The sequence below is a fragment of the Quercus suber genome, unplaced genomic scaffold, assembly GCF_002906115.3.
Source record: "Quercus suber isolate HL8 unplaced genomic scaffold, Cork oak 2.0 scaffold_187, whole genome shotgun sequence".
Lineage (NCBI taxonomy): Eukaryota > Viridiplantae > Streptophyta > Magnoliopsida > Fagales > Fagaceae > Quercus > Quercus suber.
The window spans coordinates 706,522-775,795 of record NW_027069645.1 but is presented as its reverse complement, the minus strand read 5'-3'; the positions used below and the strand labels follow the sequence as shown (position 1 = coordinate 775,795).

The following is a 69,274-nucleotide window of genomic DNA, read 5'->3' as shown; positions in this document are numbered from 1 at the left end:
ACCTCTCATCTCTTTATTTCTCTGCTTCTCCATCAATATTCTTATGGTCTTACCTTTCTTTTCTTCATCTTCACCTTGATTCTTGATCTTTTTCCATAAACTCAATCAGTTTAGCTTGAAATTTCTCTTTGTTGAGTCCAGGCTCCAGCGTACCAGTCTACAATCACAGGTATTCTTCTTCAGTCTCCCCTTCTTTCTCTGTCTTTCTGAAAATGAAGACTCATAGTCTTCTTCTTTTTTCTTTTTTCTTTTTTATGAGGAACAAGACTCATAGTCTTCTAGACTTCTATTTATTTCACTTAAATTATATATATATATATATATATATGTTTGTTTGTTTCACACTTTCATTGTTGCATTGCACAATTGTTTGAGGGGATGGGACATGTTTTTTGCAGCTATGATAGCTTTTCTGTTCTACCTCTCTTTGGACCTCTGCCATGATAATGGATAGAACACATTTTTTCTTTAAAACTTAGCTATAGGATGATAGGAGTAGTGGAGTAGCTGACGGTTTCTCACTTCCTTTTTTTTTTTTTTTTTTTATGATTTGACACTTTATCTATCATTATAAATTATTATATCAATTAATAATTTGATGTGTATCATGTCAACTCATTTATATTATAGTGACATTAATTTATTAAATCATACATTAAATTAATTTTTATTTGTGCAGGTTTAAACTTTAAATTGGTCACGGCTTTAAGGTCTACTATGTCACAAGAAAAATTAAGTGAATTAACCAATTGAAAAATAAATGTTAGAGGAACTTAAATACAAAAACTTAATTAGTCATTTTGCATCTCAAAATGCAAGAAAAATAAATTTTAAATAAAAAAATTCAATATATATATATATATATTATTTAATTAATATTTAATTATACAAAGGTCTCATTTAAAATTTTTGCCTAAGGCCCCAAAAGTTGTTGAGCCGGCCCTAGTAGGGCCTCAGCCATCAGAGGACACTAAAGAACATAAATGTCAACTGGGACAATTCTGTCACAGCCTCGAACAACCGCATATGAGTAGTGGTCGGAATAGCCACCCCGGTTTTCGCAACATCTTGTAGAGATAACCCAGCGTGGCTCTGGCATTTGATCATAAACCTTGCAAAAAAACGACCTTAAAGATTACATGGGAAAGGAAAGGAATGATAGTGAATTAATTTCTCTCGTATTTGGATGTTTAAAAGGGAACTTTCGGAATAATAAGTAACCTTATTTTATTTATTTATTTATTTATTTTTATACAAGATAGAAATTTTACTTTAGTCTAATTTAAGTATATGTATGTGTGAAATTCTCTTCTAGAGACTTAAATCTTGGTTCTTGCCTCCTTCACCCCACAAGCACTTAATACTTGTGGAGTGACCTTATTTGAAAGTTGAATGAAAAGGAATGCAGAGAAATCTTTTTACAATATTACTATTCTGTCGTTTCTTTAATATAAGTAGTAGCATAGACATTTAAGAAAAAACTAAGGGTATCATGGGACTTTAGTAAAATTAATTTTAAAAAAATTCTATTCCCTCCAATTTCTCCATTCATTGGAGGGAGTTAAAAATTGACTTAAACTCATAGAAATTCTTTAAATATGATATTCTAGTTTGGGCTATGTTTTGGATTATAGCTCAACTCACATGACCATTCAGGCATTAATTTCTCGGTGGGTAGAAAAATTATTATGATCACAATTGGATAGAATGGTCACGACTAGTCCCCTCTCACCTTATTTTCATTTAACAGGAAAAAAAAAATCATATATCATCTTCACTTAGATAGTCCAAGTTTGTAAGGAAATATAGAAATCAAGTGGCCCTCAACAAATCTGTCATTGAACTTATATAGAGAAGCCATTACATGATGCCAACCACAATTTGTTACAAAAGATTGAAAGGGTTATTTCTGTCAACATATTTCTTCCAAAATAGTGGTGAATATAGGACAAAATGGGCTTTTTCCATTTTCAAGCAAATTAAATAGCTTTATACCCCCTTTCCCAAACTAATTAGGGATATGCTCCTCTTTTAAAACTCGATTTGTGATAAATCGAGTTAGGCCTTATAATGACGTTTTAAGACCCTATAGTGGCGTTTTGTAACTTGACCTTAATGAAATCGAGTTATAGGTAAAAAAAATTGCCTATAACTCGATTTCATTGAAGTCAAGTTAAAAAAACATCACTATAGGTCTTTAAAACGCCACTATAGAGTTTCAGAAATTTTTTTTTTTTCTAACTCGATTTATCATAAATCGAGTTTTAAAAGAGGGACATTTTCTTAATTAGTTTGGGAAATGGGGTATAAAGCTATTTAATTTGCCCGAAAAGGGAAAAAGTCCATTTTGTCTAATGAATATATAAAAATTAGTTATTAATTCATTCAATACACGGAAAAGTTTAACCCTCTCTCTTTACTTTTCTTTTTAATTTCTAGGAATTATCCATTCTACCATTTAAAGAAAAATTAAGAAAATTTGATATGAAAAGATTTTAGTGAAGAATTTAAATAAAAGTTAGAGTTGAAAATAAATTAAAATATACATATTATAATAATAATGTGTAAAATTTTGAGGCTTACAAAGTTTATATGAACTAATTTTAAGAGGAAAATGATAAGTTAAATTGTTTTGATTGCATCAACTCAGTATAATTTAGATCTTATACAATAACTAGGGTTATTATTCCATGCAATTGCCACTTGTTAAGAGGTGTAAAAGTTAAGATAGTAAAAAAGTAAAAAGTTAGAAAGGTAGTAAAAAGTTAAAAAAATAAAATAAAATAATAATAAGGTAAAAGTTTTTTTTTTTTACCTTTAATTTTTTTTTTATTTAGTAAATGGTGATTAATTAAACAGGAATACAAAGTCTTGGGTAAGAAATACCCCTAGCAACCTAAAATAGCTGATAAAAAATAAAGGGAAGGGGTTGCAATTACAAAATGAAACTATCACTAGTGGGAGATCCCTCTTTTGCCAAAATGTCTGTGCATTGATTTCCTTCGCGATAAATGTGGTGATGTGAGCTACCACAAAACACTGGAGGAGGGTCCTGCAATCAGAAATCAGAGTACCACGGGGGTGAGATAAATCAAATGAGGTATCATGAGATGTAGGAATTGTAATAACAGCTTTTGCATCAAGCTCAATGTAGAGTTCCTTGATATTCAAATTCTTTGCAAGTGTAAGGCCATCTTGAAGGCCCCAAAGTTCAGTAGCTAAGGAATGGGTGATCCCTATGCTTCTAGAGAAACCTCGAACCCATTAGCCCATAGAATTTCTAATAAGGTTGCCAGCGCTGGCTCTACCTGTGTTACCCTCATAGAACCATTAGTGTTAAGTTTTAAGAAACCCAAATGAGGGGGCTCCAATTAATGTGGATATTGTCATGGAAGGGCATTTTCTCTTTGATATGTAAGGAGAAGAAGAGCTTTGTGGTGAGGGAATGAATTCTTTTTAAAATTTCACTGGTGATGAAGGCTTTGTTTTCCATAATAAGCTTATTTCTAGCTGTCCAAATGAATATGGGAAAAGCTACATTCCAAGGGATGTTAGGGTGGGATTGGGTGGTGAGGGAGGGAGTGGACATTTTCTTGATCCAATCAAAGACTCAAGGAGATAGGAAGTCTTGATGTAAGGGAAGATTGCCAAGATTAGTCCAGATGGGGTGAACTATTTAGTAGTCCCTGAGAATATGAAGGATGGTTTTTGGAAAGGGGGCATGTGTCTTCAATGAGAAATTTTCTATTATAAAGATGTATTTTTGTGGGGAGGCAATTTTGGCAAGCTAGCCAAAGGAAGGTGGTTATTTTGGGGAGAGTGGGGAGTTTCCAAAGCCATTTCCAATTAGGTTGATTTTGTTGGATGGGGTCAAGTTTAAGGGCGATGAGGTTGGTTGAATTTGTGTTGAAGTGACCATTTGAGGAGGGGAGCCAAAAGGATTTGTCAGGGTGTAAGGGATGATTGGGTTTAGGAGTAGCCTTGATGATGTCCCTAAGTCGATCAAGAAGATTAATGGAAAGAGTGTCAAGTTTTTAGTTGCCATTTTGATCCTAGAGGTCACAAACTTTCAAGGAGCCTTCCTCTCTATTTAGGAGGCCATGAGCAGAGTTTCGGAGAAGGCCCCAACTGGTCCAATTGTCACGCCAAAAATTTATGGAGTTCCCATCTTGGATGAGCCAACCAGTTCCCTTGTCATAGATATGGTTAGCTTTTGTGAGACTATGCCAAGTTAAGGACATTTTCTTTGATGGGGGAAGTATACAAGGATATTTACTCTTGAGTGTAGTGGCCTATAATGCAATAGAGTTCAAATCGGAGAGCCCAAGTTCTCTTGTAAGCAAAGCTAGATTTTGAGGGTGACTTCTTTTTATTCCTAATCCACCAGTAGCTTTTGGTTTGGTGACAGTGTCCCAATTTTTCAAGTGGAGTCTTCCTAGAGTCCAAGTCTCCCCACAAGAAATTTCGATTCATATTGTCCATCTCTTTATAGATTATTATGGGGAGGAGGGTGCATTACATGATGTTGGTAGACATTGTAGTTGTGACAATGTTGATAAGGGTGAGACGGTCGACCATATTGAGAGAGTTTGCTTTCCAACACACAAGCCTATTTCTAAGCTTGTCAAGGATGAAGTCATAAGATCTCTTATTTCTTCTATTAGTGAGGATTGGGGCGCCAATGTGTTTCAAAAAATTGGAGGTACAGGAGATTCCAAGTTCATTTTCTACAATCTCAATGTAACTAGGAGAAGTGCAAGGTGAAAAGTAAATCTTTGACTTCGAGAGATTGATTTTTTGGCCTGAAGCTTTGCAAAATTTATCAAGAACTCTTTTGATTGTGATGCAATTTTTTTTTTCTAGCCTTTGCAAAGAGGATGAGGTTGTTGGGCCATTTCTAGAAGTTTTGAAGTCAAGCCAATTACGCGTAGAAACTTCCTCTTAAATAAGCCAGGCAAGATATTCCATACAGAGAATGAAGATGTAAGGGAAAATAGGATCACCTAGTGTAATACCTCTGAAGGTAGGAAAAGGTCAAGGCACTCTCCATTTAGGAGGATCAAGAGGTTGGAGGAAGAGATGCAAGACATGATGATGTTAATCCAATCAATGAGAAACTTAAAGAAGTAGAGGGTTTGTCTAATGAATACTCATTCAAGTCTGTCAAGAGCTTTTTCTAGATCAATCTTGATGGCAATGGTGCCTTTCTTGCTTTTGGAAGTAGTCATTGTGTGGACAATTTCTTGGGCAATGATAATGTTGTGACTAGCTTTTCTATCAGGAATGAAGCTAGCTTGGAAGGGGTGGATCAAGCTATTGAGATGGGGTTTTAGTCTACAACAAGAATTTTTATGATAGTTTCGTAAAGGGTATTGCAAAGACCAATAGGTTAAAGTTGGTGGACAGTTTCAAGTTTTGCAATTTTTGGAATGAGACAAATGGGGGTGGAGTTGAGATTATTTGGGATTTTTTTTGGAGATGAAATTTTTTTTGATGAAGTTGGTGACCGAGAAGCTAACAATATCCCAAAATTTTTGGAAGAAAATAGGGTCGAAACCATCCGGACTCAGGGCTTTTAAAGGTTTGAATGAAAGAATAGCCTCTTTAATTTCTGAATTGGTGATGTTATGGACAAGGAGGTTATGTGTGGTGCGGGGGATTGAGGGAGAATTTTAAGGAGTGAGGAAGGAGAGGTGGTCACAAGTAGATACAAAAGTGTAGAAGTTGATAAAGTGCGAGAGAATTTGGTTCTGAATTTCGAGAGAGGAGTGAGTCTAAACACCTATGGAATTCGTAAGACACCAAATTTTGCTATGGTGTCTTATGTAGATGGTGGACAGGTGAAAGAATTTTGTTTTGCTGTCTCCCAATAAGGTCCACTCTGTTTGAAATTTTAAGGCCCAGAATTCTTCTTTGAGACTTAAGATTTGTTGGTATTCCGAAGCCAACTCTTTTTCAAGATTGAGGAAAAATATAGATTGCTTTGAACAAAGGCCAGCTTGAATTCCATTTAACTGGGCAAGGAGTCTCCTCTTTTTGCTGAAAATATTTCCAAACATGTCACGGTTCCAAACTTTGACTCTCTTTATGAAATCTTTCAAGGCAAGAATGGCATTATTTGCATGAGAGCTCCAAGCGTCTTTGATAATATTTGGGAAAGAGGGATTACTAAACCATATTGTTTCAAGTCGAAAAGGACAGTTGAATCGGTCTGAGGTAGAGAGGAAGGTGTTTATGAAAATTGGGTGGTAGTCAGATGAGGTTTTGGGGAGGTGGAAGATGTTTGTATCTTCAAATAGAAGCTATCAATCTGGGTTACACAGGGCCCTATCGAGATGTTTCATGACTAGTCTTGAGTCTCTTTTGTTGGTCTAAATGAAATGGGGACCATTATAGCTTAGGTCCAAGAGATTGCAGTTATTAAGCAGATTATTGAACATAGACATACGGTTTCGATTGGGAGAAGAGTAAAGAGTAGCTGAGGTTTTCATAGTTACCTAGAACATCATTGAATTACTAGCAAGAAGCCAGGGCATGGCCTGAGAAGAAGCAAAAAAAGACAAGTTTTCCCAGAAATGAAGGCGAGTATTTAAATCAGGGCTAACATATACAGCAGTGAATATCCAATTTGATGAAAAGATTGAGACACTCACCTGAACAAAGGCATGAATAGTTTGATCATTCACAGAGAGAATGTCCAAGCTTATGTCCCAAGAGTTCCAGAGTACCCAAATACCTCCACTAAAGCCATTTGCATTTGAGTAGCAGACATTATCGAAACCAAGGTTTGAGCAAGTAGCATCTGCTTGGTCACCTGAACACACCGCTATAGAGGGCCTATGGTTATGGATAATGTTGGAGAAATTTATGTAGAAGTTTGCATTGTCAGCTCCTCTCCAGTTCCACATTAGGATCTTCATTGGGGAAGGGTTAAAAGGGTTGGTCAGATGATGCAAACTGTTTCTCCATTCCCATAGGGTTGGGGTCAAAAATGCCCAAGATTACAAGTTCAATAATAGGTGATAAGAGTAATCCTTCTATTGTGTGCTCTAGAGAAAGTTTAGGGAAATTCTGAAGCATTGGACTTGATGAAGGATTGAGATGATCTTCACTGACTTCTCTTTCACTGGGAGAATGAGGCCGATGATGGAGATTTCTAGTGAGAGAAATGTTGTTGAAACTTCATGGGCTCTTATAGTGTTCCACTTTATAGTTATCCTTGATGTCGTCAAGGGTCTTCCTTGGGGATGAGCTTCTCTAAATGGGAGGTGGAGAGGAGCTAAGGGGCGAAAGAGATCACCACTCAACCGAATGTGGTGTTTAGGGGAAAGAGAGGAGCTTATGCCTTTAGTGTTCTATCCATTTCCCTTTTGATTTATGCCCAGAAGGAGTTGGGGCATGCTTGAATCTAGCTAAGCAAGTTTGTCTCAATGGGTCTGATTCAATCTTGTGAGAGGAGTATTCAATTTTTCTAGGTTCGGGTATTGAGGAATTGGGTCAGGAGGTCATCAATGGACGAGGTTTGGAGGTCAAGAGGATTTGCCTAGAGGTTTGGGTCAGTTAGGACATGGTGCACCAAGGTGGGGAAGGTAGGGAAGAGTTAATTTTTAATTGGCAGTGGTTGTTGGGGTTTTGGGGGCCATAATGATTTTGAAGGGCAAGAAAGCCATGAGGAAGAGGGGGATAATAAGAAGTATCCATCAATTGGTTAGAAGAACTTTTTGGATTTTTGTGTGTGGTCTTAATAGAGATGGCTAAAGGGTTAAGGTTTCGTGTGGGAAGTATATCTGTGACCATAGGGTCATGGTTTGGAGTGAATAGAATGGAAGGAGCAAGAGCTTAGGGAGATGAGACAGAAATGGAGGAATAAGGAAATTTTGAGTAGCTTTACCTTTCCAGGTGGCTGAAGACGTTTTGATATTTGAAAAGGTTGAAGAATAGGAAGCAGAGTGGTCAGTGCTTTTTGAGGCATGCCTAGAAGTGTTTGAAAAAAGGGGAGAAGGAGTTGGGTCAAATTTTTGGGCTGCATCGATCTTTTGAGATTGGGCTTGGGCTTTATCAAGATTTTTGGACTCACAAGGATATTAAGAGAAGGGAGCACAGGGTTTATTAACATGAGAGAGGTGCTCAAGTGAGGTTGAAGAAGATTCATGTGCTTATGCATGGGATTTGGAGGATGGCCTAAGGTTAGTGGTGTTGATGCTAGGGTTTTTGGCTTTGGAAGATTCTCTTCGCTACACAAGCATCCATTCACGAAACTCTTTTTATGGATTGGGATCTTGGTTGGGAGTTAGATCTGAGGAAGGGGAGGGTGGCTGTGGTTCGAAAGGGAGGTTGGAGGACAAAGGAGGTCGAACAATAGAAGGACAATAAAGGGCTCAGTGGCCAACAAAACAACACTCAAAACAAATAGTTGTGATGCCTTCATACTGTATTGGTTGGAGGAGCTTACCAATGCGGATTTTTGATGTTAGGGGACATTCTAGGTCTATTTGGACACATAAACGAGCATACCTCCCTTGCACGTTGTCCATATTGCAAGTGTCAACCTTGTGGAGAGTTCCAATTTGGTTTCCAATCCTGCAGAGAATGGAGTAATCATAAAATTCAATCAGGATTTCAAGTAGTGGAGCCCAAGTAGCAGTGGTGGTGATTTTTGCTTTCAAGGGATAGAAACTCGGTGACCATCTGCTAAGGGAAAGGAATTGTTGGCCTATGAACTAGCTAAGAACCTTCCTATAATCTTTTTTGATTTTAAAACGAATGAGAAAGAAATCTAGTCCTAAGTGGATGCCATGGAGATCACCATTCGATTTCTAGATTGCTCTGATCTTGTATTTTAAGTATTTAAAGCCAAGAGATTTTCCAAAAGCCTTAACTATAAGAGCAAAGCAATAGGGGAATTTGAGGCACTTCTTGTCTTCACAAGAAATGAGGATGACGGGATAAGGCTCGTCGTTGTCAAGTTTGATATTAGAGCTAGCGTCGTTTTCATCAACAAGAGATGCAGGAGTGTGGTCTTCCCATTCATTTGTAGGATGGACAACAGTATCTTTGTAGAAACAAATGGGTCTTTAAGCGCAAAAAGTGGAGGAACCAACTTTTTCTTTCTTTGTGCTACAAACAAGATGATTAGTTTCTTCAGATGAGAGATCTGTTTGGTCACCCTCTAAGGTTTAAGAGTTGTTGCCTTGCATGTTGGCGTTATAGCTACTTTAACAAACTGACCTTTTTAAATTTTACATCTCACAATAGATGGTAATTGCTTGCTAGCTTCGGATCCAAATTCCTTGGTAGTAGTTTTGGAAACTAATAAACATATAACTGTTGGAACTTGGAAGAAAGCAATCATAAGCACTTAAAAGCAATTCTACAATTTATGACAAAAATATAAATAAAAATAGTTCCACAATTACATTGATAGGACTAGTAAAAAAATTAATCTTGTCACCCCAAAAATCATTTGCTATAGTAAAAAAAAAAAGTACAATATTTATAGTGGAGGGAGGGAGGGGGCAGACAGAAACTTAGTGTCAACACTAGACCCAACTCTTACCCTTAATAGTAATACCTAAAAATTGGACAATCATATTTAGAATTATAAATTCTTCTAAAAAATTTTAAAATTTTAAAAACAAAAAGAAAATCCAATTATTTTAAATTTTAAATTGGACTATAATATACAATTAAAAAAGTTGAGCTAATAACAAAATGATCAATATCATCAAAACTTACTTTCGAAGTGCAGGAACCATCTTATTAGTTAGAGTGGCAGCCACAATCATAACATCAGACTGTCGTGGGCTGGGCCTAAAGATGAGGTCAAAGCAGTCCAGATCATACCTGGCAACCTATCTTCAAGCCTGCGGTAGTGGTAGGAAGAGAAATTGTTGAGCCACTATAGTATGGAGGAGCTAGCCAGTGAGCCTAAGGGTATGTTTGGTTGGGATGAAAATAGGGAAAATGGAAAATAGGGTGGAGAATGACGTTTTCCATTGTTTGGTTTAGGAGAGAAAACAAGAGAGAGAAAATGGGAGAAATTTTTCCTCCAGGCCCACATTTTTTTATCTCCCTTAGAAATTGGGAGGAAAAAGTGTTAAATGATGTATTTACACAAATACCCCCACTTTTTTCATTTCACCTACCCCTTACTTTATTCATCTCACCTGTGAATGATTATTATTATTTTTTTCCATTATTCCCAGAGGTCTTCACACAGCACTATATAATATAACTAAACAATATACATAAAAAGTGCAAGCCAATAGTTGTTTGTTATGTCATTCGTGTTTTTTTTTTTTTTTTTTTTTTTGAAATTGTCTTCCTAGGCAGTAAGCAAGAGCCATAAATTTTAAATTATTATAATAGTAAAATAATTAATATAAATTTACATGTATTTGTGTTAGTTTTATATATTTAATGAGTGTAAATATATCTATTTCTTATATATTATATAACAAGGACATACTAGTCAATTTATATAAACTACATTTTTCATCCTCCCCTTTTCTCTCCAACCAAACAAAAAAAATTTCCACCCTCTCACTTTCCATCCCTCCAACAAACACATATGAGGGAAAATCAAATCTCTTCTATCTTTCCCTTTTCCATCCTCCCACTAATTTTTCATCCCTCCACTTTTCCACCCTCCAACCAAGTGGACCCTAAGAGTAAGAGTGAGAGGAGGACATGAGTGATAAAGGGGTTTGTGTGGAGCAAGGTGGACCTTTTGGATGAGAACAAGGCTAGCTTTGAAGCGGTATGTCTTGTATAAGAGCATCCATTTTATCAGACCAAATAAGAGAGAGTTTATAGATTTTGATGTGAGAAATAGCTTGAAGCTTTGAGAGAGAGAGAGAGTCAAAGTTTTATGTTTGAGAGGGAGGTTTTAGAAAGCTTGTTTTAGAGAGATAGAGTGAAGATTTTATCTTTGAGAGAGAGATAGGTTTTTTTTTTTTTGGCAAAGACTACGGGAGTTCGGAGCTTCTAGCATGAAGTGGTGTGGAATTTAATATAATTAAAAAGAAAGAAAAGAAAAAAGCATGGTATAATTATTCTCAAGTTTCTGTCTTTAACTAAATGTAATGGTAATGTCATTCTCCAAAAAAAAAAAAAAAAAAAGTAATGGTAATGCTTCTAGGACAGTCATTTTCACAACTATTGCCTTATAAATTATGCTTGAAACAATATAATTTGTATATAAATCATTATTGATATCATTTTTATTAGCATTAATCATGATATAAAAATATAACATCTCAATAATTATAAAAAGGAATGTAAAATTTTTTAAAAATTATATAATAGTTATCTCTCTATTCTTATTGTTAAACTGAATTAATTTAAATATAACAGTGTTTTGTCAATATCCTGATTTTTGAGAGTGAGGATGCTCCCATGGACAAGTTTGTTTACATTTGCGTTTGTCTATATGTCCACTGCTATCCTCAATGATTTTTCACATTCATTTCTTTTTACATATATATTAATTATTAAAAGAACAAACTAATTTATTATAAATTTGCTTTTTTTGTCAAGGGTATTGCATAAGTCAGGAGTTAGAGACACGAGTTTTCTTTCTTTTATATTTTTTATTTTTCCGGTTGAATGTTTTGTTGATTAAGTATTCCTGCAATTTGTGGGCAAAGAAGTTTTTTTTTTTTTTTTTTTTTTGAGAGAGAGAGAGAGAGAGAGAGAGAATTTCAATCTATCATGCATGTCCACACCTAATAATAGCTTTTTATTATCTAATTAAGCAAAAGAGGCTACTTTTGAATGGGTTATTTTTAGCTGAATGTATGGTCGAACCTATACAGAAATTTCTAAAATCCTAATTTCTTTTTTCCTCTCTCTTAAATAGAATTAGATATATTATGTGTAAATTAGTTTTAAATTTTTCGAATTTAGAACATGCTTCATTTAAATCTTAAATTTTCAAAAAAATTTATTTAAATTTAGGCTTTTTAAAATGTTTCAATTATTGTTAAACCTTATTGTCTTAGATAGTTGTATTTAAACTATAGTATTTTTGGTAAGTTTCATTATAATCTCAAATTTTGAAATAAATTTCATTTAAATCAATCAACCATTAATTTGATGTTTAATAGTGTTCACAGAAAACCTGAGAGACAGACTTTATATTTTATAAAATATTTTTAGAAAATATGTGCTTTGGTTAGATGAAACATGTGGAAAGTTTAAGATTTAAATAAAATGCACCCAAAAATTCAATGGTTTAAGAAGTAACCTTCCCATTGTTATTAATACAAAAACATGTGAAAGTCTGTTAATTTGAAACTCGATTTTTTTAAGGTGGTCGTTATGAAACTTAAATTATACAAAATCTAATAAAAAGAGAACTTCGTATATTGACACAAAAAAAAAAAAAAATACAAAGTACAAACACATGCGAATACACATGAAGTTTTACAATTTCCATCTACAAGTTTTTTTTATTTTGAAATCATTGCATAATATATAGTCTTATTATTAATGCTGCAAGCTACATTTCTTTCAAAATTTTAGTTCAATAAAAAAAAAAAAAAATTGGGGCTTTTCCTTCTTGTTTGTAAGGGCATAGTATATTGTTGACAGGACCAAAGTTTAAGAACAAATTTTGACTATAAACTTAGCTATAGCCTAAAGCTACAACTCTCAATAAAAAAATAAAAAAAATTAACATTGCTACATATTTTAAAAATCTAACCGTCGAATTGCATATTCTTTTTATTTTTACTAGCCTCTTAGCACGCGCTCACCCGCATGCTCAGAAGCTCTTCTATTTTTTGAGTAAGGGCTAATTTAGAGCATTTATTATAATTTGAGATTACTATATTTTCCAATCACAAAAAAAAAAAAAAAAAAAAAAATCTAGGGTTGTGTTGAAAATTTATTTCACCACACATAATACTCATCACACCCCTTAAAAAAAAAAAAAAAAAAAAAAAAAAAAAATCTAAGGGTGTGGTGAAAAACTATTTCACCACACATACTACTTATCACACCCCTAGGTTTTTTTGTGATTGGAAAATATAGCAATCTCAAATTATAATAAATGCTCAACCCTTACCCAAAAAATAGAAGAGCCTCTGAGCACGCACGTGAGCACATGCTCAAAGGCTAGTATTTTATAAAGTATATAACATTTTTTATGTAATAGTAAATTAATAAGATTTTTGTTAAAGGAAATGCTCCTGAAAATATCCTAAAATTTAGTAACAACACATCCACCTTTTTTTTTTTTTTTCCTTTTTGGTGTTGTTGATGTTGTTCTTTTTTTCAATTTTAATGTATGGCAGATATCATTTTTTGTCTAATCCTAAAAAGTACTTTTTTAATCCTAAAATTTAGTCATTTACTATACATCCATAACATAAGTAATATGTAAATAAAAGCTTAAATTTAAAATTTAATGGCAGGAGATACACGTTATTTTTGGTGTTGTTCTTTTAAAAAAAATGGCGAAACTACACAATTAGTCCCTGAAGTTTATTCTCTGTGCGTAATTAGTCCCTTAAGTTTGAAGTGAGCAAAATTAGTCCTTTAAGTTTTAAAACTGAGTTATATTGGTCCTTTTACTAAATTTTGTTAACGGTGTTACTTACGTGGCTAACTTCACAATGACTTGGCAATTTCTTTAATGACGTGGCATATTTTTAATTAAAAAATTACAAACTAAGTGAGAAAAAATATTAACCGGTAACAAATTAAAAATAAAATAAAATTTTCTACCTACTGTAAAAACCCACAGTGAGAGAGAAAGGGAGAGAGAAAAGAAAACAAACCCTTGTGAAATTGTGATTGTATGATCTTGAAAGGGAGAAAGGATGATTATATGATCTTGAAATTGCGAAATTGTGTTTGAATAGGTGCAGAACGTCATGATAGAGAATATTGACAAAGTTTTAGAAAGAGGAGATCGCCTTGAATTGTTGGTTGCAGAACGTCATGATAGAGAATATTGACAAAGTTTTAGAAAGAGGAGATCGCCTTGAATTGTTGGTTGACAAAACTGCTAACATGCAAGGAAATACCTTTCGCTTCAGAAAGCAAGCTCGCCGCTTTAGAAACATAGTGTGGTGGCGAAACGTCAAGCTCACGTATGTTCTTGAACTAAAACTTGCATTAGAGAGAAGATGGATGAAGCATTTGTTTTTATTTATTTATGCATCTATAGCAGAGAGGTAGTGGATCGTCAGTGGTTGTCGTCGGCGGCTGCTAGGGCTTGTGCTATCGCCGGCGGCTAGGGAATGGAGTTTCAGGCGGCAGCTGGGGTTTGATTTCTTTCCTCTCTCTCCCTTTCTCTCTTGCTGTGGGTTTCTACAGTAGGCAAAATTTTTTTTTTTTTAATTTGGTACTGGTTAATATTTTTTCTCACTTTCTTTGTAATTTTTTAATTAAAAATATGTCACGTCATTAAAGGAAATGTCAAATCATTGTGAAGTTAGCTACGTAAGTAACACCGTTAACAAAAGTTAGTAAAAGGACCAATACAACTCAGTTTTAAAACTTAAGGGACTAATTGTGCTCGCTTCAAACTTGAGGGACCAATTGCGCACATAGGGTAAACTTCAAGGACCAATAGTGTAGTTTCGCCAAAAAAAATTAATAACATTTGTTAATTTTTGTTTAATCCAAAAATTTACTTTTTATAGTCCTAAAAGTTAGCCAGTTACTACACATCCATAACAAAAGTTAAAAAGAGTGTAAAAATTAGCATCTTAATACAATCTTCGCTAGCTATTGGAGGTACATCTTCCATCCAATACATATCATCAACAATATTCCTCGCAAATTGAGCTAACACATGAGCCACCCTATTCCCCCCTCTCCTAGTACATTCAATACTTACCCATTGTAAATTTCTAATCAAGTGTTGAATATCCCCGATCACATTCCCAAGCATTGACTGATCATCCTTCAAAATAAAAAGCTAAATTTTAGGAAAATTTAAAAGATTAACATGGAGAATTGGTGTGACCTTTGGATTTAAACAGAGACAAAACTAAAGAATACTCTGGTAAAACTATATATCTAACTCCCTACAAAATAGGACCACTTTTCTATTATTTTTCAAAGTAAACTCATCTCACGTTCTCTCTCTCTCTCTCTCTCTCTCTTCCTTTTTTCTTTTATCAAGATTTATCTATTTTTTTTATTTTGATTTTTTTTTTTAAATCTCACTTTCCTTACTCACGTTTTCTTTTGTATAAAAAAAAAAAAAAAAATTCTCACGTTTTCCTCTTCTTCTATTTTCCTTTTAAAATCTCTTCTTTATTTTGAAAAAAAAAAAAATAGACTTCTACTATAAAACCACTANTCTTTTGTAAAAAAAAAAAAAAAAAATCTCACATTTTCTTCTTCTTCTATTTTCCTTTAAAAAAAAAAAAAAAGACTCCTACTATAAAACCACTACTATAACTTCTTCATTCATCTCCTTCAATTTAGGCACTAACATATCTAATTTTGAAAGAAAATAAAAAGCTAAATTTTAGGGAAATTTAAAAGATTAACATGGAGAATTGGTGTTACCCTATCCTTGTTTAAAAGGTTATCAAAAAAAGAAAAACTACACATTTAAAATTTCGGATTAAACTATTTTTTTTTTTTTTTTATATCCCACCTTCTATCCAAGTAACACTACTCGGCCACCTTCTTTTTTTTTTTCAAATTCAAAGTTTAAAAGCAGTACACATTTGTGCATAACTACATGTACTGTTTTAATCCTAAAAGTTAGAAACTTACTACACATCCATAACAAAAGTGAAAAAGAGTTTAAATTTCAAATATATTTATTTTACGGTAAAAGGATTAATTTTAATCTTAAAATGTAGTGTTTTAATCGTAATAGTTAGCCACTTACTACAAATCCATAACAAAAAATAAAAAGAGTTTAAATTTCAAAGATATCAACTACCCTTAAAACTGAGAAAATGTATGTAACATTTTTTATGGAGTAGTAAATTAATAATTAAAAAAAAAAAATGTAAATTGAATTTCATATAGAATTATACAAATGATAAACATAATTTATGTTACAAAAGAAATTTTTTGACAACAATTTCTTAGATAACAACCACTTCATGTGAGGTTTAAATTGGGTAACTATTAACATGATACATCAAATATATAACAACACCCTCTAAAAAAAAGTAGCGTAAATTATATAATAATAAAAAAGTAGCGTAAATTACCACTTCAAGCAGCTTAATTCCCTTAAAACCCAACACTAAATTGACCAATCATGCTCACATTTGCTCCAGCCTACAATGCCTCTATAAATTCCTTGGTCCCAAACCTCGCAATTGTACCCAAATTGTTCACCAAATCTATAACCCAAAAACCAGAAAAAGCGTTAGCAATCTAAAATCACATTAAATATTAAGTTCTTGGACCAAATAGAGAAGAATAATATATAAGCACTTGCATGCATAAATAGAGAGAGTCTTGTTTATTTTGTCTGTGAGGCTCTCAAATCGAATCTTATCCAATACCTACACGTATAAATGCAAAACCAATCAGTCTTAATTCTCATCCAAGTAGCTTAATTCCCTTAATAAAAATACCATAAATTCAAAAAAAAAAAAAAAAAAACCTCAAAAAAGGAGTATATGTTTAATTCTAGGCCAAAATAAAAAGAAACAGCCTTTACCAATATCCTTTTTCAAGCAACCAATTCAAGCACAAACTCTCCAATTTAAAATATTGAAGTCAACCACAGTAATAAGCCACTGTGAAAGGATAGAACTTGAAAAATTGTTGGAGCCTTTGACAGTAAATGTTTTCAATTTGAAGAAAAATAAAGAAGGGTATAGAGCTAAATTATATGTCTTCAATCTGAAGAAGAATGAGAGATAGAAAGTGAAATAGAAAATGACAGTATACGTGAGTTTGTGAGTCTTAAAGTGTAGGAGTTTTAATTTACATATTTATCCTTATTAGTTGAAAACTTATAAGTGGGTATGATGAGGGCATTTTAGGCAATGTATTAGTAAGAGTTAGACTTGTATTTTTACTAGATTGTCTTTTAATTTTGTCTTTACTTAAACATAGAGTGTAGGGGCTTTTTAACTAAAAAATAAGGAATCCAAACAGGGGAAACCCCTTAAATAGTAGTATAGAAAACACATGTTATTTACTATTCGATTCATAAACTTTATTTATTTATTTATGTATTTTAGACTACAAGACTCAAAATTTAAACATTTGATTGAAAATATAGCTATTGATCTTTGGTCTTATTGGAATTTTGCAAGCATGGAAGATACAAGAAAAAAAATTTAATCTGATATTAGAGTTGTCAAAATTCACATCAAATAATATATATATATATATATATTAAGTGGAGTTGTAACTTTAGTCTACAACAAAGTTTATTGTCAAATTTTGTCTAGAGTTTAATTATGTTAAACCTAAAAAAAATTTAGGACTATCACAACTTTTTTTTAAAATGTAAAAATATCATTAAATTTTTTAAAATTTATATATAATAATTTTTTTTCCTAGGTCAAGTTGGTCATGTAACAACCCTAGGTTCAATGTGGAGCTGCCCCTAGTTACTGCCCAAGATTATTAGTTGGTTTGGCCGTGGGACAGAAGTGAAAATTTTATCTTATGTAATGAAGAAGCTCGTGCAGCTTCTGTTGTTTCAAGACTGTTTTGGTGAGGTATATGGAACTTTAAAATCCCAGGTAAAATAAAACATTTTGTTTGGAGAGCTTGCAATGATGCTCTGCCAACAAAATGTAATTTGCAGAGGAAGAAGGTTATTCCTGATTCCACTTTTGCACTTTGTTCTTACTCCGCTGAAACCATTTTACATGTTCTATGGGGTTGTGAAACTGCACAGGTAGTATGGAAAAAATACTTCGGGTAGATTGACAAAAGGACAGCGAGCTTGGGTGCTTTTGCATTAGGTACTTTTGCAGAGCTTTTTGATTTGGTTAAGTATCAATCTCACCAACTGGAACTCTTTGCTGTCACTGTCTGGTACATATGGAACTGAAGAGACAAGACAAGGTTGGGAGGGGTCGTGTTACCACCGGAGCAAATGGCTGAATCTGCCAAGACCCTCCTCCAGTGGCAACCCCAAGCTTTTTTTTTTTTTTTTCAGGTGGTCAATATGAAACTTAAATTATACAACATCTAATAAAAGAGAATTTCAGATATTAACAACAAAGTTAAAAAAAATAAAAACAAAACAAAACACGTAAATATATAAAATTTTACAATTTTCTTCTACAAGTTTTTTTTTTTTGGTTGAAATTATTGCATGATAGTCTCATTGTCAAGATTACAAGCTACATCTCTTTCAAAATTTTAATTTAATAAAATTTTTCTTAAACTTTTCCCTTTGGCTTGTAAAGGCCTAATATATTGTTAAAGTAACTAAGTTTAAGGACAAAATTTGGCTACAAACTTAGTTGTAGCTTAATGCTACAATTCTCGCTAAACAAATTAGCATGACTACATATTTTGAAAATTTAAGAGTTGAATTGCATGTTCTTTAAATTTTTTAAACAAATATCAAATTTCATGTCAATTTCATGTTATTTAATATTTAATCCATAAAGTTATTTTTTATATATAATTTTAGACTACAAAAACTCAAAATTTTAACATTTGATTGATGACATAAACATTAATTTTTGATTTAATTGGTATATTGCAAGCATGAAGGATATGAAATGAAAATGTGATCCAATGGTGGATTTGTCAAAATTTACATTTAATAAAAAAAATTAAGTAGAGGTGTAACCTTAATATACAACTAAATTTGTTGCCAAATTTTATCCAAAATTTATTTATGTTGGGCCTATAAATTTTTAGAATGGTCACAATTTTTTTTATAAAGGTAAAAATCATAAATTTTTAAAATTTATATCTAATAATTATTATTTTTCCAGGTTAGGGTGATCCTATGACCACCCTAACACCAATGTAGAGCCGCCCATGCCCTCCTCTTGGATTTCCACAAATTTCATGCTCCAAAAATGAAAAAAAACCTCGAGATTGAAATATTAAGTTGAAACCCCCTGGCAATCTAGCTTTTAAAACAAATTTTGATGGGGCCTTTTTTAAAGAGACTAATGAAGCTAGTATCAGTGTGGTGGTTCGCAACTCCCATGGTAAAGTGATGGCTTCCCTTTCAGAATTAATACCAAAACCCTCCTATGTGTTTTTCCTAGGACTATTAGCAGCTAGACGTGCTATACAGTTTGTTCAAGAAATTGATATTAGCCAATCTATCTTTGAGGGTGACTCTGAAATGGCCATAAACTTCCTCAAACGGGGGGACACTTTACAATCTGCTTATAGTCAATTATAGATACTCTTGTTCATGTAAACTCTTCATAGAGTTATTCTTTCTCTCATGTTTATCGGTAATGTAATGCTCAGGGCCGGCTCAGCAATTTTGGAGGCCTTAGGCGAAAATTTTAAGTGGATTCTTTTTTTAACTTTAAAGTCTAAATTTGTACAAATAAAAATTAATTTATTATTTGGTTCAATAAATTAGTATTACTATAATACAAACAAGTTGATATAATATACATCAAATAATTAATTGATGTGATAATTTATAATAATTGATAAAGTAAGAGTCTGCATTAAAAAAATGTGATAACTTATTAATTAGTATGGGGTCGTGTGGGGGCCAACTTAGTTTAGGCCTTGTGATGTGTTGGGGCTCGTGGACAAGACTGCACAGTGCTATGTGCATTGTACAGTCTTATCCTATCAAGTTATGTGCACTGTTGTTGTGCAGTATACTAGATTTTAAGATACAATGTGGCTTTTTTAATGCATTTTATTGATCAATTAAAAATACCTAAAATATTTTTTTTTTGTAATTAAAATATATAGATAAATATATTATATATATAATTTTTTTTTTTACAAGTGGGGGCCTTTTTTTATTTGGGGGCCTTAAGCAATTGCATCAATTGCTTATATGGTTCAGCCAGCCCTGGTAATGCTTTAGCAAAATGTCTTAGTTAGAAGAGCAAGATTTTCTTCCCTTTTACTAGATTGAATGGAAGATGTTTCTTCCTATTGTTTTTCTCTTGTATTGGTTGATTTACAAGCAGAGTAAACAATATCTCGATGTTCTTCTTCTCAAATAATAATAATAATAATAATAATAATCTAAGTTAAATAAAGAAATCAAGGGCTCTCAACAAATTTGTCACTGAACTTATTACATGATGCCAACCACAATTGATTACAGAGANCGGCCCTGGTAATGCTTTGCAAAATGTCTTAGTTAGAAGAGCAAGATTTTCTTCCCTTTTACTAGATTGAATGGAAGATGTTTCTTCTATTGTTTTCTCTTGTATTGGTTGATTTACAAGCAGAGTAACAATATCTCGATGTTCTTCTTCTCAAATAATAATAATAATAATAATAATAATCTAAGGTTAAATAAAGAAATCAAGGGCTCTCAACAATTTGTCACTGAACTTATTACATGATGCCAACCACAATTGATTACAGAGAATAATCAAAAATTAAATTGTTTCAAATGCATCCCCTTGGTACAATTTAAATTTGATGCATAACTAGGACTATTACATGATAATTGAAAAAAAAAAAAAAAATTCCATGAGATGTTTAGCATTGTTTTTATGGATTTCTTTTGCATAACTATGTGTAACCTAAATATTTAGTTAGGGTCAGAGGTGAAACCTAATATTTTATCATGTGTTCTTGGGATTATCTATGTGCTTTCTATAGATTGATGATTGAATTTTGAGATTGATTTGCTATCTGAAATCATTACATGTTGACAAATTTTTAAGATTCAACATGATTTATATATATATCGAATGTTTGAAGTCCTTAATTTTTTATGATTTGAGAATGTATTGAATTATTGATCTCCCCTATGACATGCCAATTGAATTACTTGCTCATTCAATCATATTCAATCTACTTTACACATTGTTTGAGTACTTTGTTGTTTTATTTTTTGATTAGGTGAGTTGGCTCTCCACCCTAATTGAGTTAAAAATAATTCAAGTTCGTATGATTAAATATCAAGGGGATCCTTGAATCTCTAACGTCTTTTACAATAAGTTCTCTCAAATTTATTTTATTATTTTCAATTGTAGTTTCAATATTATGTTGCTCCATCTTTGGGTGGAAAAACAACATACAATTATTTTTATTTTCTTCTTAGTAATAGAGCTTTTTATATTAGTGTAATCATTTCTTATGGATTATCCTTAGACTAACCAAGATACTATTACCTACCAAAAATCAACACTTGGGTTTGCATTATTTTAATTGCAACATTACATTATGGAATTACCACTTGTTGTGAGATGTAAAATTTAAGATATTAAAAAGTAAAAAATGTAATAAAAATGTAAGAAGGTTTTTTTAAACCATTTTAACTAGTGGTAATTGCTTGGTAGCATAATAAGATCTCCCAAGTCCCCTTAGCGGTAGTTTTGGCTTATAATCGTTTGTTTTTTTAAAAGAAAATGTGGCTTATAATCGTTGGTAGAAAGCAATCATAAGCACTTAAAACCAATTCCACAATTTATGACCAAAAAAAAAAAACCAGTTCCACAATTACATAGACAGGACTAAGTAAAAAACTAATCTCTTCACCATAAAATCATGGGTTATATTGAAAATAGAAAGTACAAAATATAAAATGGGGTGGCGGGGAGAAACTGAATTCATATTAATACCTCAAAATTGGATAACCATATTAAATTTTTTTTTTTTTAAATTCAATTCTTTTAAATTTTAAATTGGACTAAAAAAAACATATCAATTAAAAAGATTCGAGCTAATAACAAAATCATAAATAGATCCCCCATTTTTTTAGTAAGAGTGTGAGCCACAATCACAACATCAGCATGCCGTGGGCTGGGCTTGAATATGATGCCATAGCGGTCCAGATCATACCTGGGGCCGCTGCTGTGTATCATCTTAACAATGCAACAGGCCAGCCCGAAAGACAAGGGCCACTAATCACTTATTCCACCAATGAAGAAAATCCCTCCTCCTTCTAATCTTCTTCTGCAACTGGAGTAGTGCATAGAGTAGGGCCTCACACGATGGAGGACACCCAGGAACATATATGTCAACCGGGATAATCCTGTCACAGCCTCGAACAACTGAGTACGAGTAATGGTAATAGCCACCCCCATTCGCACAGCTTCCCATAGAAACAACCCAGCGTGGGTCTGGCATTTGATCATAGACCCTGCCAAAAAAAAATACCTTAAAGATTAATGCAACATAAAGATTCACATTCCAATCAAATTATATTAATGCAAAATGGCAAAGTGTGCTTTTTGCACAGTATAAAAATTAATTCTTGATATTATGGTTGATACAATAGAACTAGGCTAAAGAACACCATTGCTGGGGTTGGGGCCTGGGGGCCATTGCCTTTTGTAATGGAAAAGCATTGGATTGGTCAATGAGTTTTGGTTCAAATATGTGTTTCCTTGTAACAGAAATCAATGTTTTCGAAGTTGTACTGTATTGGTTGGTATGGTCAGTATTTGTCATACTTATAGGTGAATCACTACAAAACCTCCCCACTCTTTAAATGTACTGCATAAAAAAGTAACATCTTGGGTGGTTAAGCACAAGTTTTTGAATTCTGAGCCTTGAGAAGGTCCAAAATTATACAAAAATATCAAAAGATAGAACAATAATTGATTCATCATTCACAATCTCCAAATTAAATGAGACCACATTTGGTAATGACCTTTAGACAAAAGAACAATACAATCCCTCAAAAAAATAAAATAAAATAAAATAAACACAATTACATCTATCATCCTGAGTCATGCCTCAGTGGAAGTTTTTGAACTCAAACTTTCATAAACCAAGATGGCATATTGGTGCGACTTACACTATGTTTGGGAGTTTGTAAGGAAAGAGAAAAGAATGAAATAAATAGAATAGAAAGGAGTGGAAATGAATTAAATATTGATCTCTCTCGTATTTGGATGTTTAAAAGGGAATTAGTGGAATAATAGGTAAAATTTTTTGGAGTTGAATGGAAAAGAAAGAGAATCATACCAACTTTAGTAAAAATTGATTTAAAATGGATCTATTCCTTCCAATTTCTCTAATTCTTGAAGGAAGTTAAAAATTGACTTAAATTCTTAGTAACTCTTTAGATTAAGTTAAGCTCTTGAGTATGGCTCAACTCACATGACCATTTGGGAATTAATTTCTCGATGGGTAGAAATATTATTATGATCACAATTGGATAGAGTAGTCAAGGCTAGTCCCTACTCACCTTTTTTTTCATTTTAAAAAAAAAATCACATATCATCTTCACTTAGATAATCCTAGTTCATAAGGAAATAAATAAATCAAAGGGTCCTCATAAAATTTGTCATTGAACTTATATAAAGAGCCCATTACATGATGCTAACCACAATTGATTACAAAATATTCACAGGGTTATTTCTGTTAAGATATTTCTTCTAAAATATTGATGAATACGTAATAACTAGTTAGTAATTCATGCAATACACGAATTTTTTTTTTTAACTTTCTCTCTTTTATTTTTTTTCTAGGAATTTTAATAATAATTAAGTGATATTTACTATTATTCAATTTGTCTATTGAACTATCCATTCTACCATTTAAAGAAAAATTAAGAAAATTTTATATGAAAAGATTTTAATGAAGAGTTTAAATATAAAATAGAATTAAATAAAAAAAAAATATATATATATATTATAATAATGTGTAAAATTGTGATGCATTTAAAGTTTATGTGACCTAATATTAAGAGAATAATTAGAAGGTAAAGTTTTTCGATTGCATCTCCTTGGTACGATTTAGTTCTAGTACAATAACTAGGAATATTATAGTATGCAATACCATTTGTTGTGAGATGTAAAAGTTAAGATGATAAAAAGTTAAAAAGATAATAAAAATGAAATAAGGTTTTTTAACCAGTTTAACTAGTGGTATATGCTTCGTAGCGTAATATCCAAATTCCTTTGGTGTCTTGGTGGTAGTTTTGGCAACTAAGAGCATTTGCATAAGCTCCTGCAAAAGATGTTGTTTATTTTAGTATAAGAATCTACTTTTTTCTATATTAAATACTTACTTTTTAAAATACATCACATCAAATTACTTATTTACACTATATTTCATTAAAATATCAATTTTTTTCTTGATTTTTTTTTTCTTCACACGCAGCAACCACCATTTACTCTCTTCCTTCATTCTTGGGATACATAAAAACAATAATAAACTAAATACAATATGAATAGTGTGAGTGTAAATTTACTCAATTATTGTAGTAACCATGTATTTTTACACAACTTTACAAAGACTGATGTGGGTGAATTTTTTTGTTTGGTTGGCTAAAATGTGATACTTTTTCTATTATACAAGCACTGACTTTTTCTAATGAACTTATAATTGTTGGAAGCACTTAAAACCAATTCCACAATTATGCGCCCCCCCCCCCAGCAAAAAAACAAAAGAAAAAAAGAAAGGAAAGTGAGAGGTGAGACAGAGGATAGAGAGGTGAGACAGAGACTGAGAGAGACTAAGAGACCCACTCACCCACGCTGATGACGCTGCCACCCACGCTGTGTCGCCGTGAGTCCGTGACGCAGTGAGACCCATCTTGATCTTGCTAGTTGCTACCTAGTACCCACATTGGCGAGAGTCACGAGACCCACTTGTCGCCGCCCACGCGAGACCCATTTGCCGTCGCCGCCACCGGTTGCTCAATCTGCTCAGCCTAGCTTCGTTGCTCCAGCCTTCACAATTCACAAGTATTTACTCTTATCTTTTCCTTCAAAACCTAATAAAATGTTTGTGACTTTGTGATCTGAGAAAAGCAACTGTGCTTGTGCTTTTGGACTTGTGGTGTTTCATGTTTGTGTTTTTATTGATGAGTGATGAACTAAACTGATGTTGGTGATTGTGAATTGAATCTGTGCTGCTGCCTGTAGTGTTTTTTTTTTTTTTTTTTGGCTTTTTGGCTTTGTGACTTTGTCACTCTATGTTTGTGACTCTCTCTCTTGTTATATATATATATATATATATATATAGAGAGAGAGAGAGAGAGAGAGAGAGAGAGAGAGAGAGAGAGAGAGAGAGAGAGAGAGAGAGAGAGAGAGAGAGAGAGTTTGTAGAGATTAGTTTTTTCTTTGTTGACTGGTAGTTGGACATAATAGGGACAAGTGGAGTTGGGCAACGGGCAAGTGACAGAAAAAAGAGATAAAGTTAAGAAAAGTTTTTGTTAGTAGTGCAGGGAATAAATTTATAGTGTTGGTAGTGGGATTCATTAGGTTAGTGGGTCAGTATCAAAAAGATGGAGACAACCCAAAGACATAAATAAGGCCAACCAAACACAAAGAATGGTGAGATTTGTTTATAGAATGGTTAGTGAGAATTGGAAATTCAGAACACTATAAACTTGTTTATAGAATGGTGAGACTTGTGCTTACCCTTCTAGTTTCTATTGCTACTACAAAGCGAGCATTTTTAGCTATGAAAGTTATCAAAACTAACCTTCGAAACAAAATGGAAAATGATTTTTGACGGACTCTTTGATGTTATATATTGAAAAGGATATAGTTTCAACATTTAGTTTGGATTCAATCGTAGATGATTTTGAAGATTTGAAAGAGCGTCGAGTTCCCTTTTCATAGATGATTGTATAAAGAAACAATAGTATTTCGTGTCTTTTGTTTTTGTTAGTAGATGATTGTATCTTAATATATTAAGAAACAATGATTTTTGGGTATTTGTTTTGTTGATAGTTTATTAATACTATATGGATGCTATTTGAATTTTTTTTTCCTTATCTCCGGCCCCCCCCCCCCCAACTTAAAATCTTGGGTCCGTCCCTGTGTAGGACATAAATCACACACTTGGTTCACACATGGCCAAGAAACTCTTCAAATGTAGGAGGTCAATTAGATGCATTTGGGCACTTTTTCCGGCTTCAAAAATGATTGTCAACCTCTCCTTCTCTTTCTCAAATATAAAATCTTGTTAGTTAGGGGAAGAGAAAGTTATATATGTAGCTAATCTAGATCTAGCCTTTTTGGTATCAGCTGTATTTCGATTGGTTGGTTTTGGTATAAGAGGAGTCTCATTTGTAACGTAACGAGTTTTTTTACTCCTATTTTATAGATTTATTCATTTCTTTTGACAATATATTCTCTCTAAACAAAGCTTTTCTTTAATCTCCCTCTCAAAGTTAGAACTTTGACTCTCTCTCTCTTTCTCACACACACGTACACAAAAACAAAAGTTGAGTTGTCTCTCTCTCCCTCAAATAATAGTATCTTAAAAACTCTTTTCTCAAAGCTTCAAGCTCTTTCTCTGATAATAATAAAAAAAAAAAAAAAAAAACTACAAACTCTCTCATAGTTGGTGTGATCAAATGGCTGCTCTTATACCAAGACATACAGCTTCAAAGCTAGCCTTGCTTTCATCCCAAAGGTCACCTTGCTCCACACAACCCCTTTAGCACTCATGTCTTCCTCTAACTCGCCGGCTCCTACATACCGCGGTGGCTCAACAACCACTCTTCCGCCGCGTACTACAAGCTTGAGCAAGGCGGGAGAGTACGTAATATTAAAGGTGGATGATCTATGAACTGGGCTCGCACAGGGTCCATATGGCCAGTGACTTTTGGGCTGGCCTGCTGCGCTGTTGAGATGATGCACACTCAGCCCCCAGGTACGATCAAGACCGTTTCGGCATTATCTTCAGGCCCAGCCCACGACAAGCCGATGTTTTGATTGTGGCTGGCACTCTTACTAATAAATGGCTCCTCCACTTCGAGGTAAGTTTTGATGATATTGATCATTTTGTTATTAGTTCTTTTTTTTAATTAATTTTTTTAATTGTAGAAGTTTTATAGTCCATTTAAAATTTAAAATTTAAAATAATTAGATTTTTTTTAGTTTTTTAAATATTATATATTTTAAAAAGAATTTCAAATTTTAAATACGTTGTCCAATTTTGAGGTATTAATATTAATTATGTTTCTCCCCTACCCCATTATATATTTGAAAAATGATATTCCAAAACATTTTTACACAAATCATAAGTGCAGATTATCATTGGTTGTTATTGTTGGGACAAAAAATAATCTTAGTGTTAGGTTTAAATTTAAACCAATAAAACTATATATTTTGACTTTTTTTTTTTTCAAAAATAGAACCCATGATTTTTCGGGTGAAGAGATTAATTTTTTACTTCTTGTCTATGTAATTGGGAATGTTTGTTTGTTTGTTTTTTTTTTTTTTTTTTTTTTTGTGGGGGGTGGGGGTGTCTTCATACTTTCATTGGGTAATGAAATAATCATTCACATTCATGTAATTAAAAAAAAAAAGTAGTAATATTCATTCATTAAAAACAAAGAAAGCTCATAACTCATGGTATTAGAGTAATATTCTACGCAAGTAATGTTTTATCTTTTTTAAACATGGTATTAGAGTAATAACTCATAACTTTTAATAGGAACACCTGTGAACTGGGCTTCGAGTTTGACTAACAGCCTTGAGGGGGTAATCGATTGACTTTAAAAGGAAGCCTTGGGTAATCTATGCAAAACCCTGATGGAAAGCATCTTGGCTTCCATATAGGAGTTTCATAATCATGGTGAAGCCAATCCTCTCTTTTCCATGAGTAAACCTTGGTGAAGTCATCATATATCTTCCACTTACAATGTTTGTTGTTGGCGCACTCATAACTTTGTTGATATGCCACAATGCTGCCCCCATTAATTATGCACTTGAAACTTGTTTCTGGAGATAGAGGGTAACAAAATTCAAAGCTAGTTTTTGCACCAGGTTCCACCCAGTCACTGCCAAGGTCACGGTTATGATCACCACCATAGCATTTGATGGCAATTGCATGTGACATTTTATTGATTATGGTGATTTTTTTCATTGCAGGAGATGGAGGTTTGAAGCGTATTAGGTCCACTGGCCATGGTATCCTAAGGAAGGCCTCAGATAAAGGGGTTAGAAAAAGTAGCAGTGAAATGAGCAGAAGAATAAGATTACTAGAATTCATGTTCATGATGTGTCAACACTTTTTGCAATATTGCGCATACAATACAACCTCTCCATAATTCGTCTTATAAATAGATAAAGAGGGGCAAATGAGACAAAGATAAGCGTAGAAGGAACCGTTTTCTATTTGTTATCAACTCTTCATTAAGCGTTAAAGTTAAANTTTTTTTTTTTCTTTTTTTTGAGAAACTACCCATTGATTCTTAGTACAAAACATGTGAACGTTTGTTAATTCGAGAATGAATTTTTATTGGGCTAAAACTGCATATTGCTACACCTATACACTTTTTTTCTTTTCTAATAATGAAATTTTAGTGTAATTTATGTCATTCAATATATTTTAAAAAATTTACAAAATTTTATTGTAATTTAAAAAAGATATTTCATTGATATATTTCATTGAATAATAAAACAAATTTTTAGCTTCAAATTATGTGGACAAGGTAAAACTTATAAGATTAAATTTTTACTAAAACAAAAAATTATAATATATTTTTATGCAATGTAATAATGAAACTTATATATATATATATATATATTTATTTATTTTTTATTTAGGAGTATGGTTTTATAGGGCCCAAATAATATCAAGCCATGGGCAAACATAAGCCCAATATCAACAAGTCCACTCTAAATATGGGACTTCCCTAAAAGAACCAAATCTCGAATCACGAATCAAATGGTTCGTCATCTCAATTCCAAGAATCATTTAATCCAAGAATCCCATTCGAGAACAAGATTCGTACAAAATTGGTAGAAGTTAAATATTCGCCGAGCTTCCGAGGAAGAATTCTAGAACACACAAGTTCATTTGAGGAAGTTTTTTGAAGCTTCCTGATAATTCTACAATAACCTCCACATTAATGAGGGTCACCTGCCTAGCAACACCACATGTAATGCAGAATGACAAGGTAGGACAGTATAAAATGCCCCAAAAGTCTCATTTCTTGATTGAAAAGTGAGGAAAGAAAAGCCCGATAGGACATGAAGTTATTTAGCTAGATAACGTCAACACACACTGAAGAAAGAGATAGAGCAAATATAAGGAAATATAAGGCCAAAGAAAAGAGACACAGAATACATGTGAAAAAGATAGAGATTTTCTAGAAGAATAGAGTATCTTTGTTCTTGAGAAAAACCCTAGTAACACAATCCAAGATATAAAATAATGAAATTTAGTTCTATATGATGAGGATGTAGTTGTTTCTTGTTTTTATTCAAATCTCCCATTGTGAATTAATATTAGCCCACAACACAAATTAATTGCGATCCTAATCTTGCTCAATTAACGCCTTGTGTCGGTTGCACTATAATAATAATAATAATAACTTGGGTTTAGTTTTAACCGGAGTAATCTTTAAAAAAATTAAATTATAATAATGGAGTTTTTCTTATTGTTAACTGCATTAGTAATTTTAATTTACCTACAATGGGTCATATGACGAAATTATGTCCCATAATTAATAATATTTACATTGAGCTACATAATGTAAGTTCAACTTGTAATATCTAACTTCTATTATTAAAATAGACAATTATGATATATTATTAAAGAAAATAAAAATAAAAATTCTAGAAACTCTTGTTAATATAATTTCAATTGAAGTCATGTTTTCTAAACTTATCGAAATTTTAGCTATAGGAACTTAGAAAAAGTATACCAATTATTTCAATGTAATTATGGTATATCACATGACATGAGAAGTAAAATGAAAATTGAAAAATAAAAATGAGAGGGCATCCATGTGACCAAACGTAATGTATAGGAAATAATTTTTATTATATAGTATATGATATGACATGATATAATTTACATATGAGCTTCTATTTATAAATGTGCTAGGAACAATAGAGACATGATTTATTATTAATTTTATAACCCTCATATAGTATACTAGAGGTCTTATAATTTTATTTTAAATGATTATTTGTGTTTGTTTTTTAGAATGAATTATTTGTGTTTAGTTTAGTTATAAGTTATGTGATTTTTTTATTTTATTTTTTATATTAATAATGAATCATTGAAGGCATGAATTAAACCGATTTTAATAGCTTCATGATTTTGATTCAAACATTTTATAACTTATAATTTAATTTGAAACCATCCAAAAATACAGAGAAATTATATAATTTATTCAAATCTTAATAAAAAGTAACGCGATGCAAGAAGAATACAAGTACAACCATTTGTAAAGTAAAGAAGTTGGCCACTTAATACATCCACAACTTCTTGTACTCAACTTTTATTTTATATTATAGCATTTGATTTAGCCCTTCAATATAATAAACATCTTTTATATCCAAGATATTTTAGTAAAAATTATAAATCAATATTTATTTTTAGTAGAAAACAAACATGGTCTTCTTACTCCAATATAAATAGCGATATAGATTATTTCTTCATTGATTTAGGCCAAATTTAAAAATACATTTTTCATTTGTTTTGAATAGTTTAGATATATGATTAATGTGATTATTATGCACTCACACAAGAAAGAAAAGAGAAAAGAAAAGAGGTTGATCCCATAGAAACCACAATATATCATAGTTTGCCCCTTTTGTTTTAATCCACCTCTGAGTTTGGTTAAAGGTTCAGATTTATTTATTATTATTATTTTATTTTTTTCCCCTTTTCAGGCACCCACCGGGAGATGGGGGACATTGATTCAGAGAATTGAATTAGCTACATAAGGAACTTTTAGCTGAACTTCACAGCCTTGTCACCAAAAAAAAAAAAAAAAACAAAGAAAAAAGAAAAGAGGAGACTCCAAAATACAATTGTACCAAAATCTAACACCATTATTGCTTTTTCTTTACTGATACTGAAATTGAAAGCTACAAATAAGTACTAGACTTAAACAGCCTCAATGAAATTTAAACCATGACAAAGAATCAATAAAAAATTGACGCACTGCAAGTTTCAACATCTCCATCCCAGCAAGATTTCTGAGTAAAAGCTAAATTTTTATCTTAAACCTAGTGGCAAATATTGAACATCCTTTAGTGTTTGTTGTAGGAGAGCTACAATCACATTTTTCTTTCTTGACTTCAACCCAACGCAAATTTAGAACATAACTGCATCTTCCCTTTCAGAAGAAGATACGGAAAAAAGAAAAAAAGGAAAAAAAGAAAAGAAAAAGATGGTAATAAAAGAAAAACAAAGAAATTTTGGAGGTTGGGAGGAGGAAGTAAAAAGAAACACTGCCCACCCGGGAACAAAATCAGGTTGCTTCCTCATGGATTCTGGCAGCCACTTCTGAACTTCGATGTTTAAAGCACATGCTACAGATTTTACGGGGCACTTGAATTTGTGACAATTTGATGTAGCCTCCAACGGACTGGTCGTGGGAAAGGCCAGGAGCCTTCTCCAACAGCAACCCAAAAACAGTTAATCAAGCAAATTACATTTCTTCTTGGACCATCTTTATGCATAGTACATGTACAAGCTATTGGCAGCAGCACAGGCAATTGATTTTTCACTTGGGTGCCATGCTAGGTGCAGCAACTTAGTTGTAAAATCAAATGAATTTCCATTTGCATCAACCCCAGGGCTTTCTGCTCCTGTTATGGATATCCCATCATGGAAAATGACAAATTTATTAAAATTACAATTAACTCAATGTTAAGAGGACGGGAAAAACTGCTCAGAAATAAATAGTCATAAACCAAGAAGGATGAGAAATAAACAAAGAATGGATTGATGACCTCGTCTGACAACTCTTGTTAAACTACTGCTCAAGGATCTGGAAGGCCTTGAAGGGGTCTGAACTTGTCGCCTAAAAGGGCACATCAAATTTTTTATTATTAGACACATGAATGATTGCTAAAGCCATGCTTGTCAATATTTTCCGCTAAAAATTACCTCATAGGATTTTTGCTGGCTTCCAAAGTTGTTGCCTCAGTACTTCCAGGGGAGGAACCAAAAACACGGAATAAATTGCTGGGAAAATCAACATAAACATGAGATGCACTCCAGAGATTCTGAATAATAATGAGACTACAAACAGAGATATGTGCATAAAAACACAGACCTGTAAGAACCTGTTGCTACTCGTAATCCATCGCCACTCAGACAACACTCGAATTTATCAAAGATTGAATCATTTTCATATAAATCACACAGCTGGATTCATTCAATAATAGTGTGATCAGCATAAACCTAACATAGCAACACAAATCTTAGATTAAGCATTGACAAAGTAGGAACCTCACCTTTGGTCTTAAATATTCATGAACCTGGAAGGTCGAAACTGGACCTGAATCCATATTAATGTCCCATAACTATACAAACAATTAATGCAGACTCAAGTTAGAGACAAGGAAGAAATACAAGCATAAAACAAAAACATCAAATATTATTATTATTATTTTTTTTTAATAAATCGGTAAGGTACACAAGCAACTGCTGGGTCAAGAACCCCCGACCTTACCCTCCACCTTGCTCTTACAAGGGAAGGAGCAAAGATATTCCATTTGATCTAGAGCTCATTGCCAAAATCATATTCTAGAGCTCAATTGAAGGCAATAATTCATCAAAACATAAAATAGAAACCCAAAAAAAAAAAGAAAAAAAAAAAAGAGCGGATTTAGTTCTCTAGCTTTGAGTTGGTAGCATCTTCTATGAACTAAATCATGCTTTGATAGCTTTAGACTTCATAGTCATGCCTTACTGTAGGTACCTTATATTGGTTGGATTAGAATGTTAAGACCCATTCACATGGATGTAATTCTAAAGGAGAAGTTTTAAATGAGTCCATGAGTAAACCAAGATAAATGCCTAGCAAGTATAATTCTGTAGATTCAATAACTAATCTTAGTTCATTACTTGTGGCTTCATATCTCAAATTGATAATCAAATTACATTGTCTCCTATTTCAAGGGGTTGCACTGTCACTGAACCTTAACAAGTTTTGTCATTCTATGGAGAATATTTAAGACAAGTTGATGTTAATGGTTTCAATTTGTAGTGACCATCCTTTACAGTAAGCTCTCTCCCTGGTAATTTTAGTGTTTCGCTGAGATTTAGCTCAATAGTGATTCTTTCCTTTCTGAAAACAGGGAGAAAGCATAAAAGTGAGTGGTTGATAAGGAGATGAACGTAATAATGAGTGGTAAAAAAGTATTAATGAGTGATAAAAGTTACTTAGACAGCTATGTCATAGTGTACATGATATATTAGGGTATCAGAGAGATGACTGAAGTTTCTTATCCCTTCTCATTCTTAGGTCTGCTGTCCCCTATCTCCCTCAAAACAAAATAAAAAAGAGCTCCACTCAGGAGGAAAACTTGTGTCAGGGGTGGTAGTTCTTATCTAGACATTCCCCTAAAAAAAAGAAAAAAAAAAAAAATTATATCTTCAATTTATTGGCTTAAGTAATGACTTTCTTTTGTTATATATGATAGCAATGACAATTCAAAATTTAAAATAGCTGCTTTTGATTGGTATCTGCTCATCTGTATTTTGATCTCTGCACCTTTTGTTTAATGATATTTTTTGAATGTTGATTTTTGTGACGTTTATGTCCTACTGTTGCTCTTTTTTTTTTTTCTTTTTTTTTTTGGGTTTCTATTTTATGTTTTGATGAATTATTGCCTTCAATTGAGCTCTAGAATATGATTTTGGCAATGAGCTCTAGATCAAATGGAATATCTTTGCTCCTTCCCTTGTAAGAGCAAGGTGGAGGGTAAGGTCGGGGGTTCTTGACCCAGCAGTTGCTTGTGTACCTTACCGATTTATTAAAAAAAANTTTTGAAACCATGACCTCCACCCTCTGATAATATTATGGCCCACACATGAGAGGAAGTGTTCGAATTATAGTAAAAGGAGTAAATTCATTATTTTCTGCTAGCTTAAGCTTTTTGGAGAATTGGTCATTTATCATGATATCAAAGCAAAAGATCCTAAATTCGATTCATGTATCCACTCTACCTCTCATTTAAAATGTTAAAAATCCCACATGTTGGGCCCCACTTATTAAGGGGAAGTTTAGACCCACGTATGATGAGGAGTGTTAGAATTATGGTTAAATGATTAAATTCACAATTTTCTAGCAACTTAAGTTTTTGTGAGAATTGGTAATTTATCACCCTCCACCTCCTTAGAAAGGAATGAAAAGGATCCTTAAATGATATTTCATCTATTCTCCTGTTTGGGAGTTTAGAGAAAAAGAATGGAATGGCTGTTTGGGAGTTTAGAGAAAAAGAATGGAATGGCCATAGGAAAGTATATTCCATTCCATTCTCTTCCCTCCCCACCCCCCCCAAAAAAAAAAAAAAAAAAGAGTTCCTTACAAAAGTTAGAGAAACGCTTATTCCTTTAATAAAATGGAGGTAAAATTCAATTTTATCCATATCTAAAGAAAAGACAAATAAAACGTAAAAGGCATACTAGTAAAATTATATATTTCTTTCTTTTCCATTCTATTCTTTTATAAACTCCCAAACATAGTGTTAGGTTGTTTCTGTTCGACAAAATCCCCTTCTATCTTGGTTAATGCAACCCATGTTTTCCCTTTCTCTCCCCACCCCCACCCCCCTCTTAACTGAGTGAAACATATTCCTACATACACTCCTTAGTCCTTCCACATACAATCTGGCTCATTTTTGCTATATTAATACTAAAGTGGAGGATCCTTGGACTCACATTTCAGTGGAACAAGGAATCCTATTTATATGCTTGTCATGCAAAGCATCAGGTTTCTGTTCTGGCATGGTTCTCTTCACAAAGAATTTACAGGAAAATGTTATCTTCAAAATTTTATGCTTTCTCCATACTGCAGATCAAATTTATTGCAGTCATACCCTTTCAGCACCTCATGGATATACAGATACATGATTCTTTCATAAATCAAATGTAGCCAAATAAAACTTGTCATGGAGTGCTTAAAAAGAGCAAATTTCTGTGCATGTAACTTGATAAGATCATGAAATTCAATACCAAGCACAAAACAAAAATCACAAGCAAGTACAGAAATCAAACCTTAAGAGTCATGTAATCACGACTAAGTATATATCTTCCATCCTTTCCAAATTTAATATCTGAGATTGAAGCAATTATCTCGGTGAAAAATGATCTAGTACCAGGTGGCTCTGGTTCCTCAAACCTGTATCAAAAGGAAATTACTGGTTAGTCCATGAAGGGTATTAGAGTATTTTTAATCTATATGCTGAGCCCTAGAAGTACTTTTTCTCTATCCTTCTTTTTATTATTATTATCTGTAATTACACACACATCAGTGGGCCTTGAACCCATGACCTCACCCTCCACCTTACTCTTCCAAGGGGAGGAGATGCCATCTGAGCTAGAGCTCATAGGCTTCTCTATCTCTTTCCCCCCATCTAACATTTTGCAAGCAAATCAGACCACATTTCCTTTTTAAGGCAGCTGCATAATGACCAAATTAGAGCAAAAACAAGTTAACACTTACAATTTAGCATGAGAATCACATAAAGCTGATTGCCGCAAATCAATGAGGCGGATTGAACCTTTGGAGCTGCTATATCCTAACATATTGCAATGGCTAGGGTGGAATTCTGCTGAAGTTATCACCTCTGCAAGAATAAATAGAATACAAATTCTTTTTTTTGATAAGTAATAAGACTTTTATTCAACAAGAAAAACGCAAACAGCCATTACAGGTGTTCATGATGGTGAACACAAAAAACAGCAAACAAAAACAACTAAAAACAGAATAAGAGAAGCAACTTAAGTGGCACTACTAAGGGTAGAAAAGAACTCCAAAGCAGAAGAACAGTTTGAATAACCCCAGCACTTAGCCCATTCAAAAAGAGTATTTCGGCTGAGAACATATCAAGGAGAGAACATATCATAGAACAAAATCCTACTACTTAAATCAGAGAAACAAGTAATCAAAAGTGAAAACTATTAGTAGTTTTTCATGTACTGCTTTTAAAATTCCTAAGGACAGCTCAAACTTACGAAAAAACAGACGGGCAGTGTAGTGAAAATAAACAACTCACCAGTTTACAAGAGATGTCATACAATGAAAGATATTCCAAAATGTCTCTTTTTCTGCCACTAACCAAACCAAGCCAGGTGTAATTTCAAAAGACCAAATTGAGTCTTCTGACCAGCCACAGGCACATGCATGCACCACACATGCAAGTCTGTGACACTCACATCATGAAATCAATTCTAGTGTGGAAACATGCATCAGAAAGCATACATTAAAAGAAAGTGGGGCGTTTGATGTTCAGTACTACTACATTGTTTTGCAAGCTCTAAGGGAGATATATTTTCCACAGAGAGGTATTTGACGTGCCAAGGCTCCAAAGCAGGTCACTTTCTCCATGTGGACAGCAGCTTAAAGGAAGAATTTTTACTAATGATATTCTTAAGAAGAAAGGAATCATACTAGTAGATCAGTATTGTATGTGTAGGTGTAATGGGGAGATGGGGGATCACATGTTACTTCATTGTGAAATCGCTTATGCTATGTGCAGCTATGTCTTTTGTGTGTTTGGGGTTCAATGGGTGATATTGAGTAGTGATTGATTCTACTCAATGTCAGTGGTACTTTGGATGGTAAAAGGTCTGTGCGAGTAGAACTGTAGAAAAATATCAGAAAGGTCTGTATGAGTAAGCCTCTTAAAATCTCTTCTCTTCGGTACTTAGTTTCAATGGGCTCGTATTTGGGGTTTTCCGCATTGTATTTCAATTTCTGAATTCTTACAATCTGTTAGCTTTAGTTCTTGAACTTGTTGTATTTGTTTCTTGTTTAGAGTGTTCACCATCGTGAACACAATGTTCAGTTTTTTCAATATAAGTAATATTACCTATCAAAATAAAAATTCCATCCTACACACATTTTGAGGTGCGAGCTGGTTCCCAAGTGTTGTTTTGGAAGTACCATTGGGATAGGAATGGAACCATCCAGGATAGATACCTGAGCAGTTCAGCTTTGCTAGAGATAATGAGGCTTTGGTTTCAGACTATTTTGATTGGGTCAACAGCCAGGTGCATTGGAAACCTATCTTCATTTGAGAGGCACAAGACAGGAGTAGATTCTATGGCCCATTTTTTGGATGATCTGTATGCAGTGAAGGTAACCCCTACAGGTCCTGATAGATTGGTTTGGCTTCCATAACCTAAGACCAGATTCCAGGTTAAATCTTATAATAGAGTGCTTCGGAAAGGGCTGTAAATCCTATCCAATTTCCTTGGAAATGCAAATGGAAAATGTTAACCCCGCCAAGAGTTGCATTCTTTGTTGGGCGCAGCTTACGTCCAGTGCTCCAGTGCACTGGACGCATTGCGATTGTGACACGTGTCCAAAAATGGACACGTGTCACAATCGGTGCAGCTCTAATGCACTGGAGCACTGGACATAAGCTGCACCCTTCTTTGTTTGGGTGGCGACACTTGCGCATATTTTGACAACGGATAATCTCTGAAAGAGAGTTGTTATCATATCAGACTGGGGCTGCTGCATATCTGATGATGAATCAGTGAGTCATCTCCTGCTCCATTTTCCTATTGCTTGTGACCTGTAGACTTTCATCCTAGTTGGGATCACTTGGGTCATGCGAAGTTCTGTTATGACTATGTTGGAGTCTTGGAAGGAGCCTTGAGTTCCCGTAGATTCAAGGAAATGTGGGTTGCCGCTCCTGCTTGTCTTATGTGGTGCTTGTGGAAGGAGAAGAATCAGCGTACATATGAGGGAAAAGCATTAACTTTGCCTAGTCTTAAGTTCTGGTTTCTTAAGGTAATAAGTTCATTGATATCAAAAAATGAACACCCTAGTACACAGGGAGTGTACAAGGGGTTAAACAATCAAGAACAAAAGTTACAAGAATCTAGGAAATCAAGAAAGGAAAAAATGATTGGTTCCGCAAGGCAGCCAACCAATCCATTAGAGTTCTAAAGAAAAATAGCTTCAGGTCTGATATGGATCTCTCCTTATCCTCAAAATCCTATACTTTCTTAGCATATTCTATGACGGAGTTTTTGGATTCTTCTTATTCACCAATAATTTCTAGGCTTCTAGCTTTCTCTCCTTTTCTTTTCCTATTTCTCCTAGTAGTTATTGTTTGTTTTTACTGCATACTTGCTGTATATCTGTTTTTAATGAATTGACATTACTTAATTTCTAGACTTCTAGCTTTCTCACCTTTTCTCTTCCTATTTCTCCTAGTTGTTATTCTTTGTTTTTACAGCATACTTCCTGTATATCTGTTTCTAATGAAGTGATATATATATCCCCCTTATGTAAGGTGCAGGTATTATATAGGGAGCAGAATTATCTGACTTTTAAAGAAGTGGAAGTTTCAGATTTGCAGCTGAAGACCTTTTTCCTTTTTTTTTTTTTTTTTAATTTTTTTATTAGTACAACTGAAGACCTTTTCCCTTATATTACTATGTGAATGGTCGACTGTTTTGGGTTTCAGTGATTGTAGTTCCATTGAAGAGTTCATAGATAAATTTGTTTTTCTTTTTTCTTTTTTTTATTTTTTATTTTTATAATATAGGTGGAATCTCTTTCATTTGCTTATAATTCTTTGGATGTAATTCCTAAGATTATCTGGCATATATCTTTTGTACGTCAAGTTTTTATATGTGTATATATATATATATATATATAAGACATGGCATGAGGTAGTTTTTTATTATATAAATTCAATTAATAACAAAAAATTGTCATCCCAAAAGAAGAAAAAGAAAATATGATCTGCTAAAACAGTTTGCAACTCAAGAATGTAACTGACACTAAAATTCTTGATAAAGCCATGGATAGTAGAGTTAAAAAGCTTACCAGTCAGATCCTCCATGTTTGCAGGCTTCACATCCACAATATTAAAACTCTGATTGCTAATTTCCAAGTTCCAAAGATTTATTCGAAGATCATCCGCAGATATAAAAGTTTCACCATCACTGGAAGTGAGAGAACAAAATGATCAGTGAAAGCTTCATGAAACCATTCCAAAGATGAAAAGTGAACAGTAAACCATAATTGTGGGCATGATAGTTATAGCTCAATGCCTATAAGTTGATGATATGTAAAGAAAAATGTAAAGTTACAGTTCAATAACAAGCTGAAAACATGAATCATGAATCCCAGACATTCAGTGGCTAAATTTTGTTTTTGATAATTTAATAGTTACATTGGAGGGGGGGAGGGGGTTGGGGGGGCAATTTGAACCCTAGACATCTCCGTTGGAAGCACTAGGAAGTGTCAATTGAGCTACAAGGCTATTGGCCATTCAGTGGATATAAAATAAATAAAGGATTCAGCAGAAATCATAATGGAAGCTAAAGATGGCTCTGAGCATGCACAATTAAAAGAATGAAATAGTCATGAGCAATTTATTAGTGAATTCCAATGACTGGGATGTCTCACACGTTCAGTGATTCTGCAGCTAGCACAACTATCAGAGCCAAATAAATGCTATCAAGATACAAAATAAATCTAGAGTAATAAAGGGACCAAATAGTAACAAATTTATATAAAGACCAGTCGTACAAGTTTAGCAACTAAATTTTAGTGGCACCAATAGCTAAAAATTTTAAGGCATTCTCAATGATTTGTCTGTTTGGAATTTTATGGATTATGCCTAGAATAGGGGCTGAACTATTGGCAAACTGGCAAGGAAACTTTGGCAAGCATTTTAGTACTAATATTTGATAAGCAATTCCTTTGTCCATTATGTGGAGTATTTTGAGGGAGAGAGATGATTGAAACTTTGAAGGATCTCAAGTCTTCCATTGCAGAACTGAAGCTTTGATTTTTACAGTCCTTGTACGATTGGATGGCTACTACTTCTTGTTTTCCTTTCTCTAATTTGTTGACATTGATCATTGGTGTTGATTACCACTTAAGTTTTTGAGGTCAAATTTCCTTTAGGTGTTTTTCTTATATACTTCTTGTGTAATAGGGTTGTGACCTTTATAAGGTTTCCAATATATTATTTACTTCCACACACCCCCCACCACCCACCCCCCCCCAAAAAAAAAAAAAAAAAAAAAAAAAGAAAAACCAATCTCTCATCTATCCCTCATCCATAAACATCATCAAACAAAATGCTATATATAGATAACCAAACTTCATTGCTAGGTTATTGTAGAAGGTGGAAAAAGTGTCAACATTTAATCCCTATTTACCTTTCTCTAGAAAGATTAACTAGATAACATCAGGATGTGCATGTGCGGCTGAAGTGACAAATATGTTTCACCATCCATAGCAATTGTGAGAAGCAAGAGGAAAACAAAAGGCAGCAGTTTCCTCTAAGTACCTCAAACGGTTCTTGATTAAAAATCTATGCTTAAATCAAAATATGAAATTCAATGTGCTTTTTCAATTGTGTGGTGTGGGTGTGTGGGGGGATGCTGGAACTCAATACTAGTTGATCCAGGTCTGTTTTAGCTTAAAATCCCAGTTGCCAGCTTATGTATAACCTTTTAAACCTCATTTTTTCTAGCCACAACCATATGATTCTACATACCTTATTTTTTTATACAAAATAATAAGCTAATGAAAATAAGCTCATCCAAACATAGGTTAAACCTAAAGGCCTTCATCATTGATCTTATTGAAATAATATCTCAGGCAAACATTTAAAAGTTTAACCCTTATCTTATTGATGTGTCAAAAAATGGAAGTCAAATCAATTGATGTTCCATTCTTAAGATTAAGAAATCAGTAAAGCACGGATACATAGATAGTCAGACACAATGCCTTATTGCTTCTTAAGGTCCTAAGGACCCTAGTATAAACTAATAATACAAGTAAAAAATAATTAACTAATAACACAAGTAGTAGTTTAGCAAAAGAAATGGAGGCACCTGTTATTTGAAATGGAATTGATATGATAATCATGAGCATGAGCATATACCCTTCGACATCTAGCTACAAGACTGGTTTCATGGCTAGCTACCTGCATATTTCATAACTTTAAGTGTTAGTGCTGCATAAGAGGAGAAAACTTTCTCTTTCTAAACACACCCTCCCCCCTCCCCAACCCCCCCCCCCCCCCCCACAAAAAAGAAAAAAAAAGAAAAAAAAAGAGAGATAGACATGGGCGCACATTTAGACATGGCAACAACAAGAAAACCACATTGACCTTTAAGACTATGCTCCAGTTCTAAGAACCCTTTCATCCAATTAAAATGGGAAAAATAAATTTTACACTTTCTACAGTGCAAATATATTCACATATAGACATGGCCGCACACTCATATATTTGGATAATTCAAATAGAAAAGGCCAAAAATAAGTATTTAAATAAAAAAATTAATACAAATTTGACCAATAAAACCAAACTTTATCCAAAGAGCTGTACTCATAATACAAAAGCCCCATATCCAAGTAGACGTGACAAGCACTTGCATGAAAATAAGGTTCACACTAAAGCCCAAATCTAAGACCCAGACAAAATCATTGCTCTCTGAAGAAGGAGAGGCTTCAAGGCATGCCTTGCTGCAGCTAGGGTTTTTCTGGCTCTTGCATTCATCTTTCTTGGTGCTCAGAGCTGGTTTAAGTTATAACCTAGTGAGTAGTGGCATCAATTGATGATGATTTTTTATTTATTTTTATATACAAATAAAATTCATAACAACGTAATTCATGCCCATTTTAAGAATGTATGCATCATAAAAAACCAAAAAATAAAAATTATACAGACCAAAAAAATCAATATACTGGATCACATAAAACTACCATGGGTAAACGTAGTGAAGGAATGCCCCCAGGTGGGAATGAGAGCTCATTGTTGAGGGAACTGTATGATCTGTCTGGGCATCCTCCATTTGCAAGGTACGGTCTAGGGCTAAGTGAATTACTCGAACTAGCAACACTGCAATTTCCAACAGCTTTTGAAGAGTCCAAATTCATGTCAGAAATTTTCTTGATCTTCTTTTCTTGGACCTGCAACAGCAAAGAAATCCACAGTTTTCACATGAAGCCATCAATAATCAGAGAAAGAGAAAAATAAATAAAAAGTGGAAATCATTACATCTGTTTTGTCACTTTCTGAACCATCATACATCCATAAACCAAAAATTTAGATACATGGAAGTGAAGAACTCATAGAAAGCATTTACATGCACCAGTGTCACAATTCAATAAGATTTTTTGTACAGTATGCCTTGTTTTATATACATAGTTCTTATTTCCCCGAAAAAACAACTCACCCACACACTCAGAATTCATCCAGTGACCTCTGCTCTCCACCTTTTGCCAATGGAGGAAGGAGATGCCATTTTGTTGAGATCTCCTTGGCTGATTGTTTATACTCATGCTTATAATTTTCAGTTTGCAACATGCAACCTCATTGCATGCATGCATTTCTAGACAAGGCAAAAACCAGGATATGAAATTTGGGGGTGGAAAAAAATTATAACAGACGTATGACAAATACTGCATCCTCTGCACACAAGATTATGAACCAATACAACAGAGAAATACAAACAAATTATAAATTCTGCCAGCTGGCAATCCTTCAATCTCCATTAATTCACTTCAATGAAAGAAAAATACTTATATTCACTTCAATTGAAGTGCAGTAATTTGTGCAGAACAAATTAAAAGATAGAGACCTTGAAAAATAAAAAACGCCATAAGATGACATTCCTTTCTTACCTTCCAAAATTTAATTGTTTTGTCATTTGTGGAAAGAAGAAATAAAGCCCCGTTGGCTGTTTGACACCATCTAATTTTGTTGATTTTCTCCTCAATTTCCAAGCTCTTGAGATAGTCAAACTGACATGAAGAAATGCAGGCACAATTTTTAACATAAAAAATTTAGATCTCAGCATGCAACAGCATAGAAATGATGCAGACATGAACCAGTAACTAATTGAAAAAAAAAAAAAAAATCACCTCAGGTTCATGGCTCTGAAACTCTGTTTTATAACGGAACTCAGGATGCCTACCAATTGGATAATCCAACCTCTCCAAATCCCTTCTAGAGCCACCATGCTACACATTACAGTATACAAAGAAGTCATAATGTAACAACAAACCAGAAATGATGATGTAATATATCACTATTGCATGTAGTGAAACCTGTTAGGGCAGAAAGAACATACATCTTTCGTATCTGTCCTCTCAAAGAGTACCACCCGGCCTCCACGGTCACCAGTAGCAAGATGGTCACCCGTTTTGTCAAATTCAATTGCAGAAATTATATCAACTGCAGAGGGAAAAACAGACAAACTAACTAAGAAATCCCATTCTACCTGCTCATACTATTGAAGATTTAAATGCCTAGACTAGAAATCGCAAAGAAAACAACTTGACACTATTGTGTTTAATGTGGTGTATTTGGAGGGAACACAATATCCGTACGTTTGGGGATGTAGAGAGTTTGGGAGATCAACTCCTTGCCTCATTTGTTGGCACTTTGTTTGATTGATTGGTCTCGGGCTTGGAATCCCACATCTACTGATTCCCTCCCAATGTTTATTGACTCTCGTCTTTCTTGTACATAGCATTTAGTTTTCTTTGTATTTATTTGGCTGGTTCATGCTTGTTTTGCATAAAGTAGCCTTCTCTAATAAAAATTTTGACTTATCAAAAAAAAAAAAAATTGCAAAGAATACAAAAGGTAAATATAATATGCCACTGCTAGTCTGCCACCCCTTCTAGTATTGCAATATCTCTTCATTACAAGCAAAAATTTCCTACATAGAAACTGAAAAGGTTGTGTATAAATTTCAAATGAATTACCAACAAGGTTTATACCTCAGAAGCAAATCACCCAAACAAAATTTATGAATGAATGGATCAAAGTAATTTTTTTTTTATAGATAACGAAAAATTTTATTAAGAAAAAATAGCCAACCTGAGTACATTGGAGATGTACTGTGGGGGCAAAAATCAAGAACCAAAATTACAATGATTAAGTAAAAGAGGAAGAGAAAAACAAGAAAAATGCGACAGGGCTACACTCCAAACAAGGAGAGTGTGTAAGAAAAGGACTTAATCTCCAACAAGGACCATTCACATCCCTCAAAACAGTGAGCATTTCTTTCCCTCCAAATACACCACATCAAACAGTGCGGCACAAGTCTCCAAAAATCTATATTGCGATGCTACCCAAATTTACCTTGCCAAGATTCAAACAACTCAATAACCTTAAGTGGCATAACGCAATGCAGCCCAAACAAACAAAACACCAATGACCACAACTCATAGGCTAAGGGACAATATAGCAAAAGATGATCCACCAACTCTCCACACCTCTTGCATATGTAACACCAATCAAGAACAACAATACGCCTTTTGTGAAGGTTATTAGCTGTAAGAATCTTAATTAAAGAAGCTGACCATGAAAAGAAAGCCACCCTTGGAGGAACCTTCGATTGTAATATATAGCAAGCATACATATTAGTTTGAAATTTTATTAACAACTAGCGTCTAAAGCTAATTTTGCCACTCTACTTCAAACATCCTAAACCTAAAACAGAAGCACATACTTCCGGGTATTTGTTTTGTTTACAATAATGATGCACTAGAGTTCAAAACTTTTGTGCAGTTTAATGATTTAACTATTGGATTCTTATAGACCTTCAATTCTCTATTTTAAATGATCTAAATTTATTGCATCAATGAAGAAGATAGGAGCTCCACCATTACATCAATGAAATTGCCTCATCAGACATACTGACTCGACAATCCTTGTTTCTCAATCACCAAATGCGCGGCACCTCTTTCACCACGAGATTAGTCATCTCACCTACCCTCTCACATTCTCCTTTTAAACTGCCCTCTCCCATATCCCACATCATACTTGAGATCCAAATAACAAGGCTTACAATGACTCTGCAGTTTGGTTTTCACCAAGTGCACTCAATTATAAGAAAATGGCAGAGCACCATTGCACATATCCCTGAATCTGGAAAAAAAAAAGGTATTTAACATACTATCCATATTTACATGAACATTCTCAAGGCACCATTACTATCACTTTGGCTAATAAATTTTACAAAACTAAGTGATAGTCCCAGCTAGCTAGCAACAGCTGTCGAACAGCCAAATTCTGCTTGAAATTGAAGTAGCAAAATTATAACTTAATCCATGCACTAACAAACCAAAATCACAACTCCAAAACTAAAAGCATAATCAATAAGATCCCAGATTAAACACGTGAATTCACGCATTTACAACTAAAAAGGAACCAATTCCAACCCCACAACAAGTGCATGCACCAAAACCAAACCCACAAACTAACTCAACCAAGCTCACTTCCACACTCTCCATTTTCCCAATCCAATGAATACCAAATGCAAAACTCAATCATCACAATCACAATTCACATGCACAAACACTCAAACCCAACTATTCTGTCCCCAAATCACAAAACCCCCCACAACCCAACACCCAAGACAACATTTCCTCCAATACCCACATCCCAAAATCACAAATTCCCAACGACCCATGATCCAAAATGGATCCAAACCCCTAAAACAAACCCTAATCCCAATACTTTCCACAAAATATCACTTGGATCCAAATACAGGCACAAATAGCAACAATTCTCACAAATTGATAACATTACCAAAAAAAATTGAAAACATTATATAATAAATATATTTATATATATACCTTCCTGAACTTCTTCACCAGCTGTGCGTTCTCCAAAAACCTGAGAGAATTTCCACTCCAGAGGCTGAGGTGGGTCCACCGGAGCTGCGACGACCTCATCACCACCGTTCATTGTGCTCTCCCCCACTAAATCAAACGGTAACCAATCAAATTCAAATCCAAATCCAAACCAATCCAATAATCACTGCATCGAAGATCGATCGCTCTTTTGGGTTCGCAGAGATCATAGCTTCAATCAAAACCCCAGCAATGAAAAAAAAAAAAAAAAAAGAGTAAAAAGAATTCACAAAATCGTTTGGGTTTTCTTTCTATTTCTATCCAAAAAGTCAACCTTGTATTAATGTTTAAAAAAAAAGCCCACTTTATCACCTTGAAGTTTAACATTTTTAGGGAAGGTCTGGGTCCAGTGCTTTCAGTGCACTGAATTTGGTCAAATGATAACACGTGTCCAAAAATAAACACGTGTCATAATCCCAACAGGTCTAGTGTCACTAAACACTAGACTTTATTCGGACCCAACATTTTTTTCCATGTTGTAGGCCTCATAAATAAAAATTACAAGAGTAAGTACACGACATCCAACTTTGAAGATGTAATGTCATATCATCCAGAAGATATTAAAAACATATACCATTTATATTAAATTATTTTAATGTATTAACAAAAAAATTATTTTAAAGTTATTTTTTCTTATTTTTATTCTAAAAGTCTAAAAAAATAATAGTTTTTTTTTTCCAATGTAAGCTACATTTAAACATAAATCTTTTATTTGAGAAAAAAAATTATCAAATAAGCTATTGAAATCCATAAGTTAATATTAATATATAATTTCTAATTAATCTGCGCATCATATGGACACATTTTTTTATTATTATTATAAAAAATAGAAATTATACTCTAGTCTAATCTAAGTATATATATGTATGAAATTTCATTAAAAAGACTTGAACCTCGACTCTTGAACCCCTCCCCCACACCCCTTAAACATTTGTAAAGTAACAGTTGCACCAAATGTGTATGGTAGTATATGGACACATTTTAGTTTAACATAATAAATTGAAATTCCAACTAAAATTAGTGATGATAAGGTGTGGTTGTTTATATATATATATATATAACTTTAGATTGTTTTTGTTGGGCTTTGCTTAGTTAAAGAATTTCAGTTAAAATAGTGAAAGGCATGTGAGAGGTAGAGGGGGTGCAAACTGCAATATCCCGGATCCTAATCCAAAAATTTCAACATTTCTATCCAAAAAGTCAACCTCGTATTAATGTAAAAAAAAAAAAAAAAAAAAAACCCACCTTATCACCTTGAAGTTCAACATTTTTTTGCTTGTAGGCCCATAATTAAAAATTACAAGAGAAAGGACATGACATCCTACTTTTTGACTTGAAGATGTAGCGTAGTTTGGCATTGATTATTTTTGTTAGTTTATTTTACTATTTAACTTATTTTTGCTACTATTTATAAGTTTATTGTATTTTTTTGTACTATTTTATGGATCTCATTGTACCATTTCAGCTAACTTTTACCTTTATTTACAGTACTTTTAGTAAAAAAATTTCAGTTTTAACTAAATAAAGTGTTGNCACAAAATCGTTTGGGTTTTCTTTCTATTCTAATTCAACCATTGAGGCATAAAGGAAATTAGTAAAACCAAAAAAAAATATAAAAAAATAAAAGGGCCACTTTTTTCTCTCTCTAAATTTTATTTCTCTCTCTCTACAATGAAAAATAAATAAAATTTTATTTGAATTTTTTTTTTTTTTTGGGAGATTAAAATGTGAGTGACTGAGCAAAGCGCTCTTCGGCTTTGGGCTTCGGAGAGAACCAAAAAACACATATACACACACAACCTCGTTCTTTGTCTAGTTCTCTCTCAATAATGGGCTTGTAATTTTTGATTTTTTTAATGTTTTTTGTTTGGGGGTTATGACAGAGTTACCTGGCAAAGTGATTGGCGTTGACGTGGCGGGATGTTATTGGGTTGGACAGAGGAAAAGTAGTGAGAACTTTGGGGTTTGATTGGTTGTTGACATTTGGGTGTTTTTAAGTGTGTGCGCGGTAAATGATTGGAAAATTTTTAGTAGCTGTTTTTTTAGGATTTTGTGGAAGGATGAACGATGCGGATAGATATCTTATGGATAAAATAATTATTGTTATTAGAGAAAAAAAATATTTTTACAGAGTGGTTAAGCTGTTAAGAAGTCACCACATACAGGAGTTACTTTTTTTTTGCTTCTATAACTGAGTTTATATTAAAGGGAATGTGAGAAGGGATTTTTTTTTTTTTTTTTTCATTATGACATGAATGTCTTTGCATTTTCTTTTTATTTTTTAGAAATTTTTTGTTCTAATTATTTTATTTTATTTTGGGGTTTAATTGTAATGAAGTGCAATTAAGTTGAGAAGTCGTTTGATCCAATCGTTCTGGAAGAAGGGGGAACTAGAATACTAACATGGATACGTTGCATTGGGTTGTTGATAAAAACATAAATGATGAAGCTATATAATGTTTTAGCATATTTGTCATACATATTTACATCTCACAAACATAACCAATTGCTTGATTTTGACCTTTTTGATTGGCCATTGGATAAACGTAGTATAGTTGGCTTCTATGAGGCTTTGGAGTTTTCCAAGCCAATCCTCATCATGGATTTCGACAAATTCATTTATATTCTTTACATGTCATAAATCAAATATCCATCATTTTATCACATAGACATTATGACCAATCCTAAAATGATTTCGGTTCTTAAATTATTTCTTAGCAGATTGATTTTTTTTTTTTTCTTTTCTTTTCTTTTCTTTTCTTTCTTGTAACTTTCAAAATTTTGAAATAGGTTTGTTCAATTTTGATTTAATTATATGTGGCCTTGAAGTTTTTTGGACCATTGCAACATGGTGACAGGGCCTTGAATTGATTTATTGCAATTATATGGCATTATTGGATTCATGATGATAGTGTAAAGAGTGAAGTCACTCTCGCACTAGCTTTACAATAATGTCAATAAATGAAGGTCAGCAAAAGCAAACTTGTCATAGGCTCTCAAAACCTTCTCTAATTCATAGGGTATGGCACAAGTCAGAATACGATTAGTTGGACATCAAGAGAGGGAGGCACTAGATGCACCACCAAACAAATAGAAAATATAAAACTAGCAGGACAATGAGGCTGAGCAAACAATTTTTTTTTTTTTGGAGAGAGAGAGAACAATGTAATTGCCTTCATAATTTTTTTAAAATTTATCTATTAAAGATTTATTGCATTTATGGCTTACTTACTGATTGGTAGCCGTATATGCAGGATTTAATTATAGATATTTTGAATAATGATAAGAAATTTTACCATTAAACAAAAAAGAATGATTTGTTTAAATATTTAATAAAAAATTTGCACATAAAGGCTAATATATCTTCTAATTGGGCTTATCATGAATGCATTTCAATATTGCACCAGAGAATCTACCCAATCTAAGTTCCTAATGTCTGGGATAAGGCCCAAACCGTAGTGCAAACCTAATCAACCCAATACTTGAAATCACAATCTAATAAGAGTAATTGATCTTTTACACTTTTATTTTTTAATCGAATGAAAAAAAGGATCTTTAGTGTGAACTTATCGATCTCAAGTAAAATAACGGTAATAAATAATACCACATAAAATACGGAGCCTTGATGGGATTATAATTGCAGGTTTTGATATTTCACATTTGTTGATGTACAAGTGTACACATTACACCCATAATTTCATACATATGGTATTCACATTTTTTTTTTATTGACATCCACTTTTAAATATGAAAAGTGTGATGTGTACGACTAATGTATGATAAGGAGTGTGTGAGAATTAATATCTATTTTATATGGACCAACCAGAGAACCACTCTCTTTTCAGTTTTATAATCGATCCAATTTTTAAAAACATATCGATGTAAATTTTTTTTTTTTTTGAGAATGATGTAATTTTTACCTGTATCAAATTGATTGTAATATATGTATATGTATATATATATATATATAGATACTCTCCAAACTTATTTATTGATGTATGATGACTCCCCACCAATTAACATTAAGATCGATTAATGCAATAGTTATTAAGAGCTGAGATTGAATTTTTTTTTTTTTTAAATACAACTTTCAATTTCAATTCTTGAATAATAATAATAAAAAGTAAAAAGAAAAGTAAAAGAATTAAAGTTAAAATAGTGAAAAGGCTTGTGAGAGGTGGTGGGGGTGCAAAGTCAAGTGCACCTAATTTCTGCATCAATCCTTCTTCATTTGGCCAGCCTCCACAATCAATGCATTCGTCTTCCTTATTCATTCAAGACGCAAACCAAGGCTTTCCAAACAAGCCACAGTTGCATGGACTCATGCAACTTCCTGATCTTCAAAGCAATAGTAACAATTCCTCACCAGCTGCTAGTCTCTTTAACCTTAGTTTCTTTCCTAATAATAACAGTTCCCCGGGTGGTATGAGCAGTGGAGACAATGTCAATATCTCTAGCACCAATTTATCATCTTCGGGCTTATTAATGCAAGACCAGCTCAACAATAGCAATGGTGGCAGCCAAGGGACAACGCTATTCTCTACTAACATGGGTGATCATGTTGGCTCTGGTGTCTCTTCTCTCTACAGCAATTCTTTGCCTCCTGAAAACATAACTTCACATATGTCTGCCACTGCATTGCTTCAAAAAGCTGCTCAAATGGGATCAACTACAAGCAGCAACAATAGTTCTTCTATGTTAAGAGGCTTGGCTAGCTCTAAATCCGAGAAGCAAAATGTGTTGGCCAACTTTGGTATTAGTTTTGGCAATGATAATGGAGGCGAGAGCCTAAGATCACATATAGAAAGTGGAAACCCATCTTCAAGGGTAATGAATTCTCTTGCTAATGCAAGTTCTTCCATGTTTGGACGTGGACAAGATAACACTTTGGTGGGTTCAATGGCAGTGGGGTCACGTTGGACCAGCACCATAGTAACACGAATTTCAGCACTGTGGATGAGGCCAAGTTGCATCAAAATCTGGCTGTGAACTTTGGAGGGTCTGACAAGTTGACATTGGATTTTTTGGGCGTGGGAGGAATGGTAAGGAACATGGGTGGAGGGTATTCACAAAGAGAACAATGCAATCAATATGAGTTCTTTGGAACCCGAATTAAAGACAGCCCAGCAGGCAAGTCAAGCATTTGGAAGCACAACAATGCAATGAACTTATTATATCCAATAGAAATAAAACAGTATTCCATTCTAGTTAGGTTTTGCATGTTCGTTAAATATGTATGAACAAAATTATAACCCTTTTTTAACCCTATAGGGTTTCATTCCAATTTATGCATGCCTAATTTCTTTTGCTACGTTCAACTTTTTTTTTTTCCTCTTGGTCAACGCTTTGATCCCATTTCAGCTATTATATTAAGTTATACTATATTACCTTTCTTGCCTAGTTAGAGGTTACCAAAAAATAAAAAAGGACTTCGAAAGCATGTTCTTCTCTCAAATAACGATGCATGTGTATCCAAAATATTCGTAACATATGCAATCAATAAAATTACTTCACATAGAAATTTCTAGCTCTTACAGGTTTGTTTTGAAGTCCACAAATGAGGTAAGCCATGTTGAGTAAGACTGTCAAAAATAAAGACTGTCCCTTCACTCTTTGAGAATCTTCACAAGCATGACTACCTCTCAACAGAATCGACAAACGAGAATTTTATTACTTATTTGTCCGATTGCAACGTTCTGGCACACATGTGAGATGGATGTTGATATATAATCAACAAGAGAGAGAAAAGAAAATAATGCTGTCTAAGTTTTCTTTAATATTCAGAAGAATTTGTTCGGCCACCTAATACCTAATCCTAATACACTAATAATAAAACAAAGCATTGCTGAATTTAAGGGCTCCTTGTTGACATTCTATTGAAATTTTTACAAACTTTTCTTTTAATTCTAGTTTCTCACCTCGTTGACCCATTTTGAATTACGCTCTCTCTCTTCGATAACAAGCACTCCCATGAAAAATCTCACGTTAGAATTCACTTTCATGGTATCTTTGTGGGTTTTTTTTTTTTTTTTTCTTCCCCAATACTTTTGACAGACTGAGAGTTGAGGTCATATTTTCTGCATCAATCAGAAACAGCAGAGAAAAGCAGCGAGCATTGTTTTTAGAGTAATTATTAGAAACTCATGTGGCAATTTTGTCGTGTTTGCTGTCTCTTCTTTCCATTCGTGGAATCCTCAGTCCGTGACTGTCTGTGGGATAGTTTTCCTTTCAAATGTTCAACTACGGCACTACAATAAGTTAATTTCATTGGTAGTTAATTTAGATATAATTACTCTTAATTATAAGGATTTTGACCTCTAGCTATTGCACCGTGCAATTACTATACCAATGTGAGGTGTAAAAATTATAATAGGATAAAATCATAAAAAAAAAAGATTAATTTTTTTACCCTATCAACTTTTATATCTCACATGAAGGTAATAATTACATGGTATAACTAGATCTCAATCCAAATTATAAAGAAATTATAATGTATTTTTAAAATTACAAATTTACAATTCGTCCCGCATTTAAATTGTCTATCCCATTATTCAAATTAATAGTTTAGGCTTTTGTACTTAGGCAAGATTTCATACGATCAAAAAAGTTTTGGAGATCTCAATTCAGTGCATTATGTGCAATCAGTTAAACAAATACGTAATGTCATATATCATTTGCAAGATATTAAAAATATATACCATTTATATTAAATTATTTTAATGTTATTGTTTACTTATTTTTATTCTAAAAATCTTTTTAAAAAAAAAAGATTTTTATTCCAATGAAAGCTAGATTTAAACATAAATCTTTTATTTGAGAAAAAAAAGATCAGATAAGCTATTGAAATCCATTAGTTAATATATAATTTCTAATTAATCTGCATCATTTTTTTTTTTTTTTGAGAATCCAATTAATCTGCATCATATGCATTTTAGTTTAACTTAATAAATTGAAATTCCTACTAAATTTAGTGATGATAAGGTGTGGTTGTTTATATATATAGTTCTAGAATAATTTTTGTTGGGCTTTGATTAGTCCAAGCCTGATAGTTATAATGGAAGAAACTACAACGTAATGGGCCTCTAAGTTTGATGGGCATCGCAACACATGTTGGACTTAAAGCCCAATATAGATCACATACCCCACCACGCAGTAATGAACCACAAAAACTAATAGAGTAGAAAAAAATATCTCGCCCTGTTTGGTACAGGAATTCAAACACATATTTTCAGTTTTTAAACAATATTACACGTATTTCTATATATTTTTTCACCCACACGTATTTTTCAAAAAAATTGAAAACTGTTATTTAAACACACGTACCAAACGGGTCCTCTATCATGCGATCTTTGACTTTTCAAGTTTGATAGATTGACAAAACACCAATGGGTGAGACTAAAGAACACCCGTCTTAATATATAGGGCATTCCAACAAAGGGGCTTAAGCCAAATCCGATTTAAAGAGTAAAGTTTTAGCACAACCCACTAAACTTCTAGAGGTAGAAACAACTTGAAATTCATGTCAAAAGCCTTGTAATTTGATGAGTTCAACAGATTAACATCTTTTGATATTTTTAATAGAGATATTCAGATTCAAATCTTCCCTTTCTTGTTGTAACAATCAAATTATTTTAAAAAAGAAAAAAAAAATAATGATTATTAGACTATTCTAAAGTTGTTGATATTACCAATATTTATAAATGAAAAAAAAAAGAAAAAGATCATTAGCAGGATTAAACTTAGGTAGAGATTTAAATATAAATCTAATTATGTTTATTTTCAATACATCTATGTGTATGCATTGATTACAAGCTAGTATTATATTCAAGTAGAAGCGGAGAGAATATTCAATTTAATTGACTTTAGCTAGGAATATTAATGATAAGATTGTATGGTTGGAGGATTTCCCTGCATTTGCTATTGAAGTTTTGTATTTGGACACTTTATAAGGATTAATGAAGTATGGTTTCAGATTCAAAATTTTTTTTTTATTGACTTTAGATAAATAAATGCACTCCAGTTTCTTGTTAGGTGTCCTCTAAATTATTCTTTAATTTTTATATCAATTATATCTACAATCATGTAATCCTAAAAAATATTTATATAAAATAATTAAAATTATTAGTCTTTAATGTAATATTATAAATGTGTACAGTCCATTACTTACTAGTAATTATGGTTGTTTTTAATTGTACCATGCATGTGCACTTGATTATAAAGTGTTATGATATGTTTATACTTTATATTGATGGTTAATATAAAATAAATTACATATTATGTTTACGCAGATGTTATATCACCAATATAAACATATTAATAAATATTTTTATGCATATGTTTTCTGCATTTCCCACCATTGTCTCCCTTTGTAGGAATCACAAAGAGATTGCTTGGCAAAATTTAAGTTTCTTCCATGCATAACGTGGAAAAGTTTTAAATGAAATATTTGTTTTGGACTATTGTATCTAACCATTGAAACATTTGCAGAAATAATTCACTTCGTTTATGTCATTGTGAAGATGATGAGTCAAAATATGTAAGGAGTTATGGAACTCAATCATTTTGCCCTATAAGAATGCCCTATAAGAATAGATATATTGATGTGAAGTTTATTGGTGCACTATCGAGTTATGTTTCAATTATTATTAAAGAATGTTTGCCACCCCATTTGGTTACATGAGTCTTGTCCCTATTCCTCTTGATGATTGCTTATTTCTATGTTTAGCTTGACTTTTATGTAAGGGTCGTCAATGGGCCGGGTCGGGCCGGCCCGGCCCATTTTTACTTGGCCCATGGGCACAATGGGCTGGGCATAATAGGCTATTAACTAGTTAATGGGCCGGGTCGGGCTGGGCCGAAAGAGAAAATCTTAGCCCATGACCCTACCCATGGGCAATGCCCATTTTGTTTTTAGCGAGTTGGGCTATCGAGTTGGGCCTAATGGGTCACCCATGGACTTGTGTTAGCATATTATTTTATTATTTTTATAAAGAAAGAATCAATTTTTTATAAGTTAGTTAATGGGCCGGGTCGGGCTGGGCCGAAAGAGAAAATCTTAGCCCATGACCCTACCCATGGGCAATGCCCATTTTGTTTTTAGCGAGTTGGGCTATCGAGTTGGGCCTAATGGGTCACCCATGGACTTGTGTTAGCATATTATTTTATTATTTTTATAAAGAAAGAATCAATTTTTTATAAGAAAATAATCAATCAATTTTTTTAAAGGAAAGAATTAAATAATTTAATACTTAATTACAAATTTTTTACAGTCAAATCTATTTAATTTTTTGTTTTGTTGATGAAAACCTATTTAATTTTTTATTTATTAAGGCTTTAAATAGTTTTTTTTTTTTATCTTTAATAAAAAAAAATGTCAAATGGTTAATTCAAATTTAATAGACTACTAGAAAAATATATATTTAGTAAACTAAGTTTAGCACAATTACTTTGGATATCTTAATGGTTGAGGGAGTTCTCTTAAGAAATTCCTCTATGATATCTCAAGATCAATCCTTCATACACTTTCTATATATTTTTGTTATGAATTATGAGTTATTAAACTAGGCTAATAGGTTAGGCCAACGAGCTGGGCAACGGGTTGGGCTACTGGGCTAGCCCACCGGGTACCTATGGGCATAAAAACTAGCCCATGGCCTGACCCACTGGGCTAGTGGGCTACCCATGGGCCTCAATAACAACGGGCTGGACCGCCCATTAGCCCGGTGGGCCGTCGAGTTTCTGGGTCGGGCTGTGGGCCATGGGCTATTTGATAACCCTTACTTTTATGGTGTTTGTGCACTATTTTTGCAAGTCAACATAAGTATTTATCGTTTTGCATTGGATTGCTGAGTGATCAATTTGGTTTATTGCTTGACTATGATTAAATTATTTTTTTCTGTTGGGAAATTTTTTCCTGATTTGATTAATTATTAAATTTGTTAATTTCGTGCAAAATTAATCACACAGGGATCTTAACTCTCTTTTTTTCACAATCCTTCTCAAGAACAAGAAAGACTGAGCTAAGGGAAGCCAAAAAGAAACAAGGCCAAAAAAAAAATACCCAAAAAACAATTTCATGTAACTCACATCTTTGAGAAGTAAATATACCTTTTTTAAGGAAAAAAAAAATACTTAATAGCACAATGGCTGCTCTAAGCTCTTTTACATATGTGCTTGTCAACTTGAAAGGCACATGCTATGCCACATTCCGTGCACTAATTTCTAGCCTTGTTTAGCATAGCAAGGCACGTTTGTTTAGCCTCATTCTCAATCTACCTTTGGTACTCCAAATTCTTTTCAATCATTCTTTGCTTCTCCTCAACCTTACACTCTTCCTCAACCTTAAGTGTATGATGCAGCAAAATACACAAAGCATACTAAAAATCAAGTGGACACATCTGCACAAAGAGCTAACCTTTGAAACAATAGCAAAAGCTTTGAATTTATTTACTAACAAATGATTCAATTACAATGGTTCAAAGAATTTACACTACTAAGCCTAAAGGTTGAACTAGCTGTAATGGAAAGTAAATAATTGATTACAAAATCTGTTATAAAAGTAGTTACATCAACTAACGGTCATGTACACTAATGGATTTAAACTACCAACAATTAACTATGAAGCCTTTCAATTATACTAAGATGCCCTTGCATTAATGTAAGATCCCATTCCTCTTGCTCTAATTCATTAGTAATTACAAAACCAGCAACCTTAGGATCAAGAGGATAATGTCTACTATGTGCAGCTAGAAAGGAACTAGAGCATAATAGATTTATGCCTAGTAAGTAGGAGCACATTTTGCCTCAAATCTCCACAATTGACATGTTTTAGCCAAGCAAAAAGAAAGAGGTTCCATATATTTTTGCTGCTCCTCACTGCCTCCAGTTGTCTACAATAAGAGAATTGCATATTGTTAAGACATTCATTTGCATGATAAATTCTGTATACTATATAAACGAAATTACAATAAAAAGAAAGAAAACAATAACCAATGTATATGACCATAAATTCTTTAGCGTTTCTGTGACCTATTTTTCTTCTTTTTATTTTTCGATTTTCCCCGGTCCTTGTCTTTCACCATCGCCTCCTTTTTCAATGTTCTTCTTGTCATCAAGATCAAGCTCGGACAATGGAGCATCTATTGTAACATTAGGCTTCTTTGTAGCATCTTTGTCAGCCATATTCACTAGTTGTGCCTATAAAGAAGAGATTTATCCCAAAAAACATTAAATCCTAAGATGAAAAGGTACTAAAAACATTCAATAGAATAGCCCAGAAGATAAAACACAGACCTGTATGAATGACTTCAACAATGGCACAATAATTGATTGATGGTCAAAAGAAGATATCATCATAAGTTTCTCCCATGTATTCAACATGGCAGCGTAAGTACCCAAGATTATAGCATCAAGTGTGAAAAATTGAAAAAAATAAACATAGTGAGATCCAATGGCAACAAAAAATTATCTAATTTCTTATATTTCAGAATCATCCCATCTTTAAGAAGGACAAATTTAAGAGTAAAAACTACAGTGCATCTAACCAAATATTTCATATGTTTCAAACTATTTCATCTAAATTTGGAACCATCTATGGAGAGAACATAGATATAAAATTTAAAATTTGGTACCGTACCTTCCCAATTAGCTGATCTTTATGCATCTGGATTAACATTTAAATGTCCTTGTCTGCTTTTGCTTCTAAAATGATCCTAATGATTTTTCACTCTAGTTTTTGCATCTCATCATCACTTTTCTCCTTCTTAATCTCTTGTTGCCGCTATAAAAAGAGTGACTTGTAACTCTGTGAGTTTCCGGATTTATCTTCTTCGACATATTTGTTCTCCATATCTTGCCACAGGTTCCCCTATCTCCAATGCTTGTATTTCTTCTCCCATGTGTTCTTTAGCCGATGCATTTCAGCCTGAATGATCTTAAGAAGTTCCATTCTTAGTCATTTCATATCTTCTTTATAATTTGTCCACTCCTCCAATTTCTCCCTAATAGGCTCGTCACCTTCAAATAACCACTAAACAATATGATCTCCATATTCCTGACCTGAACTTTTGCTTTCATCAAACAGTGGAATCAGATGAGACAAGTCATTACTTAAAACAATCCCCTTATGAACAATTTTAGGATCACCTCTAAGTTTGTCTCTCATGATACTAGTGTGAAGACTTCGTAATCTGCAAGAAGTCCCAAGTTCTTCTTTCAAGAAGGCCAAGACCCTTTTTAGCTCCAGTTCATTAAGAAACAGCACCGAGACCAGTGCCCTATTCATCAAATAGTACTTAAGTAGCATTTCTAAGATTCGATTATTTAGAATTTCCAATGTCAAGCCCTTCAACATATCAAGACGACTCCGAGCAAAACATTCAGTCTATATAAGCACTTCCAATATCGACTGAATTTTCTTAATTAAATTGTCGCAGTTGATATCGTTACAGTAAGGCCAGGGCTTCTAAATTAAATCTTGTGACTCGTCTTGATCGTCGGACTCATTTCTTGACCAATCTTCCACTAATTTTGCAGCGGCAGTCACATCCACAGGCCTTCAATCATCAATTTCAATTTCTGAGTTAGGAACAGGTTTTAGAGCCACAGAATTACACTCATATTGAAAAGGATGTCAATGCTTAGTCGTCATATGCTCTTTATATTTTCCAACATCCAAGAACGTGTTTCCGCAACAACAACACACCAAAAACTTCCAATCAAAATCATTTGACATTACCGCACAGTCCACATCATTTGACAACTCCGCTTTCGCCCTCTGCCCCATCGATTTATCCCGAAAAACATTAAATCCTAAGATGACAAGGTACTAAAAACATTCAATAGAACGGCCTAGAGGATAAAACACAAACCCACATGAATGACTTCAACAATGGCACAACAATTGATTGATAGTCAAAAGAAGATATTATCATAAGTTTCTCCCATGTATTCAACATGGCAGCATAAGTACCTAGGATTATAGAATCAAATGTGAAAAATAGAAAAAAAATAAACATAGTGAGATCCAATGGCAACAAAAAATTATCTAATTTCTTATATTTCAGAATCATTCCATGTTTTGGAAGGACAAATTTAAGAGTAAAAATTATAGTGCATCTAACCAAACATTTCACATGTTTCAAACTATTTCATCTAAATTTGGAACCATCTATGTAGAGAACATAGATATAAAATTTAAAATTTGGTACCGTACCTTTCCAATTAGCTAATCTTTGTACACATGGATTAACATTTTAATGTCCTTGTCTGCTTTTGCATCTAAAATGATCCTAATGATTTTTAACTCCAGTTTTTGCATCTCATCATCACTTTTCTCCTTCTCAATCTCTTGTTGCTGCTTTCAAAAGAGTGACTTGTAACTCTGTGAGTTTCCAGATTTATCTTCTTCGACATATTTGTTTTCCATATCTTGCCACAGGTTCCCCTGTCTCCAATGCTTGTATTTCTTCTCCCACGTGTTCTTCAACCGGTGCATTTTAGCTTGAATGATCTTGAGAAGTTCCATTCCAAGTCTTTTCGTATTATTTTTTTTATAATTTGTCCACTCCTCCAATTTCTCCCCAATAGGCTCGTCACCCTCAAATAACCATTGAACAATATGATCTCCATATTCCTGACCTCAGCTCTTGCTTTCATCAAATAGTGGAATCAGACGAGACAAGTCATCACTTAGAACAATCCCCTTATGAATGATATTAGGATCACCTCTAAGTCTGTCCCTCATGATACTAGTGTGAAAACTTTGTAATCTACAAGAAGTCTCAAGTTCATCTTTCAAGAAGACCAAGACCCTTTCTAGCTCTGGTTCATCAAGAAACAGCACCGAGACCAATGTCTTATTCCTCAAACAATACTTAAGCAGCATTTCTGGGATTCGTTTTTGCAGCATTTCCAATGTCAAGCCCTTCAGCATATAAAGATGACTTCGAGCAAAACATTCAGTCTGAATATACACTTCCAATATTTACTGAATTTTCTTGATTAAATTGTCGCAGTTGATATTGTTACAATAATGCTAGGGCTTCAACTTCAAATATTGTGACTCATCTTGACCTCCGAACTCATTTCTTGACCAGTCTTCCACCAATTTTGCGGCGGCAGTCATATCCACTGGCCTTTAATCACCGATTACAATTTCTGAGTTAGGAACAGGTTTCGGAGCCACAGAATTACGCTCATATGGAAAAAGACGGCAATGCTTGGACGCCATATACTCTTTATATTTTCCAACATCCAAGAATGTGTTTCCGCAACAACAACACATCAAAAACTTCCAATCAAAATCATTTGACATTTCCGCATAGTCCACATCATTTGACAACTTCGTTTTCGCCCTCTGCTGCATCGATTTATCCCGAAAAACATTAAATCCTAAGATGACAAGGTACTAAAAACATTCAATAGAATAGCCCAGAGGATAAAACACAAACCCACATGAATGACTTCAACAATGGCACAACAATTGATTGATAGTCAAAAGAAGATATCATTATAAGTATCCAGGATTATAGCATCAAGTGTGAAAAACTGAAAAAAAAATAAACATAGTGAGATCCAATGGCAACAAAAATTATCTAATTTCTTATATTTCAAAATCATTACATGTTTAGGAAGGACAAATTTAAGAGTAAAAACTATAGTGCATCTCACCTAACATTTCACATGTTTCAAACTATTTCATCTAAATTTGGAACCATCTAAGGAGAGAAAATAGATATACCATTTAAAATTTGGTACAATACCTCCCCAATTAGGTGATCTTTGTGCATATGAATTAACATTTTAATGTCCTTGTTTGCTTTTGTTTCTAAAATGATCCTTATGATTTTTAACTCCAGTTTTTGCATCTCATCATCACTTCTCTCCTTCTAAATCTTTTGTTGCCGCTTTAAAAAGAGTGATTTATAACTTTGTGAGTTTCAGAACTTATCTTCTTCGACACATTTGTTCTCCATATCTTGCCACAAGTTCCCCTGTCTCCAATGCTTGTATTTCTTCTCCCACGTGTTCTTCAACCGGTGCATTTCAGCCTGAATGATCTTGAGAAGTTCCATTCCTAGTCTTTTCATATCTTCTTTATAATTTGTCCACTCCTCCAATTTCTCCCCAATAGGCTCATCACCCTCAAATAACCACTGGAAAATATGATCTCCATATTCCTGACCAGAACTCTTGCTTTCATCAAACAGTGGAATCAGACGAGACAAGTTATCACTTAAAACAATCCCCTGACGAATAATTTTAGGATTACCTCTAAGTCTGTCCCTCATGATACTAGTGTGGAGACTTCGTAATCTGCAAGAAGTCTCAAGTTCTTTTTTCAAGAAGGCCAAGACCCTTTCTAGCTCCCTTTCATCAAGAAACAGCACCAAGACCAGTGTCCTATTCATCAAACAGTACTTAAGCAGCATTTCTGGGATTCAATTCTTTAGCATTTCCAATGTCAAGCCCTTCAGCATATTAAGACGACTTCGAGTAAAATATTCAGTCTGAATAAGCACTTCCAATATCGAATGAATTTTCTTCATTAAATTGTCGCGGTTGATATCATTACAATAAGGCCAGGGCTTCAAATTCAAATCTTGTGACTCGTCTTGATCTCCGGACTCATTTCTTGACCAATCTTCCACGAATTTTGTAGCGGCAGTCACTTCCACTGGCCTTCAATCACTGATTTCAATTTCTGAGTGAGGAACCGATTTTAGAGCCACAAAATTACGCTCATATGGAAAAGGACGACAATGCTTGGACGTCATATGCTCTTTATATTTTCCAACATCCAAGAACGTGTTTCCGCAACAACAACTCATCAAAAACTTCCAATCAAAACCATTTGACATTACCGCATAGTCCACATCGTTTGACAACTCCACTTTCGCCCTCTGCCCCATCGATTTGTCTCGAAAAACATTAAATCCTAAGATGACAAGGTACTAAAAACATTTAATAGAACAGCCTAGAGGATAAAACACAAACCTACATAAATGACTTCAATAATGGCATGACAATTGATTGATAGTCAAAAGAAAGATATCATCATAAATTTCTCCCATGTATTCAACATGGCAGCGCAAGTACCCAAGATTATAGCATCAAGTGTGAAAAACTGAAAAAAATAAACATAGTGAGATTCAATGGCAACAAAAAATTATCTAATTTCTTATATTTCAGAATCATTCCATCATTAGGAAGGATAGATTTAAAAGTAAAAACTACAGTGCATCTCACCTAACATTTCACATGTTTCAAACTATTTCATCTAAATTTGGAACCAACTAAGGAGAGAAAATAGATATACCATTTAAAATTTGGTACCGTACCTTCCCAATTAGCTGATCTTTGTGCATATGGATTAACATTTTATTGTCCTTGTCTGCTTTTGCTTCGAAAATGATCCTAATGATTTTTAACTCCAGTTTTTGCATCTCATCATCACTTTTCTCCTTCTCAATCTCTTGTTGCCGCTTTCAAAAGAGTGACTTGTAATTGTGTAAGTTTTTGGATTTATCTTCCTCGACATATTTGTTCTCCATATCTTGCCACAGGTTCCCCTGTCTCCAATGCTTGTATTTCTTCTCCCACGTGTTCTTCAACCGGTGCATTTCAGCCTGAATGATCTTGAGAAGTTCCATTCCTAGTCTTTTCATATCTTTTTTATAATTTGTCTACTCCTCCAATTTCTCCCCAATAGGCTCATCACCCTCAAATAACCATCGAAAAATATGATCTCCATATTCTTGACTAGAACTCTTGCTTTTATCAAACAGTGGAATTAGCCGAGACAAGTCATCACTTAAAACGATCCCCTTACGAATAATTTTAGGATCACCTCTAAGTCTGTCCCTCATGATACTAGTGTGGAGACTTTGTAATTTGCAAGAAGTCTCATGTTCTTCTTACAAGAAGGCCAAAACCCTTTCTAGCTCCGGTTCATCAAGAAATAACACTGAGACAAATGTCCTATTCATCAAACAGTACTTAAGTCGCATTTTTGGGATTCGATTCTTCAGTATTTCCAATATCAAGCGCTTCAGCATATAGAGATAGCTTTGAGCAAAACATTCAGTTTGAATAAGCACTTCCAATATCAACTAAAGTTTCTTGATTAAATTGTTGCGGTTGATATCGTTACAATAAGGCCAGGGCTTCAAATTCAAACCTTATGACTCATCTTGATCTCCGGACTCATTTCTTGACCAATCTTCCACCAATTTGCAGCGGCTGTCACATCCACTGGCCTTCAATCACTGATTTCAATTCCTGAGTTAGGAACAGGTTTCGGAGCCACAGAATTACGCTCATATTGAAAAGGATGGCAATGCTTGGATGTCATATGGTCTTTATATTTTCCAACATCCGAGAACGTGTTTCAGAAACAACTCATCAAAAACTTCCAATCAAAATCATTTGACATTACCACACAGTCCACATCGTTTGACAACTTCACTTTCACCCTTTGCCACATTGATTTATCCCGAAAAACATTAAATCCTAAGATGGCAAGGTACTAAAAAGGTTCACTAGAATAACCCAGAGGATAAAACACAAACTCACATGAATGACTTCAACAATGGCACAACAATTGATTGATAGTCAAAAGAAGATATCATCATAAGTTTCTCCCATGTATTCAACATGGCATTGTAAGTACCTTAGATTATAGCATCAAGTGTGAAAAAATGAAAAAAATAAACATAGTGAGATCCAATGGCAACAATAAATTATCTAATTTCTTATATTTTAGAATCATTCCATGTTTAGGAATGACATATTTAAGAGTAAAAACTACATGCATCTCACCTAACATTTCACATGTTTCAAACTATTTCATCTAAATTTAGAACCATCTAAGGAGAGAAAATAGATATACCATTTAAAATTTGGTACTGTACCTCCCCAATTAGTTGATCTTTGTGCATATGGATTAACATTTTAATGTCCTTGTCTGCTTTTGCTTCTAAAATGATCCTTATGGTTTTTAACTCCAGTTTTTGCATCTCATCATCGCTTTTCTCCTTCTCAATCTCTTGTTGCTGCTTTAAAAAGATGACTTGTAACTCTGTGAGTTTCTGGATTTATCTTCTTCGACACATTTGTTCTCCATATCTTGCCACAAGTTCCCTTGTCTCCAATGCTTATATTTCTTCTCCCACGTGTTCTTCAGCTGGTGCATTTTAGCCTAAATGATCTTGAGAAGTTCCATTCCTAGTCTTTTCATATTTTCTTTATAATTTTTCCACTCCTCCAATTTTCTCCCTAATAGGCTCGTCACTCTTAAATAACCACTGAACAATATCTTCTCCATATTCCTAACCAGAACTCTTGCTTTCATTAAACAGTTGAATTAGACGAGATAAGTCATCACTTAAAACAATCCCCTTACGAATAATTTTAGGATCACCTCTAAGTCTGTCCTTCATGATACTAGTGTGGAGACTTCGTAATTTGCAAGAAGTCTCAAGTTCTTCTGTCAAGAAGGCTAAGACCCTTTCTAGCTTCGGTTCATCCAGAAACAGCATCGAGACCAGTGTCATATTTATCAAACAGTACTTAAGCAGCATTTTTGGGATTCGATTCTTTAGCATTTCCAATGTCAAGCCCTTCAACATATAGAGATGACTCCAAGCAAAACATTCACTCTGAATAAGCACTCCTAATATCGACTGAATTTTGTTGATTAAATTGTTGCGGTTGATATTGTTACAATATGGCCAGGGCTTCAACTTCAAATCTTGTGACTCGTCTTTATCTTCGGACTCATTTCTTGACCAATCTTCCACCAATTTTGTTGCGGTAGTCACATCAACTGGCCTTCAATCACCGATTTCAATTTCTGAGTTAGGAACAGGTTTCAGAGCCATAGAATTACGCTCATATTGAAAAGGACGGCAATGCTTGGACGTCATATGCTCTTTATATTTTCCTACATCCAAGAACATGTTTTCGCAACAACAACACATCAAAAACTTCCAATCAAAATCATTTGACATTACCGCACAGTCCATATTGTTTGATAACTACACTTTCAACCTTTGCCTCGTCGATTTATTCTCATCGACATCCACTTTGAGGTCTTTGATTTTGACACTTAGCAGTTCCTTCTTGGCCTTCAAGCTCATCACATTGTTCCAATAAGCCTTGGCTCGTGTTATCTTGTTAAAGTTCGCCGGTGATGGAGTCTTCACCTTTTCAAAACCCTGCCTCATCCAATCGAATTTTGCATGTGTCTCTTTCTTTCTCCCTTGAAAATCTTTAATATCCTTGGCTATCTATGTTATTGATTTGTTCTTGACAAGCTTTTTGAGCTTGCTCATCTTGGCTGTCGCTATTAGCTCTCTGAGTTCCGTTTTCACTCTCTTAATGTCATCATCTTTAATGGGGTCTATGGGGTTCTCAATGGACAAAGTTGACTCACATTCTATGGGGTTCTCAATGGACAAAGCTAACTCACATTCTTGGATAGCAGTGTCAAATTGATTGTTGCGGGTGAGGTTTTGAGCATGCATGAAGGCGGAATGGATGGAATAGGGGCATCTTTGGGGGCTAGAGTAGAGGAGTGTTTCTTCTTTCTAGTCATTCTTTCTTCTTGGTCTCTTTTGGTGGATTTTGGTGGTAAATGAAAGGGCATATATCATGCACTAAGTACCTAAAATATCCACGAACTCTCCCAAGTCCTACACCCTTTCGCATCAAAGTCAAGACTTCATGGTAAATTCAATAGGAAACTAAACCAGTAAAACCACTTGAAAGGCCAAAGCCAAAGCTAAAACTCGTGCTCTTCTTTCTAAGTTCTACTGCTTCTTCCTTTCTATCCTGACCCAACCCACCAAACTAACAAACCCCTTCATTCCATTCCACCCTTTCCCACCTAAAACATTCTCGAATCTCAACTGTCCTTAATCCAAAATCCAACGGCCGATATTCAAATATCCCTAAACGATCCGCATGCTGGTTGCTTCAACTAATCAGAGCTTAGCTCTTGGCATTTCTTTGTAACTAACTATTCATTGCCAAAAGTTCCTCAAAAGCAAAAAGAAGGGAAAAAAAAAAAAAACTATTCATTCCCAAATTGCCAAAACTAATAAACTAACAAACCCCTTTCTCCTACACTATAACCTGCCAAAACCATTTTGAAATCTCAACTGTCCTTAATCCCAAAATCCAATGCCCCAGATTCAAATATCCCCCAAACGATCCGCGTGCTTGTTGCATCAACCAATCAGAGCTCGCTTACCTCTTGGATAATTCAATTCCCTCTCACTCACACTTGCACTCCTATATAAACCTCTTCCCATGCATATAATTCTCTCATGCATACTCACAACACAAAATCAAATATCTCATATTTCTTGAGTATTGACTAATTCCAAATTTCAAAAGCAATCAAAAGTGAACACGTGTTATAATCTCAATGGGTCTAGTGCAATTGGACACTAGACCCAAACCTCACCCATATATATATATATATATATATAGAAACACACACATATATAAGTATGAAAATTTGGCAGTTAGAATGTTGGATACCATGGATATTTTGGGTTTAATTTATAAAAAAAGTTAACTAATGCTTTAAGGGCTTTAGTTGGAAATTTTTTATAAGAAAAGAAAAAAGTAATTGATTTTTTTTGATAATATATTTTTTATATATTTTGCATGAAAGTGGTATCAAGGATTTTCTAAAATTGCCCATTAACAAATGTTGAGCTTGCACTATTTTTTTTTTCTTTCACAATTTGGCAGTTGAGGATGGGGGATTTGAACATGGATGTTTTTGTTAAAAACGCTATGAGTTGACAACTAATCAAGCTACAAGATTAGGTGGCACCTCATTCATTTTAATGTAAAATAATTTTTTTATTATTATTTAATTCAATTGTTTATTCAAAAAATTTGAAAACAAGACTTAATTGTTATTGTTGTATGATTTAAATCAGTCAATAGGTATTTACCAACTAAGAATTGCATCATGAATTCATGACCAAGGAAAAAGACTACAAATTTCAATTATTCTTGCTCCTTGATCTAAAATTCCTACAATTCAACAATTAAAACAATTAGTAAATTGCTTGTGCGATGCATTTCACTGATTGTGATGGGCTGAATTTGCTAAGTGTGCGTTTAGCTGGCGTGGGTATTTTTAATGAGCTACATCCTCTTCACCATAAAAGCGTTTTGGTTTAAGTTGCCATGTTTCCGTCCTTTTTTTCTTGGATCTTTGGTATGTCTTATGAGGCTTACGAGCTGGGCTTGCTTTGTTCTACTGACGCCTATTTTCCTTCCTTCTTGTCAATAAGCCCATGGATTTATTGTTGTATCAGGCCGAAAAACTGAAACCCACAAATCTGAGTTTGAATTTGACTCATTCGTTCTTGAGTTTAAAGTTTAAACTAGTCACAATCACAAACAGCCCAATTTTGTGCTCGACTCTTTAGAATATGATCAATAGTTCTTGAACTGCCTCAAAAGAAAAAAATGATAAAATATCAAAGACCTTTTGTAAAATACGCTGATTATTCGTAAAGACAAATAAAAAAGTCGGGCCGTCGACAGAAAAGATTGTGTATCTCAATTATTCTTATATTTAATTTGTCCAAATCAATCAAAGCCCAAATCTAAGACCCAGACAAAATCATTGCTCTCTGAAGAAGGAAAGGCTTCAAGGCATGCCTTGGTGCAGCTAGGGTTTTCCTTGCTCTTGCATTCATCTTTCTTGGTGCTCAAAGCTGGTTTAAGTTATAACCTAGTGAGTAGTGGCATCAAATGATGATGATTTTTTATTTATTTTTATATACAAATAAAATTCATAATAACGTAATTCATGCCCATTTTAAGAATGTATGCATCATAAAAAACCAAAAAATAAAAATTATACAGACCAAAAAAATCAATATACTGGATCACATACAACTACCATGGGTAAACGTAGTGAAGGAATGCCCCCTGGTGGGAATGAGAGCTCATTGCTCAGAGAACTGTATGATCTGTCTGGGCATCCTCCATTTGCAAGGTACGGTCTAGGGCTAAGTGAATTACTCGAACTAGCAACACTGCAATTTCCAACAGCTTTTGAAGAGTCCAAATTCATGTCAGAAATTTTCTTGATCTTCTTTTCTTGGACCTGCAACAGCAAAGAAATCCACAGTTTTCACATGAAGCCATCAATAATCAAAGTAAGAGAAAAATAAATAAAAAGTGGAAATCATTACATCTGTTTTGTCACTTTCTGAACCATCATACATCCATAAACCAAAAATTTAGATACATGGAAGTGAAGAACTCATAGAAAGCAGTTACATGCACCAGTGTCACAATTCAATAAGATTTTTTGTACAGTATACCTCGTTTTACATACATAGTTCTTATTTCCCGGAAAAACAACTCACCCACACACTCAGAATTCATCCAGTGACCTCTGCCCTCCACCTTTTGCCAATGGAGGAAGGAGATGCCATTTTGTTGAGATCTCCTTGGCTGAATGTTTATCCTAATGCTTATATCTTTACAACATACAGTGTCCATTTCTATGCCCCATCTAAAATAACCAATCAGCCAAAGAGATTGTAACCTTCAGTAAGTGAATCTTTACAGACCATTTAATACAGCAATTAATGCATGTGACCTTGCATTTCTTTTTCTTTCTTTCTACTGAACAAAGTCCAACATGCAACCTCATTGCATGCATTTAAATATCACTTGGATCCAAATACTGGCACAAATAGCAACAATTCTCACAAATTGATAACATTACCAAAAAAAATTGAAAACATTATTTAATAAATATATTTATATATATACCTTCCTGAACTTCTTCAGCAGCGGTGCGTTCTCCAAAAACCTGAGAGAATTTCCACTCCAGAGGCTGAGGTGGGTCCACCGGAGCTGCGACGACCTCATCACCACCGTTCATTGTGCTCTCCCCCTCTAAATCAAACGGTCACCAATCAAATTCAAATCCAAACCAATCCAATAATCACTGCATCGAAGATCGATCTTTCTTTTGAGTTCGCAGAGATCATAGCTTCAATCAAAACTCCAGCAATTAAAAAAAAAAAAAAAGAAAAAAGAATTCATAAAATCATTTGGGTTTTCTTTCTACTCTAATTCAACCATTGAAGCATTAAGAAAATTAATAAAACCAAAAAAAATAAAAAATAAAAAATAAAAAGGCCCATTTTTTTCTCTCTCTAAATTTTTATCTCTCTCTCTACAATGAAAAATAAATATATATAAATAAAATTTGATTTGATTTGATTTGATTTTTTTTTTGGGAGATTAAAATGTGAGTGACTGAGCAAACCGCTCTTTAGGCTTCGGAGAGAACTAAAAAATAGGGATGGCAATTTTGTCTTACCTTGCTTAACCCGTCCCTCCTCTGCTTTGCCACGCGTAGGTTTTTTCCACTCTGCAAAGGTGATGGGTAGGGATGAGGTAAGATTTTAGCCCCGCACCACAGGGTAGGGCGGGGATGGGTTTAGACTTTTTAGACCTATCTTGCCTCGCTCCTGTTGCAAAGGATTATAATTGTAAATTTTTCATGCCCTAAAACCCTATTATTTAAATAACATATTAATATTAGTTTATTTTATTCTACCA

The 69,274-nt window shown here is 33.7% G+C and overlaps 2 protein-coding genes and 1 pseudogene across 2 annotated transcripts; 1 reads left to right on the top strand and 2 right to left on the bottom strand.

Annotated features, from left to right (window-relative positions):
• Positions 1 to 30,818: 30,818 nt before the first annotated feature.
• On the bottom strand, positions 30,819 to 45,900 carry LOC112018025 (serine/threonine protein phosphatase 2A 55 kDa regulatory subunit B beta isoform). Its single transcript, XM_065778611.1, has 14 exons — positions 45,602 to 45,900; positions 43,084 to 43,187; positions 42,875 to 42,973; positions 42,635 to 42,754; positions 41,714 to 41,920; positions 40,840 to 40,931; positions 38,813 to 38,931; positions 35,468 to 35,591; positions 35,020 to 35,143; positions 32,253 to 32,321; positions 32,072 to 32,163; positions 31,903 to 31,980; positions 31,746 to 31,816; positions 30,819 to 31,601 (listed from the first exon to the last, which is right to left on the bottom strand). Exons 1-14 carry the CDS (start codon positions 45,711 to 45,713, stop codon positions 31,465 to 31,467), a joined length of 1,548 nt encoding a protein of 515 aa, XP_065634683.1. The 5' UTR covers positions 45,714 to 45,900; the 3' UTR covers positions 30,819 to 31,464.
• A 3,982-nt stretch (positions 45,901 to 49,882) lies between these two features.
• Positions 49,883 to 50,866, top strand: LOC136069753 (protein indeterminate-domain 5, chloroplastic-like; annotated as a pseudogene).
• Positions 50,867 to 67,565: 16,699 nt separating this feature from the next.
• Positions 67,566 to 68,588, bottom strand: LOC112018026 (serine/threonine protein phosphatase 2A 55 kDa regulatory subunit B alpha isoform). Its single transcript, XM_024050535.1, has 5 exons — positions 68,477 to 68,588; positions 68,375 to 68,387; positions 68,020 to 68,213; positions 67,888 to 67,904; positions 67,566 to 67,799 (listed from the first exon to the last, which is right to left on the bottom strand). Exons 1-5 carry the CDS (start codon positions 68,586 to 68,588, stop codon positions 67,566 to 67,568), a joined length of 570 nt encoding a protein of 189 aa, XP_023906303.1.
• Between the last annotated feature and the right edge of the window lie 686 nt (positions 68,589 to 69,274).

What these genes read in the sequence shown, in the direction of transcription:
- LOC112018025 (XM_065778611.1), bottom strand. Translation starts at nt 45,713, where the DNA reads ATGAACGGTGGTGATGAGGTCGTCGCAGCTCCGGTGGACCCACCTCAG. An exon ending in AAACAATTAAATTTTGGAAG is followed by an intron (nt 41,921 to 42,634) that starts GTAAGAAAGGAA and finishes TTGCTGTTGCAG; the next exon opens with GTCCAAGAAAAGAAGATCAA. An exon ending in CTTCACTACGTTTACCCATG is followed by an intron (nt 40,932 to 41,713) that starts GTAGTTTTATGT and finishes TGAAATATGCAG; the next exon opens with GTAGCTAGCCATGAAACCAG.
- LOC112018026 (XM_024050535.1), bottom strand. Translation starts at nt 68,588, where the DNA reads ATGAACGGTGGTGATGAGGTCGTCGCAGCTCCGGTGGACCCACCTCAG.